At 41.5% G+C, this 71,127-nt stretch overlaps 5 protein-coding genes across 6 annotated transcripts in view; 2 read left to right on the top strand and 3 right to left on the bottom strand.

Moving 5' to 3' along the window:
* LOC149286492 (serine/threonine-protein kinase Nek3-like) overlaps nucleotides 1-6,913 on the bottom strand; it is a 9,948-nt gene extending 3,035 nt beyond the window's left edge. Inside the window, exons 1-8 of the mRNA XM_089493917.1 lie at nucleotides 6,797-6,913; nucleotides 4,098-4,191; nucleotides 2,981-3,078; nucleotides 1,618-1,701; nucleotides 1,264-1,331; nucleotides 1,006-1,092; nucleotides 653-707; nucleotides 106-306 (exon numbers count right to left, since the gene is read on the bottom strand). Coding sequence (XP_089350043.1) covers nucleotides 106-306; nucleotides 653-707; nucleotides 1,006-1,092; nucleotides 1,264-1,331; nucleotides 1,618-1,701; nucleotides 2,981-3,078; nucleotides 4,098-4,191; nucleotides 6,797-6,913 — 804 coding nt within the window. The remainder of the gene's footprint in view (nucleotides 1-105; nucleotides 307-652; nucleotides 708-1,005; nucleotides 1,093-1,263; nucleotides 1,332-1,617; nucleotides 1,702-2,980; nucleotides 3,079-4,097; nucleotides 4,192-6,796) is intronic.
* Nucleotides 6,914-8,991: 2,078 nt separating this feature from the next.
* LOC149286491 (cytoskeleton-associated protein 2-like) lies at nucleotides 8,992-16,638 on the bottom strand. Its single transcript, XM_089493916.1, has 9 exons — nucleotides 16,581-16,638; nucleotides 15,245-15,332; nucleotides 13,840-13,915; nucleotides 12,567-13,303; nucleotides 11,702-11,951; nucleotides 11,189-11,359; nucleotides 10,426-10,495; nucleotides 9,684-9,951; nucleotides 8,992-9,259 (listed from the first exon to the last, which is right to left on the bottom strand). Exons 1-9 carry the CDS (start codon nucleotides 16,636-16,638, stop codon nucleotides 8,992-8,994), a joined length of 1,986 nt encoding a protein of 661 aa, XP_089350042.1.
* Nucleotides 16,639-28,338: 11,700 nt separating this feature from the next.
* Nucleotides 28,339-41,143, top strand: LOC149286490 (vacuolar protein-sorting-associated protein 36). 2 transcript variants are annotated; one of them, XM_089494011.1, is made up of 14 exons: nucleotides 28,339-28,407; nucleotides 30,063-30,131; nucleotides 30,451-30,521; nucleotides 32,920-33,034; nucleotides 33,260-33,349; nucleotides 34,923-35,009; nucleotides 36,617-36,649; nucleotides 36,732-36,809; nucleotides 37,763-37,897; nucleotides 38,567-38,632; nucleotides 38,886-38,950; nucleotides 40,012-40,096; nucleotides 40,862-40,938; nucleotides 41,050-41,143. In XM_089494011.1, exons 1-14 carry the CDS (start codon nucleotides 28,339-28,341, stop codon nucleotides 41,141-41,143), a joined length of 1,134 nt encoding a protein of 377 aa, XP_089350137.1. The 2 variants fall into 2 exon arrangements, with proteins under 2 accessions (XP_089350137.1, XP_089350136.1); XM_089494010.1 differs by having other exon boundaries at nucleotides 28,339-28,434.
* Nucleotides 41,144-50,418: 9,275 nt separating this feature from the next.
* Nucleotides 50,419-58,513, top strand: LOC149286489 (thrombospondin type-1 domain-containing protein 1-like). The gene is made up of 5 exons (XM_089493915.1): nucleotides 50,419-50,423; nucleotides 53,468-53,565; nucleotides 54,273-55,232; nucleotides 56,719-56,877; nucleotides 57,150-58,513. Exons 1-5 carry the CDS (start codon nucleotides 50,419-50,421, stop codon nucleotides 58,511-58,513), a joined length of 2,586 nt encoding a protein of 861 aa, XP_089350041.1.
* A 2,898-nt stretch (nucleotides 58,514-61,411) lies between these two features.
* On the bottom strand, nucleotides 61,412-70,062 carry LOC149286488 (fibrinogen-like protein 1). The gene is made up of 8 exons (XM_089493914.1): nucleotides 69,993-70,062; nucleotides 69,580-69,611; nucleotides 66,363-66,576; nucleotides 64,504-64,663; nucleotides 63,317-63,414; nucleotides 63,142-63,230; nucleotides 62,440-62,630; nucleotides 61,412-61,592 (listed from the first exon to the last, which is right to left on the bottom strand). The coding sequence occupies exons 1-8, from the start codon at nucleotides 70,060-70,062 to the stop codon at nucleotides 61,412-61,414; spliced, it is 1,035 nt and encodes a 344-aa protein (XP_089350040.1).
* Between the last annotated feature and the right edge of the window lie 1,065 nt (nucleotides 70,063-71,127).

Here is a 71,127-nt window from a genome sequence, read left to right as displayed (position 1 = left end):
CTAATGTATATTTTTTCATTAAAAAATACATTTTTCTTTGAAATAGCACCAATTTTTAAGGGTGCAGCCTATAATCGAGCCAGTACGGTATATACCATATTTTACCTCAATCGATTGACTTGCTCCGACCAGCTTTAGCAGTGATCTGCTGGTGAGAATGGTCTTAGCTGAAGGGCGATGCCGAGGGTCTCTCCGAAACATCTGCCGGATAAGGTTTCGCAGTTCGTAGGAATACTGAGAGGGTAGTGGGTTATAGGATCCTTGGCAGATTTTAAGAATTAGGTTTTTCCAACTGGATGCCTGAAACTTAGAAAAATAAAGGTAGTAATAAATGAAAAGGCAGGCGTAACCCTATGTTTGTCTCACACGAGTCTTTATCATATTGTCACGCTGCTTTAACCAGTTCATTGAGTTATTTGTGGATCTTGTTCATAATTGGGATTAATACAAATGTCTTTTTCTTGTGTTGGGATTTAGTGTATTGTAGAGAATACCTTTGGTTTTTCAGTAATGTGCTGAGCGAGGGGCACAACTACTAAGCATCATTTCAGATTTATCATTCATAGACGTTGCATCCATTTACTGCATAAACGTTCTGATAAAAAAAACAACCATTGTAACCGACTTCAGTGCTGTGAGGAGCTTCACTTACTGGGTGCCTCAGGGTGCAAATCTCATACAGCACACATCCCAGCGACCAAATATCACTAAAACAGAGGAAAAAACGTTTTATACTCACACTTAAAAAACACCAGATTCGACCTTATTCTTAGGTTTGTTATTTTATGCATAAAATCCAGATTTTCTTATGTTGATCTACTGTTTTCCGCATCAAATGTGCAGCAATGGGGTTTATTCACTAAAGGTGGTTTCGAAGTCTCTCACTATCAATGGCCAACACCAACAGGTTTCTACAGTGTGAACGGCTGAGGTAACCCTGTATAATGCATAATTCAATGCATAAAGAGACCTCGAAGAAATACGGCATGTTCATGAGCGACTTACCTTTTGTTATTATATGGCATATTTTCCCAGATTTCTGGAGGTACGTAGTAGGGGGTCCCGACATATGTGCACGCGTATGCCGTCGGACTGTAAAAGCAGACGCAAGGCAAGTTAGAAACCTAAGCTGTTCTGAATGGCCATCTCCGTTCTGCGCTGTAGAGCATGGAACTCGTCCATAAAGGACAAGTTCTAGTAGTTCGGCTTGGATGACATCCCAACAACTTCTACATTATCCTCATTGTATAATACTGTGAATACCTGGTAAGAAGTCGAGCAGATCCAAAGTCCCCCAATTTTATTGTTCCTTTTTGTGTAAGAAAAACATTCTGTGTAAATACAAAAAACACAGAATCATAGATGATGACAGATCATTGCTAGAAATTAACAATACTAATACACGAGTCTAGTCCTGGTAATTTGCTTTTAATACTCCATTCTAGAGATGAACCAAAAATGATTTGCCAAATAATATTTTGCAGCTGTCTATCCAAAGCATTGGATTGTCCCATGAGTGGCACTTATGGTAAGTGGGAGTCTCAATGTGTACGCGCCCACCGTGGATCTGATGGTCTGATTCTATATGATATATATACGTGGTTGGGTATATCTTACCTTTGACTTGATATCTCTGTGCAATACTCTCTTCTCGTGAATATGTTGCACAGCGAGGCACATTTGCACAAACCAATGGAGAACCTGAAAATAAAAACACAAATCCAATATTTAAAACCTGACAGCAAATGAGGGATGGAGTCGGGTGTTTCTTTACATCCTTTTAGTTGGCTAATTCCTAATCCACATCAAAGGCTGTTTATACCGTATATTCCGGCGTATAAGACGACTTTTTAACCCCAGAAAATCTTCTCAAAAGTCGGGGGTCGTCTTACACACCAGGTACTAACTAACACGGGTACTTACCGAGCCGGAGAGTCACGAAGCCACGAATCTCTAGGGGAGGGGCGAGTGGAGAAGCCGCCTCCCCTGGGCCGGTCTTCAGGGCCGCGCCGAGGTAGGTGCAAGATCGTGATCTCCCCAACTAGCCCTGATCAGCAGGGCTGGTTGGGGAGATCACGACCTCCCTCTAACTAGCCCAACATTACGGAGCTCGAGGTCTGGCACTTCAGACCTCGGCTTCCGTGCTCCCTAATCACTACGCGCCGGCTATTGATGCCGAGCCGGAGGATGACGTCATGTCCCGGCGCTCGGCATCAATTGCCGGCGTGTAGTGATGAGGGAGCAGTAAAGCAGAAGTCTGAAATGACAGACCTCACGCTCCCACAACTGGATGGAAGATAAAAGATGAGAAAGGTAAGAGATGGGGAGAAAGGGGTGTGAGTGCAGTGTATATATGTTGGTGTGAGACGGTCAGTGTATGTGTATGGTCAGGTGTGTGTAAGAGCAGTGTAGGTATATGTGTGTTTGTAAGCTGGTGTATATATATATATATATATATATATATATATATATATATACACACACACCATATATATATATATATATATGTATGTGTGTGTGTAAAGGCAAGGGTGTGTGTAAGGGCAGTGTATGTATGTATATGTCTGTATAACAACCAGCCAATAACCGGTAAGGTACATCGCTTGCCGTGATTGGCTGGTTGTTGTACTGGGTGGAGGGGTAGTCTTATACGGCGAGTATAGCCCAAACTCTATATTTTAACTGGAAAAGTTGGGGGTCGTCTTATACGCCGGAATATACGGAAATTTCTCCTTGGGGCATAAAATATTATTGCATGGTAAACTGATCACGATTTTAGAATCAGTTTTAATATACCAACACATTCTTGAGCATTATTAAATTATAGGAACAGTTCCCACCAATATGAAGGATGTCATGCTGTATCTGGTAGAGTTAACTTGCCTTCTGCAGTCAATGTTTAATTAAAAAAACAAATCAGAATGTAAACTGTACACGTAAAATATATACTGGGTCAATTAATGTGATGACCAACACTCACTGTTTTCTCAGGAAGAAGTTTTCCTCTCTGCCGCTTAATAGCCTCCAACAAGTCCCCGCCATCACAGTATTCCATCACTATGTACAAGTGTCCCTCCGCTGTCAGCAGATACAATAATGTGATTTATTCACTTTGCAGGAATTAATACAGTTGTGTTTTTGGGCATTAAAACAAGAAATAAATACAAATGCATCCCTATAATATCTTACACAACGCTTTAATCCAAGAACATAAAAATGAGCCTTCAAAAATCAATCGTGCGCTGAAGATCTTAGAATCTAGTAAGTGTACAATAAACTTCCTTTATCTGCAGACCAGGAGGCTGCCATTGTTGTTGATATTGTTGCTCGAACACCACACTGAGCTGATTCTTTATGGCAATGCTGATGAAGTCCATGGTCAGAATGTCCAGCTGGGCGATTGAGACTGGCCATGATGGGGTGGACATGGCACTTTACCAGCGGCCATCTGATGATGTAGGCACGGTCGAAGTCTCCATATGCGCAGCCGCACGCTACATTTTTATGCTTAAGTAGCCGGTGGCCAGGCATATCCAGCTGCTGGTCACACACAATCGCATTTGCCCAGTGTGCCAGATAGCCAGTCTAGGCCTGATCGAGACTATGTCGCTGCATCATTTACCATGAGGCCGTATGATAATTAGTCAGGATGTTTGTCTAGTAGATTGGCCTAACATAACAGCTTTCTAAAAACATTATATTTTGCAAAAACTAGGAATATTTAAAAAGAAAACGGCACAATATTTATGAAAACTTATTTTCAATCTGATGTTAGTATTTAAAAATTGGTGGGAGTTCCCTTTACGTAGATGTTAGTTTGTATACCTTAAGGCAAGCCGGTAGATATAATTTCTGTTAAGTAGAGACAGAGACGAGATTTTAATGATAAAGTGTCTCATAAAAAAATTCCCTATTCCTTCCAAAAAAAAAAAAATCAGTTTTGGAGGATTGGGTTTTGCCACCAGTACCCAAATGGGGAAAACCAGTATGGGAGAGAAGAATAATGGCAGAATTTAAAAGAGAACAGCACCTTTAAAGTGTATTATTTTTAAACGAATGACAATTTATCTTGAAGGCGATAAGATCTGTATACTTACCTTCAAATGACTCCACAAATTTAACAATATTTGGGTGTTTCATTTTAGCCAACAGAATGACTTCTTGCCTGGACTCTTGAACGCCGGTGGAAGACTGGAAACAGAGTAACTTTTAAATCAATTGGAAAAACAGGAATTCCAAACACATGATCAGCTGACACAAACAGGGCATGTCTCAAATGAAATGGCTCGCCCGTGGAGGCAGGAGCGTTGTGGGAAGCTGTTAAGAAGGGCAAGTTAAGGATGTCAGTTGGAATTGATGTGTGATGGGAGTGAGTTCTGAGATGTGATAGGATTGAGTTATGGGATGGGAGTGATGTATGATCAGCATGATGGGAGTGGTGTGTGATAGGCATGATGGGCGTCATGTGTAGTGGGAGTGATATGTAACAGATGTGAGGGAGTTAGATGTTGTGTATGAATGGGATTTGTGATAGGAGTTAAGTTGTTATGGTGAGTGTTTGAGAGTGTGTGTATGTATTAGTTACTCGAGGGGGGCAAGTGAGATTAAGAGAGCATAGAAACGTAGCATGAGGCCGTGCATATCCTGTTGGCTTTTCCCATATCATCAGATGCCCACTGGCCTTAAAGTGCCAGCACCGCTTTGTGATCACTAGTCCATCCCTGATTAGAAAGCTTCGTTGATTTGATACATGTGCGTACCTGAGAACTTTCTAAACCTGAGATTTTGGAAACATTTATCCTTTAAGTGTCCATTGTGAAGATTCTATGTAGGGACTCGGCAAATGTGTTAGTAATACCAGTCCTCATAGAAACCTTGACTTGTCATTATTTAAAGATCCACTTAATTAAGCCACTTGCATTCAAGCAGGGATATCAACCAAAACAGTTATGATCCTGGCAGTGTAACATAAAAAGGAGTCAGTGTCAAATGGAGTGACCGTGAGAATCTGCCCCTTCACCCTGAGACCGGGGCAAAAAAACCTGAGACTCAAACCCTGAGAGTTCCCAGCTATGCATACAATTCCCAATTCAATAGACTTCAGTGTATAAAGTGATGAAGCTAAGGAAGGGATGCAAAAAGGAACAAATTGTAGGAAAGAGACGTTATATGGAGTCTCTATGTAAATAGCAAAACAACTCCTTCCTGACCTTTCAGGTGCATTTTCTCCTCTCATATCTTAAACACTGCACAGCCACAAATTAAAACGAAAACAATACTCATAGTTTCAATTATCACATCACAATTTTACATTTTAATAATACAAACTCAAGGAAATAAAATGTAAAAAACAGCAAGACATATTGTGTTGCTCACATTTTTTATATAAATAAAGCTGTGAGCAGCATACAGTGCTCTGGCAGTGAAAGGGTTAAACAAGCTGTGGGATGGAATCTCCTGCCAGCTATCATTGTGATATCACAATGGAAGCTACATTTATCACACTGTTTCTCCACACACTGAGTGCCATTTTGAAGGACCATCCCAAGACAGCTGACGTCCTGGCAAAGCGAACTGCAGAGTGTCGGCTACCCGGCAAAGAGATTTGCAGAGCGTCAGGATACCAGGAAAGTGATCTGTAAACTCCATGAAGAGAGTGGATCTTTATTTTTTTTAAATCAGTGAACCCAATCACTAATTTTTTCTGTTTGCTGTTTTCTGGGTTTTTTTAATTTTATGTTTTAATGTAGTCAGAGTTAACCTCTTAATGCCCAGAGGGAAGGGTAGTTCTTCAAGCCATGGTTCCCCAGAGGTTTCCTCCTGAAAAATAGGGGGTTTTCCTCTCCTGCGTGCTGAAGACTGACTCTTCGTGAGTCCAGAGGTAGCTTATTCTCTTTCCCCCTGCCCCATTCATACAATTTTTTTATTTAATAAAGCTTTGATTGTCCCCATAATCATTGTTGACTAATTTCTTTCAAAATCCTAAAATCGATTCAGTTCAATATATTATTTCCTACTGAGAGAGTGGTAGATAAATGGAACAGCCAACCAGCAGAAGTGGTAGGGGCTAATGCAGTGAGGGAATTTAAGTATCCATAGAACAGGCATATGACTATTGTTAATCAAGATGAGACCAATCACCAATTAAGGTTTAAAATCTTTACATCCGAAAAGAAATGGTAGACTAGATGGGCCAAATCAATGTTGTCCACCTTTGTTCTTGTGGAGGGACAAATTTTGTTGTAGTGGATGGATGTGGTCCTGTAGAACATTAAAAATAGGTGTGTGGGGTATGTGTGTAATCAGGGAATGTTGCAGAACGTAAAGTGGGTCATGTTTCATCAGGTGCACCTACTGCGTATTAGAAATTCTAACCAGACTTGCCCAATTTTTTTTTTTTTAGTATAGTTTTTTTTACATACTAGGACTAACAATTATTTATTTATTTGTTTTTTTGCATGTTTCCATGGTTTAAGATGAAAGCCCTAAAAAGGATGTATAATTAGTGTGGGTACAAACACTTAAAAGGGGGAATCTTAATTAAGCTCACATATGGTAAAAAAAAAAAAAAGGGCATAAAAGGTACGGTACTTTGGGTACTAAAAGGGTTAAACATGTATTCTCTCCTATTTATAATATCACTACAGGATCATTAAGGCTTTCTATAAGTGAAATGTAAGAATAATATAATATGCGTATACTTTGGTTTTCATCTCATTGTACAGCGCTGCGGAGTATGATGGCGCTATATATAACAATAAATAATATTTCCAAACTACTTTTTATATTGGCTTACCTTTGGCAGTCTTATTTCTTTCATCACATATTTCTGATTGGTATTTTCATGGCAAACTAAAAGCGCCCTGCCGAATGATCCCTCTCCAATGACTTTAACAATACAGAAGCGTTCCATTGGAGCTGGACAGAAAACAGACACACGGAGTGACTTCATTCACGCTTCATGACAAAGTAACAGATCCCAGTCCAGAATGTGCTATGTGCCAGTACATGCGCAGTACAGGACAATCAGGGCTTCACAATACTACCACTAACATAGAATCACAACGTACACCCTGCATGTAGGATTTCTTTCAATAGAACCAGCAGATCAGCTCTTGATGCGTCAATCACAGGATATTTTATTCCAAAAGTTTCATATAACAGTTTTCTTAAACAGATAGAGTTTTCACTCATTATAAAGCACATTACATACTTATGCACACGCTTACACGATCATGTCATATCGCTATCATTTATATACATGTAATTCTGTGCATTATAGGTTTTATATATTTTATGGAAGGAGTTAGTGTGTCTTTAGCAATAATGCAGATCTGTCATCCTTTAGCACATTAAATATCTGACAAAAATGCAGCATTTGATTCATTTTGCACAATGTATAGATGTGAGCTGAACCTTACAAGACTGGGCATGCCTTGCCAGGTCAATGGATGTTTACATTCATGACCAAATCAAGCCCTACATGAAATGAAATACATAAGTACATTCTTGTCGAAATCTTGTAAAATCTTGTCAATTCCTCTTATCTGTAGTTTCCAGTTTCAGAATTTTTTTTTTTTTTTTGTTTAGACCCAGAAGCATCTGATGTTCAAAATGCTGCAGATCGCTATAAAGAGTTAAAAGTGCCTGGCCCGTAAAAGTAATCTCGTTTCAAAGCCCCCTTACCTAGTCAGGTCGCAGTAGCCCTTGGCCACCCGGCTTCCCTTATTGTTAGTTAGATGAAGTGTAGGCAGTACAGCGGGGGTAATACAGAGGGTGTGCTGTGTGTGTGTGAATGTTGTGTGCTGCTTATACACAATCACTGCTGTCACTTCCGCATTCGGAAGTCTCTTCCGCTGGGTCCTAGAGAGAGATGCGTTGGATCTGCAACTATAGCTCCTTCCTTATTCAGATTTAGGACTTATTAAAAAAGCAGCTCTCATGTTGTTTTATCTGTTGTGTGTTTTATTTTGTTGCATGTTTAGATTGTACAAAACAATGTATGTTTTGCATACCTTGGTGAGTTGAGAGGCCGGGAGCAGGAGCATGGGAGATTGTGTCGCTCAAACCGGTAACGGTACTGTGCGTATATTCAATTCTGCGCATGCGCAGCGTGCATTCTCCGTTGTCAGACACCGGGTAATGAAATCTGAGCTATTAATCGGTCTTACTCAGAAACCTACTACTAGCTACACCCGTCGGATTTACATACTGAGAATAACGGCCAGGACTGACAGTATGCACTTGCTATTTGGCATTGATCGGCCAGAATTAACTCTTTGATTATCCCCTTCTACTCATTTGTCACTAAAGCATCTTGTGAATCGTGTGAGGCTACCCATCAGCACAAAACCATGACAGCCCAGGGCTGTGGATTTATAAATCTCTTCCTATTCAGTCACTACCAAGATTCATTTCAATGTATCATGGAAATTAACGTGTTTGGCCCCTTAACAACAACTAAAAGCTACAAAGACTCACAAAATTACACAAAAGCAAATAAGCATTTATTTACATTGATAAAATGAACATATTTTAGCATGCGCAGTTCTCACGACATGTCGCTCTTAGAAGTATGGATATGTAAATATGCAATTCTGAATTTTTTTTAAAGAATCAAAGAAAATATATAGTGTTTACCTGTAAATCCCCATTAAGTGCCGCCTCATAACATTACTGTACATTGGCTTTTGTCTAGAAATGGCAACCCTCTATTAACATTTAATATTCCATCACCAAACCCTGAATGAGGGAAGTATGAGGGAAGAGCACTGGGCAGCTGCTCTCTGCGCATGTTCTCGAAAGGGATGGGTTTTTTGGTTTTGTTTTTTGTTTTATTTAATAAAAACAAAAGAAATTGTAAAAGTATTGGCCATTGCCATTTCGTATACATAGAGCCCCGCAGAGCAATAGGATTCCTGCAAACGGTAACAAAAATGTTATTGGCAGCAGCAAGCAACCGTATACGGGCTACCGTATACCGTATTGGATCTAGGCACATTTTGTGTTGTTTTTAACCGGAACGTTTTTCACCGTGACATCATCGAGAGCGTGGTTTTTCCTGAAAATATATGCACTAGGACACGAGTCCAAGTCTTCCAGCTGAGCAATTCCAGAAACACAAGGGTCGTGGTCTTTCAGCATATCCGGCAGATTATGGGACTTCAGCTCCAGGCGCTGGGAACGTCTCACTGGGGTTATGAACTTAAAATCCGTGAAGGTAGAACTACATTCACCCATATGAATTTTTGTCTTCATTCTGTAGGAGGAGGGCACAGCATTTAACACCAGTACGTTCCCGAGAAGAATTATCCATATTGTTTGTGTGGTGAAATCATGGCAAGCAGAGGTGTATTGTGCATACGCGCTCTTGGAAGCTTAAAATCTATTAGGATCTTAAGTGGGAAAACAAACAGGTGGCAGGGACTGCTGGTGGAGGAGGACTTGCTTGTATGGTTCTAGGTGGGTTCTAAGCGCGTCCTTAAAAATTAGAATAAGCGATGGAGAGCCTGACTAACTTACTTTAAAATAGCCATTGCCAGCCATGAAAGCGAAACGGGGGCCTGATGGTACGTTGATATTCACGGTAAGCTGTTAGCGCAGGTTGTTGCTACTTTTTACCAACAGTAGTAGCGTCCTATTTTCTGTATGTAACTTAATCATAAATAAATCTAAGCACTTACTTCTGTAAGTTTGGGGTCGATCGCACATTGAATCTTATCACGGTTGCATCATCTCTGTTCTCTGGTGTCAGGAGCTCAGCAACAGGCTTTTCCTCGTCCTCTATAGCCTGGGTTTCTTCTGCTATTGTAACTTTTTTCCCCGTTTTCCTCCTCCTGCTCCTCTTTCCCTTAACAGCATCTCCTTCCTCGTCAACAGGCTCTGATTTAACCTCATTCTCCTCCAATTTTGTGACTTCATTATGCTGGGCTTCATGCTTGGCTTCTTCCCCTAGAATTATACATATATAAAAATAAAAAAATAAAAAATCAGCGTAGTTCTAGCACAGTCGTTTTTAAGTAAGAAGAGCTAGCAGAACTATTTAAAATGGGGTAACTCAAATTAACATTTGTTATAGGCCAAAAGGCTCACCAATAATGTAAGAAATGAAACTGTCATATAACACTAGCCTGAATTCAGCTTCTAGGGTAGAATATTAATGTGCGCCCACAGCCTAATTAAGGAGGCAAAGTCTAACTGCATCCATAGAGCTACGCGATGGGATTTTTTTATATTCAAAGACATCACTTTCGGTACGTCAAGTGGCGGCACATTTGCATAGTACTGTCTAATGTCTTATCCTCCGTACAGCACAAAGGCAAAAGCTGTCACAGCAATCCACCCAGTATGTTTAACATGTATAGATTCCTTATATAAAGCCTGATCTGGGGGGGAACTTGTTATACAGCATGCAAAATAACGTACTAGAATCAGATGAAACAGCCTTCAGATTTTCCAAAGCATCTGCAAGAATACTCCGCAACTCATCCAATGGCTGTGCAAAGAGAGAAAGACGAGCGTTAAAAACAGTGCCATGCCCTGTGAGAAAATAACTGGACCAAAGATCATTGGTGCAAAATGGCTATTTGTAGATTAGGCTAGACACACCCAATATACTGTCGTGGTTTAATTGTATATTTTGTTTAAATACTGTCTTTGGCTGAATATAGGCCGCCCCCTCAAACACACTTTGAAGACGATAACTGGGGTTTACAGCAGGGATGCGCAATTCATAACGCCCAATGCCGGCGACATGCAGTTCCGGGCGGGTGTTTTTTCCTTTTTCTTTTAGCCCTGCTGCGGGTAACATAACCTTCCGGCAGCGGAGGTTGTCTGTGCAGCCAGTGAATGTTTGCACGATGCGCTAGACACCATGGAGTAAGGTGCATTATGAATTAAGGGGGGGGGGACCTTAAAAATATGCTATTGGTTTTCCGTTTGTACATAACATATGCTGACAAACTGCATAATAATAGATACCAAAAATGTTGAAAAACATGCATTCCTGTTGATTAGATAAAATACTGTTTTACCATTCCACTAATGTGTATTTTTTCTTTAAATACAATCTTTCTTTAAGGGTGCGGCCTTTAATCGAGCCGATATATTATATATATTACACGCTTTCCAATTGATCCTTATAGTAAAAGAACAAAATGTGTGATGGGAAATCACTGCCCCCACTGACCTGTGCTCCAGCTGCTGCAGCTTCCTCACAAATTGCAATAACTTTTTCTAGTTGCCCCTCACGTTTCTCCAGGTGCGCAAGACAGACCCAGTATTTGGAAAACCTTTTGGCTTCTGGAATACTCTCGATATGTTTCTCCAATATGGCAAGAACATCATCCTTTGGGATGCCCTTTGGTAAGATTTAAGAAAGAAGAGGTGAAGTAGAATATCGTTACATGCTCGAAAAGACCACAATTGTCATTCACATCATGTTAGTTGGTGATATTCACTATCCCAGCAGTTTGAAGTTCCACAGTGATAACGATTAAACATCTTTCACAGAACACCCCAAGTAAGGCTTATCTTTCACACTAATACTAGTTAAAAGTTATATACATTTCACAGAAACAACAGCAACAAAGCTAAGAAGAAATCCATAGTGCTAAAGAATTACAATAATAATTGAATAATAGAAGCAGAAGAAATAATCTATAGGACACATATGCAGTTTTGAATATTAATGATCAGATACCTCATCAATTAACTTTAGGCAGTCTCCAAATATCTGTGTGACCTTCTGTGTGAACACCTCCTGCTCATCTTCTTCTGCCATGGCGGCCCAGAAGAATTGGCGAGTTTCTGGGTTCTCTTTAGGGGGATCAGGTTCACTTTTAACGTCTGGTTCTTCTTTCCCTACTTTGTTTGCAGTAGATATCACTACTGCTACGGGAGGCCTTTTCATCACCTTTCCCTTTGCCGCTCTCCACTCCGCCAAGCGGGCCCTGAACATAACACAAACATGCGTAAGATACACGTCCTACAGCCTAATGTGTATTAATGCCACTTAACACATTTGTGGAATTAACTAAAGAAAATTACTATTTCCTGGAACGTTGCACAAAATGAAACCTAAATAATTATACAAACTGAAAAATTTGAAGACAATGTCTGCAGCCATAACAATAAAACAAAAATTGCACATGGAGGGGAATACTATTAGGTACTACTACAGACTTTTTTTGTCACAGAATTCAGAGAAGCCATGATGCATGTCTAAAACACGCACTGGGGGAGTTAGCTATGAATTACTGAAGGCCAGCTCAGTCCGAGAGAGAATATATATATATATATATATATATATATATATATATTATACACACACCCCAAAAAAAAAAACCAACCCAAAACAAAACCCAGCACTGGTCATACCCAAAAAATGCAAACCTCCTCCCCATTTTCCCATCTAACACTACAGCCATATTATGCACTTTGATGCATACGATAGCTGAGCTGTCACTTTGAAGTTTTTATTTGGTCCCCAATGCAAATGCACGTAGCCACCTGATGCCAAGACCAGCCCTGCCCAGAACATATGGAAACATGCACAGGTTACATACTTCCTTTCCTCTACAGATTCTGTAGGCCTCTTGTATTTATTTCCAGCAGCCACAGGTTGAGCGGACTTGTCTTGCTGAGGCCGGAGCATGGGCTTCACCAGACCCACTTGGATTTTCCCCTTTTTTAAGTCCTTAGGTTGTTTGCCTAAAGTTACAGTCTTTGGAGCCTTATCAGGAACTGGTCTCTGTGACAGCGTCTTGCCCATTGACTTTCTCTCCACGAAGGAACTTGCGGGTCTGTTAGCAGTCGCTGTGTCCTTCTTGTTTGTGATGCCAACACTAGTTGAAGGTCTGATTTGAGGCCCAATCTTTGCCGCAGTCTTTCTTTGCTCAGTGGTGGCAGGAGCTGGCTTTGGCATTTGTTTTACAGTAATAGTGGATGGTTTTAATTTGGTCGCTGCACTTGTCTGTGCCGTCACTGCTGGAGTTTTGCTGTCTGTATTTACAGAAGTCGCCCTAAAGGAGTTAATCTTGGATTGAATGATTTTTCCACGATAAATCCCGAGTGCCGGCTTAACCGGCTTCTCTGGGACGCCTTTCACCGTCTCCACTTTTAACTTTACATCCTTAAGCTGTTTTTCTTTTAGACTTTTGGTTTTTAAGAAAGATTGGCTAAAAGTTAAAGTCTGGCTTTCATTTTTCTTTGCCAAGGCAGCTGAATTTGAATGATGTGTGTCTTTTTCAGAATATTTTTTTTCATCAGCAAGAGAGCGCGTCTCAAGGTTTTCTTTATTACCCTGTAATAAAAAATAAAAAAAAGGCAGTTAGCCTGTGGACGCAGCTAGACAGCTATTTAATCAATCCCCTTTGACCCAATAGATGCATTATTAAATATAATTATTCTAAATAAATGTATGCATATCCCGAGCATTCTTTTAATCCGCTAATTCTGCCACAGAGAATCTATTCCATATATCTACTACCTTTTTAACTAAAGCAGTGATTTTACCCATTAAATGTTAGTGCTCCACTGTACAAATTAAATTACCTAGAAAATCCATAAATTACATAATTAATTGACAGGAGTATTTGGATTTTCCCAATTTACTGTACACTTCAAACTGCAGAGTAAAATGTAGAATTGTAGTTTATGTATTCTGCTATTGAACTGGTTCTGCGGGAGGAACACATTCTGAAGACCTAGAAGGGTACAGCTAAATCAAAATCTCATCTTCTGTTATTGGCAGATATTTGGGAGGACTATTTATGGAAATGTGTTACAGCGCAACAAACATAGGAGGTCAAAGCATTCCTACCATAAGATATTACTTACAAATTTTTGCACAGTGGGTTTAACAATTTCTGTTCTCCTTCGATGAGTCTGATTATCTCTCTGTATTAAAAGTGACCTTTGGGATAAGTGAAAGAAAAAAAGCAAACTGTATAAATATGTAAAAGATTTCTTGAACAGTTAAGACAGGGAAATCAATTTAGCAGAGTATCCTTAAAAATAAAAAAACTTTAGAAAACTATGACAACTTAAAAGCCCAAAGTTTTTTTTTTCTCTCTCAAAGTAAACTTAACCGACAAAAATATACCCCCCCCCCCCATTTTCCCTTCATTAAGTCATTCACAGCAATAAAGCTGGTTGATATCCACAATTTTAATGACAGCGGCCCCCGGAGTGTTAAATATAGAGAAAAAAAATCTGGTACAAATTTTGAGAACATGGTTGTGTGTGTGTTCATGTATGTATACATGTAAGTACACACACACATTATTCTCTAATAATAGGAGACTAAAACTACTGGTAACATTTCCTTTACTGATATATATATATATATATATATATATATATATATATATATACCGTATTGGCTCGGATATAGGCCGCACCCAAAAAGTTAGGTGCTATTTTAAAGAAAAATATATTTTTAAAGAAAAAATACACGTTAGTGAAATGGTAAAACAGTATTTTATTTAATGAATGGTATTTGAACATTTTTTATACAGTTAGCCCTGCTTTTGACAGTATATAATATATGTTATATGAATAAAAGAATGGACAGGTAGAAAGTAGAGATGGGGAGAAGACTAAGAAAAGGGAAAAAATATCAGAACCATATTTTAGAAAGACAACGCTTCCTTTTAAAACAGATTAGGAGAGTATAAAATAGCTTTTTTAAGGTCCCATTTTAATTTATGATAATTTATAATGGAGCCTTAGAGTTTAAGGTAGGGACCTTTAAAAGGGATTCAAGGTTGGGGACTACTTGGCAAGTTCTTTATGCTTAGTGTGTGTGGGTTTTTTTTATTTTTTTTACATTTAATGTATGGTAGGAGGCTACCACCCTCCTTACCTAAACTTTAGATCTGCAACCTTGATGTAGATGCAGCAGACGTGACCTTCACTTCCTGCACCAGTCTGCCTCATCTACATTCTACATCAATGTTGGGAATAAAACATCAGGGAGGAACTAAAGTTTCTGCTCGTGTTGCCGGGGGGACCGCATTTTTGCCGGACCGCACTAAAGAAAGTCTGCTGATCCGGTCTTCCAGACACCCTGGAGAAGGTAAGAAATGCTAAACCCCGATTATAGGCCGCACCCCCACTTTAAAGATTTAAATTATGGGAAAAAAGTGCGGCCTATACTCGAGCAAATACGGTATATATATATATATATCTCTCTCTCTCTCTCCCCCCCTCAGTATCTTAAGCTCTTTCACACTTTACTAACCTAACTTCAGGTTTCAGGATCTGCTGAGTAGGTTTCGAAGTAGACATCTTTTTGGATAAATATTCCTCTACTTTTTTTCTTCGTTGTTCTAAATTAAAAAAAAAATTCAGTAAACTGTAAAGTAACACGTACCAAAGAGATGCGGTCAGCGTGTGACGTTTGCTACCATGTAATGAATGAAAACGAACACCAAACAATAAACCCAGCAGACGATATAGACAGACGGGCTTTTTACAGAGAGGAGGATGCTCAACGCGTTTTTACAAAGCGCAAAACGCCCGTTTCTCTCTCTAACTACTCATTTTCATCGGCTGATCTGCTGGTGGCAGGAAGGCGCTCCACATTTACACCCGAGCAACCGGCGAGGAGTTATTCTGCCCGTCACAGTGAGACTTGGCTTTACCGCTTGCTGCCATGTAGCCAACATGAACAGACAAGTAGCCAACACAACACAAGATATATTCTGACTCATTGGATTTTTTTTATTTTTTTTTAATGATTCATTGCCAAACCGGTAGGGAGAATACTTTTGCACATTTTACACGCACCTGACAAATGTCAGAACTACCAACCTCTTACCTCCGTATCCGGAAGCCGGGCCTGCTTGTTTGGGATAGCCCAGTGCTTAACTTACCAGCCACAAGCTCAGCACCTGACTCACAAATGGAGAGCATGAAGTGTGCGTTACTCTACAGTTAATATGTACAATGGACACCAACGCATACTTATAATATCTATACGTTATGAATCCCACCACATCAGAAAGCCGGACAACACTGTCCTTTTGATTAATAAGAAACTCATAATTTAGAAATAAGTTACTTGACAGATTTAAGGTGACCGTCTGTTCAACAGATTCATCATTTAAAACCGCTTACATTGATTAAAGGGTTTACACAGAAGTGTAATGCAATTTAAGGCATTACGCGAAGTACTGAGATCAGAGGGTTTGGAGGGTACAAAACACCGATTTAGTAAATTATCTACTTTCTGCATGGCTGGAGGTAGCTACAGGCTGGGAGAAGGTTCCAGCAAAGGGTGAGGAGACACAGGATGCCCCTATATGATAGCAAGAAACAACCAGCAAGCATCTGATATATATATTACATAACAGGGGATATTAGAAACATCCAGCCCCGTAGATAGATAGTACAAACAGTGTTGCGAATACCTTAGATATAATATAGCGTATTAGTATGGGGACGGCACACCGAGCCATAGGGAATTCCGGCGCCGTACGGCTCTCCAGCGGTGGATAACTGTAAACGATTAATAAAGCAAGTGGCGAGTGCTAGCCCAGCTGCTACAATGTAAAATAGGCCGCCACGCCGCTCACCTTTGTATTGAGGCTGCAGTCCCCTGCTGGCTGGCAGCGGCTGCACCACAGTCGCCATGTCCGCTCTTCCCGCACGGTATCCTCTAGTTTCCTCAGATTTGAATGTCGCGCTGTAGCCTAGCCCCTCGTTCCTCTTGCACGACTCGTTTGATTGGACAGCGGCTGAAAGACTCAGCAATCACCATGCAGCTCAGTGGTTTGCTCTGCAGCGATTGGTCAGGTGATGAGGAAACTATCCGAGGACGCGTGTTATTGTTTGCGACCGAATCATTTGAAATTGGATGTCACGTGGCCACCTAACGTCTCTTAGCAGATGTATGCAGTCAGCTGGAGGGGGCGGGGCTTTCTAGAATAACGAGCGTCTTTATTTCACAATTAACGTGTAATGGGATTAAAGCGGTTTGAAATTCTTCCGCGCCTCAGTAACGGGCGGCGATTTGAAAATACCAAAGGCGTTTTTTTTTTATCTACCAGCTATTTACGTGTTTAATTTTAAAAGAATACAAACTGTATCTATGTACAAAAAAAAGCCAAGCATGTCACATTGTGAGAAAATATTGCTACTTTTGTTTAAACCCTGAAAATTGTACTTTGTGACAAGACTTGGAATTCATGAATGTTTCCACAAAGCAAACCCAAATTAACCCCTTAATGACAATTGCCGGTCCTGGCACGGCACGGAAAAGCATGTGCTTTACGACAATTGACGTGCCAGGACCAGCACGTCTTTAAACGGGTGCAGAAAGCGATCTACTATCGCTTTCTGCACCCAAAAAGCGTTGCTGAATGCCTCGACCTCGAGGCATTCAGCAACGCCGCGATCGGCACGAAGGGGCCATCTCTGGCCCCTCCACGGGGCGTCAACATCCGCCATACTTTGTATGGCGGCGGACGCCCGTTTTAAAAGCGTTTAGGAGGCGATCGACGATCGCCTCCTAAACTTAAATGGTGTCGCTGGAATGCCTCGATCAGGAGGCATCCAGCGACACCAAACACTAACCTTTTGATGGGCTGTGACCGCTCCGGAGAGCGGTCACAGCCGCAGCTGCCGGCAATCTTCGCCATCAAGGAAGATGGCCGCCGTCCTGTAACAGGAACCACAAATTTTAAAAGTTCGCTAGATGGTCCAGACCATCTAGAGAACTTTGGCTCCACTTGCAGGTTGAATACAGGTACTGCATTCACCATGCAAGTCAATGGAGCCCAGCTTTCTAATCACAGTGTGATTAGTAAAAATAAATTAAAAAATAAAATAAAATTAATAATAATTAGAAAAAAATAGTAAAAAAACAGTAAAATGTAAAAATCATTTCCCACTGATGTCACTATCAGGGGAACCTCCAAGTTGAAAAAAAATGTTAAATTTTTTTTTTAAAAAAATAATAAAAAAAAAATATATATATATATAAAAAATATATTTTTGTGAGCAAGTCCTAAAATTAGCATATTAGCTTAAAACAATTCTCGCATGGAAAGAGTTAAAATACTGGCATATTAAATGCCCGTGGGGTGTCTACTTTTAAAAAATGTATGATTTGATGGGGTAAATTGAATGGGCCAGGTTCAACAACGTCCCAATTAACACGGGGGGAAGGATGGCCACACATCTAATTTCCAATTAGAAAAATGCACACGTACCAAATGTGGCCTTTTAGTTCCCCCCAAAAATGACACACCCATGCATGTGGGGTATCACTGCACTCAGGAGATGTTGCTGAACACATTATGGGGTGTCGTGTGACAGCGGCATATACCAGGAGCTGTAAATTCATACATAAAGTAGGTGTGTGTGGGAAAAATACACACACAAAAATATTACTGCAAACTTTGAAAAAATGCTGGTGGTAAAATATGTGCATGCAAAGAGTTAAAATACCAGCATTTAAAATACCCTGTGGTGTCTAGTTTTGAAAAATATATGGTTTTGTTGGGCACACTGAAATGGCCTGGCTCAAAGATGTACCAAATAGGGCATGGGCAGTGGATCCCAAATGCCAAAGTTCAACATTGAAAAAAGCGCATGCCCCAAATGTGGCCCTTTTGCCCCAAAACAGCCAGGCAAAATCATTCATGTGAGGTATCGCTGTACTCAGGAGATGTTGCTGAACACATATTGGGGTGTTTTGTGATAGTGACATATACGAGAACATTTTAATTCATACCTGAATTAAAATGTGTGTGGAAAACCAAATGCAAAAAAATGACTACCACAAAGTTTGACAAAGACTGGTGGTAGATATGGTGCATGGAAAGAGTTAAAATACTAGCATTTGAAATACCCTGGGGTGTCTAGTTTTCAAAAATATATGGGTTTATTGGGCACACTGAAATGGCCCGGCTCAAAGATGTACCAAATAGGGCATGGGCAGTGGATCCCCAAATGCCAAAGTTCAACATTGAAAAATGCGCATGCCCCAAATGTGGCCCTTTTGCCCCCAAACAGCCAGGCAAAATCATTCATGTGGGGTATCGCTGCGCTCAGGAGATGTTGCTGAACACATATTGGGGTGTTTTGTGATAGTGACATAAACTAGAACATTTTAATTCATACCTGAAGTAAAATGTGTATGACAAAACAAATGCAAAAAAATGACTACCATAAAGTTTGACAAAGACTGGTGGTAGATATGGTGCATGGAAAGAGTTAAAATACTAGCATTTGGAATACCCTGGGCTGTCTAGTTTTCAAAAATATATGACTTGATGGGGTAAATTGCATTGGCCGGGTTCAAAGATACCCGAAATGGCACATGGGGGGAAGAATTACCAGATTTGGAAAAAATGGCTTTGAAATAGCAAAACGCTACCTGTACTTATTGCCCCATAATGGGTAGAAAAAAGCAAAAAAACATAAAAACATTGGGTATTTCTAAACTCAGGACAAATAGTAGAATCTATTTAGCAGGTTTTTTCATTACCTTTTATAGATGAGTAAAAGATTTTTCAACTAAAAGTTAGAAACAGTCATTTTTTTCTAAATTTTTCACCATATTTTATAATTTTTTTAATAGTAAATAATATGATACAATCAAAACAATGTCATCTAAAGAAAGCCCTTCTTGTCCTGAAAAAAACAATATCTAATGTGTGTGGGTTCAGTAAACGGGAAAGAAGAAAATTACAGCTAAACACAAGCAGCGCAGAAATGTTAAAAAGGCCATTGTCACAAAGGGTACAAAAAGTAAAATCAGCCTTTGTCTCGAAGGGGTTAAATGTGGTAGCCTGTTAGGGACAGTCTAAAGTCCATGACACCCCCTCTGAAAATGGGGGGAAATCGGTCACCTGATATAATAGCTGCAGCAGATGCCCTTCTCCTTTGTGGTCTGATGATCCGTGTCAATGATTGACTGCTTGAAAGATCAGCGGTAGGAGACTGCTCCCATTGGGCCAGCGCTGGCACCGTCTGTATAGCTATCATATGCATTTAAGTGATCAAACCCATGGTAGGGTGATATTAGGGACCATTCGACCCAGGATGAAGATTGTCACATGTAAGGTGCTGCCCTGCACCATGTGTGAGGTATAACCACGCAGAAGGGAATCCGTTATGTATCCTCAACAGATGGTACATCTTCTTCTACATTGGCCCAATTAGAGGTATCATCTTAACCTAAACAATCCATAATATGGCTGTATCAGGTTTCCTATTCATGTCCTCAAAAAATGGCCAGAGCCGGGGTGGCTAATGCACCCTCTAGAACAGGGGTGTCCAAGTTTTTTCTGCAGTGGGCCACTTCATCAGAATTGTATACGTGCGCGGGCCGCACTCATTTTTCACTGTGACAAAAAATATGGCCTTTAATAAAATATGCAGATTAAAATAAAGTAAAATGACACAAAACCTTTACTCTTCCTCTCACTGATTCTGGGCCTTGAAAGTTTTGCGACTACAAATTCAGGATTCCCTAGATTTATTCTAGGGATGAACTAAAATGAAAATTCTGGACCAAAACATTCAGGGTTCACTTAGCCAAAACCGAAAATGACCCCCACCTTTAAAAATAATAATAAAAACTAACATGTTTAACCCCTTAAGGACCGGGCTCATTTTTCGTTTTGTACCCTGTGGGACCGAGGCTGTTTTGACACTTTTGTGGTGCTTGTGTTCAGCTGTAATTTTCTCCTCACCCATTTAGTGTACCCACATAAGTTATATATTGTTTTTTTCAGGACAAGATGGGCTTTCTTCAGATACCATTATTTTGATCGTATCATCTTACTATAAAAAAAATTAAAAAAACATGGTGAAAAATTGAAAAAAAACACATTTTATGACTTTTATTTGAAAAATCTTTTACTCACCTAAAAAAGCAAGTAAAAAAACTAGCTAAATAGATTCTACTACTTGTTCTGAGTTTAGAAATACCCAATGTTTTTATGTTTTTTTGCTGTTTTTTGTAAGTTATAGGGCAATAAGTACAAGCAGCGTTTTATGATTTCCAAATCTTTTTTAACAAATCTGGTCAGTCTGCCTCCATCTCCTCTTTGGAACATCTTTGAAGCCGGTTAACTCAATTTAACCCATTCAAACCATATATTTTTGAAAACTAGACACCCCAGGGTATTCCAAATGCTGTTATTTTAACCCTTTCCATGCACCAATTATACAACTACACTTTGTCAAACTTTGTAATAGTTATTTTTTTTATTTTTTTTTCCACACAAATTGTACTTTAGTTATAGATATACAGGTCCTGGTATATGTCACTGTCAAACAACACCCCAATATGTGTTCAGCAACATCTCCTGAGTACAGCGATACCCCACATGCATGGGTTTGTCAGATTGTTTGGCTGGTAAAAGGCTACTTTTGGGGCATGCGTAATTCAGGTGGTCATTTGGTCATTGTGCCTCCCTCTCCTCTTTGGAATATCTTTGAAGCCGGTTAACTCAATTTAACCCATTCAAACCATATATTTTTGAAAACTAGACACCCCAGGGTATTCCAAATGCTGTTATTTTAACCCTTTCCATGCACCAATTATAGAACTACACTTTGTAATAGTAATTTTTTTTATTTTTTTTTCACACAAATTGTACTTTAGTTATAGATATACAGGTCCTGGTATATGCCACTGTCAAACAACACGCCAATGTGTGTTCAGGAACATCTCCTGAGTGCAGTGATACCCGACATGCATGGGTTTGTCGGGTTGTTTCAGATTTAAAATGCCACATTTGGGAAGTGCGCTTTTTTTCTCCATTTTGGTCAGTCTGTACCCATGCCCTATCTTTGAGCTAGGCCACTCCAATTTACCCCATCAGCCATTTTTTTTATATATTAGACACCCCTTGGGTATTTGAAGTGCTTTTATTTTAACTCTTTGTTGAGATTTTTGAGAAATTTTAGCACTTGCTCAAAATAATAAACTTTATTTTTTTATTTTATTTTATTTTTTTAATACTTTTTTTATATTTTTTTTTACACATTTTGCTGGTACTGGATGGTTCATCTAGTGACATCACTGCATAATTATTTTTAAATGTTAGCACATTTTTTTTTAATTTTTTTTTTCCATTTTTTATTTATTTTTATTTTTTTTGAATATTTTACTAATCACATAGTGATTAGAAAGCTGGGCTCCATTGACTTGCATGGTTGAATGCAGTACCTGTATTCAACCAGCAAGTGGAGCCAGTTCTCTAGAGGGTCTGGAGACCCTCTAGCGAACTTTTTCGTCTTTATTGTTTTATTTCCCGGGCCGCCGCCATCTTGCTTGATGGCGAAGATCACCGGCAGCGGCGGCTGTGACCGCTCTCCGGAGCGGCCACAGCCCACCCAGAGGTAAGTGTTTGGTGTCTCTGGATGCCTCCTGATCGAGGCATTCCAGCGACACCATTTAAGTTTAGGAGGCGATCGTTGATCGCCTCGTAAACGCTTTTAAAACGGGCGTCCGCCGCCATACAATGTATGGCGGCTGTTGACGCCCCGGGGAGGGGCCAGACATGGCCCCCGATGCCGATCTCGGCCTTGCTGAATGCCTCGACATCGAGGCATTGCAGCAAGGCCGTTTAAGCGAAGAAAGTGATCCTTGATCACTTTCTAAGCTTATTTAATTTTTTGACGGTTCAGGACCGTCAAAGGTCATTTAGTGACCTTCTTGTTATGACGGTCCTGAACCGGCAAAGGTCGCGAAGGGGTTAATAAAAGTAGGTAACACACAATTGGACAAAATTAGCAATATGACTTGGCATGATAGAAGTGTGATTGCTAACAGCAATCACACTCCTATCATATCCAGGCAACCAGTAAATGCTGGTACCTAGGCATGATGGGACTGTGCTCGCTGTGATTGCTGTTAGCAATCACACTCCTATCATGCCAAGTCAGCCAGTACATGCTGGTACAGGGTGGCTGTAAGTGATGTGCAGACCCCATACTGTTGGCAGAATCACTACACAAGGGGGCAGCTAGCTAGGTTTCAGCATGTACTGGCTGACTTGGCATGATAGGAGTGTGATTGCTAACAGTAGTCACAGCCCCATCATGCCTAGGTTCCAGCACTTACACATCCATCCAGTAAATGCTGGAACCTAGGCATGATGGGACTGTGATTGCTGTTAGCAATCACACTCCTATCATGCCAAGTCAGCCAGTACATGCTGGTACAGGGTGGCTGTAAGTGCAGACCCCATACTGCTGGCAGCATCACTACACAAGGGGGGCAGCTGGCCAGGTTTCAGCATGTACTGGCTGACTTGGCATGATAGGAGTGTGATTGCTAACAGCAATCACAGTCCCATCATGCCTAGGTTGCAGCACTTACACATCCATGCTATCACACACACACACTCATTTATTCATATAATCATTCATTCACAGATTCATTCCATCAATCACACACACTCATTCAAACACCCTCCCCACCCCCTTACCTGCACTGCAGCTCCTCGATGCCGCTCACAGACTTCAGCAGGGGGCGCGGCCTCCCTCTGCTAAAGCACAGAGGAAGTAGGATGTCACGTGAACTCCGCTTCCTCTGTGCAGTCCAGAAGACCCTTCCACAAGTAAGTAGCAGGGCTTGAGGTGCGGCTTGCGTAAGAGCGGTTGCCCTGGCTGCCGATCTTACGCGGGCCGCACCTCGAGGTCTCACGGGCCGCATTTTGGCCGCCCCTGCTCTAGAACAACCCCCTAAAATAGTGGATACAATATGTCCTCTGAAAACTGACCCCTTAACGACCAGCAATGTCCCAGGCACGTCAGGGCATTAAACTCTTAGAATCGCTTTCTGCGCTTAAACAGTGTTGCTATAATGCCTTGATGTCAATGATGAGATCGGCATCGTGTGGGCCCCTCCCTGCGGCATCAATGCCCGTTTTAACCCCTTAACGTCCATTGCCGGGTCAGGCACGTCATGCAAAATGGTCACTTAACGACCTATGACGTGCCTGACACGTCATGAGACTTAAACAAGCTTAGAAAGTGATCAACTATCACTTTCTAAGCTTAAACGGTGTTGCTGTAATGCCTCGATGTCGAGGCATTCAGCAACACCGAGATCGGAATCATGGGCCATGTCTGGCCCCTCCCCGGGGCGTCAACAGCCGCCATACATTGTATGGCGGCGGACGCCCGTTTTAAAAGCGTTTAGGAGGAGATCAACGATCACCTCCTAAACTTAAATGGTGTCGCTGGAATGCCTCGATCAGGAGGCATTCAGCGACACCAAACACTTACCCCAAGACGGGCTGTGACCGCTCCGGAGAGTGGTCACAGCCGCCACTGCCAGTGATCTTCGCCATCCGCAAGATGGCGGCCGCCCTGTAAAAAAAATAATAAAGTTGAAACACAGTTTGCTAGACGGTCTCCAGACCCTCTAGAGAACTCTGGCTCCACTTGCAGGTTGAATACAGGTACTGCATTCAACCATACAAGTCAATGGAGCCCAGCTTTCTAATCACTATGTGATTAGTAAAATATTTTAGAAAAAAAATAAATAATTAAAAAAAGGAAAAAAAAAAAAGCTTAAAAAAACATGGTAACATTTAAAAATTATTATGCATCAGAGGAACTATCCAGTTCCAGCAAAATGTAAAAAAAAAGTCCAAAAAGAATAAAATAAAAAAATAAAGTTTATTATTATGAGCAAGTGCTAAAATTAGTGCTGTATCTTCCCAAAAATCCTGACATGGAAAAATTTTAATAAAAGCATTTCAAATACCCAAGGGGTGTGTAATTTAAAAAAATGAATGGTTTGATGAGGTAAATTGGAGTGGCCGGGCTCAAAGATAGGGCATAGACACAGACTGACCGAAATGGGGGGGAAAAAAAGCGCACTTCCAAAATGTGGCATTTTAACCCCAAACATGAGACAAATGCATACATGTGGGGTATGACTGTACTCGGGAGATGTTCCTGAACACACATTGGGGTGTTTGATAGTGACGTATACCTGGAGCTAAACATTTATACCCAAAGTACAATTTATGTGAAAAAAATACAAAAAAAAAATACTACCACAAAGTGTGGCAAAGGCTGGTGGTAGAATCTGATGCATGGAAAGGGTATGATGGGGTAAATTGAATAAGCCGGCTTCAAAGATGGTCCTATTAGGACATGGGGGCAGAATGACCAGATGTAAAAGTTCCAAGTTAAAAAATGTGCACTTCCTAAATGTGGCGTTTTACCTCCCAAACAACCCGACGCATGGGGGGTATGACTGTACTCGGGAGATGTTGCTGAACACATATTGGGGTGTTGTTTGAAAGTGTTGTATACCAGGAGCTGTAAATCCATACCTGAAGAGCAATTTTAGCGATAAAAAACACAAAATAAATTACTACCACAAAGTTTGACAAAGACTGGTGGTAGAATTAGTGCATGGAAAGAGTTAAAATTCTAGCATTTGAAATACCTTTGGGTGTCTAGTTTTCAAAAATATACGAATTGATGGGGTAAATTGCATTGGCCGGCTTCAAAGATACCCGAAATAGCACATGGGGGGAAGAATTACCAGATTTGGAAAAAATGGTTTTGAAATAGCAAAACGCTACTGGTACTTAATGCTCCATAACGTGCAGAAAAAAGCAAAAAAAACATAAAAACATTGGGTATTTCTAAACTCAGGACAAATAGTAGAATATATTTAGTAGGTTTTTTCATTAGCTTTTTTAGATGAGTAAAAGATTTTTGGGGTAAAAGTCAGAAAATGTGGGGGTTTTTTTTACATTTTTCCATCATATTGTATTATTTTTTTTTATGGGAAATTAGATAATATGATCAAAACAATGGTATCTGAAGAAAGCCCTTCTTGTCCTGAAAAAAAACCAACATATAATTTGTGTGGGTTCACTTAATGAGTGAGGAGAAAATTACATCTAAACACGAACACCGCAAAAGTGTTAAAACAGCCTCGGTCCCAATGGTACAAAAGGTAAAACACTGGTCCTTAAGGGGTTAAAAGGTCCAATGGTGTCGCTGAAATGCCTCAATAGTGTTATTATTTTTACCATATGCTTGTTAACCCCTTAAGGACTAAGGGTATATTTATATATAGATAGATAGATAGATCATCCATTACATAGACAGCGAAGGCCAACAACCCCTATGGATATACTGGTACCTCCACAGAGGATTCTGCAGGATTACCAGTTGGACGCACCGGGACATCATGTAGAAAACCCAGTGGTGCTGCAGCCAGCTTGTTTATGATTTGTGGATCTGAGTCTCTACCGAGGCAGTCCCTAGAGAGCCAGCGCAGATGGAACAGTCATCTCTGGATGATCAATCACAGAGACCGTATGACTGCTTCACCAGTCACTGGGTCTCTCTCCGCCATCTTTATGATCTGTGGTGAAACAGAGAGCATTGGTTTGTGAATTCTATGAAAAATCATAATTTTTCTACCCTCAAATATCCAATTTAGGCTATCGAACACCTCCACCCCACCCTGATCCTTCCAAAAATATATATAACTTTACTTAAATAATTGTAGCTAGTTCGGTTTTAGATTGTTACCTCTCTGCGAGTCCCTCCACTGGCTCCTCATCCATAGCAGAATTAAATTCAAAATACTCACTCTATCCTACCATGCTCACTAATACCGCTCCCCTCTATCTATCCTCCCTCATCAGCAAATATACTCCAGACCGCCCTCTAAGATCCAACAATGACCTGCTCCTTGCTTCTTCACTTATCACCTCCTCTCACGCCCACCTACAGGACTTCCCTCGCGCAGCACCAACCCTCTGGAACTCTCTTCCCCGTGCTGACTCTCGCCAACTCTACCCTCCTTCAAATGCTCCCTTCAGGGAAGCCTACCGCTGACATAAACTCCCCCTACATTAACGTCATTCACTACCACGCAGTCCTCACCTCCTGTTTCCCACCCCTTATCCACCTAGGATGTAAGTTCCTGCAGGAACAGGCCCTCCATTCCGCTTGTATCTGTATGTCAATTGCTTGTCATTTTGTACTTGTCGTTATCTGTAAACATTTTTATCTTGTACAGCGCTGCGGAATCTGTCGGCGCTTTATAAATAAAGTATAATAATAAATTGATGGGTAGCTAGAGAGAATAGGGGACAGTGTAGGCCAGGGAGTGCAAGGATAATAAATATTCTTAGTTTATAGTGTTCAGTGGTGGGTAGAAATATATATATATATGTATTTTGGGGCACTTCTACAGTGCTGAGGTTCTGGCTGAGTCCGATCTTTCTTCTGACGAAGCCACATCGGCAACCACCAATACCGAGCCAATACCTGATGCCGGTGGCCGTATAATCTACAAGGGGAAAGACATCTAGACCCCCTTCGCAGGATTTGATTTTTTAATCAATTTTTGTCCAACTACTCCTGATGAAACCCAGCATGCCAAAACATAAAACTGTTGGATTTTTACATGTGTTCCCTATAACCATACCTGGAATTTCCGAGCTCCGGCTACCAGGAGCCTTCCCTTGCGGGACTCGGCCAGGACTGCCCACTGACATCAGCGACATCAATGGCGGTCCCAAGGACATTGCAGGAAACACCCCCATTTAAAGGGGAAATGGGTGGGGAGCGACCCAGAGGATTAGGGTGTTGACCAGAAAACCGGAGCTTCACCCGGATATATAAAATACATATAACATTTTTTTTGTTTGTTTCTAGGTTTTACAAAATTACTCAAACTAAATATGTGGCTAATGATGTAACTAGGGTACAAAATAAATCGCTTTCTATCCTTACATGGATAAATTATTCACAGGAAAGGGGAATCATGGTTGAACCGATATATCCCAAAAATGGCAAAATAGCTATGGTAAATGAGGTAAGAAAGAGCCCTGGTACTGAAGGGGTTAAAGTGCATATCATGGCTTGGTGTGTCCGTTTAAGTGGGTACCTTAATTCTTCTCTTTAGTTAACAACAGTTGAGCAGCCCATGCCATCTTCAGCTGAAATTTGTACTTTTTTAGGGCGAACGTAACCGTTCGGCAGCACAGTAACCTCTTATTCATATGTATCGCCCGTGTAAACACGGTATCAACCAATCAGCAGCAAGCCTCTTCTCAAGAAGGGCATTGAGCTTCTTGTATCGATTTGTCATTCCTATTAGAGTTCTAAACCCAAAAGACTATATACAATTTTCCTTGGATCCAAAATGGTTTTCTTTCAGTCTTGGTCTCCGGGAAAATGTCTCCTCTATGATGTCGGTTCGCTGGTGCTTAGAACAGCCCCGGCGGCTTTTGGTGACGTGGGAGGGGGCGTGTATTCGGGCTTTGGTTCCGGTTTTTCTTGCAGTGGCTGTCATACCGGGTTTTGGGCGACCTTATTAGTATGGATCGCTTTTCCTGGTGCTCCGGGTTGCTGGATATTGATGAGACGTTAGTGATCCAGCAGCGTGGGGTCAGGCTGTCAGATGGGGAGGAAAAGGTGGGAGCAGTTGTTTTGTATAGCAATGTTATGGGGGGTCTGCTGGGGAATGGCTACAGCAAAAGCACAACAACCAGCTTTATTTATAAGTGTGTTTTCGTTATCAGTGTCCTGTGTGTTACCAGGTGGAACATCAGCATGTTATAAAACCAGATGACTATAACTGCTAAGCCTAATGCACACAAATAACAATCCTAACAGAACTGGGTGTCACAAGAGGCCTTTTATTTAACTGCTTCCCACCGGCGCTCTTTGCTTACTTTACTGCGATGGTGGTATATAAATGGATCAGCTTTCCAGCAAAAGTGGTAGAGGGAAGGGAATTTAAACATGCATTGGGCAGGCATAAGTCTATCCTGAATCTAAGACTAGAGTAAGGACTGATTAAGGTCGCTACATCAGTATAAATGGGCAGACTGGATCTTATCTGCCGGCATATTCTGTATTTGTATGATTGAGTACTGTGCATGTATGGAAAATATAGGAGGTTAAACAGAATACCCCCGGAGGGCTGCACAGTCTGTGGTTTATGTACGCAATAACGTAACTGTAAATAAAACACACTATTAAATATCTTACTAAATGACAGGAATATTGTGCCGGGAAAGACCTGCGTAGAATCGATGCTTCTGATCACGTTGTATAAAACAAAAGTGACCGTCTTGGGATGTTTGAAATGTAGAGAGACGCAGAATAGTCTGTTGGCATCAGGTATGTGCCTAGAGTACTTTATGGCCCTGACATCCCATACTCCTCCATCGGTGCGCAGCTGTGTCCAGATGAGGATACGGAGTATAGGAACAAATCTTAACGTTATAAACCCTGACGCCGGCAACCAGAAGTACCGCCGGGACAATCACCCACCATCCCTGCCTTTACCCCCATCTAGTCTCTTTGTGAACACCTGTGTTGTTGGAGGTTCCTGAAGGCCGTTGTAGAATACAGTAGTTTACATTAAAAGGGCATGCTCATCAAAAAGTAGAATTGATCAGATAACATTTTTTTTTCAAAATATTGTGCAGTTTTTTTATGTTATTTTATGGAAAAAAAAACAGGTCTAGTTTTTGCATAATGTTTTCAGGCAGCTGCACACAGAATGAAACAAGACATATAGGGCTAATAAATATCGAGTGATTAACCCCTTAATGACCAATGACGTGCCAGACACGTCACGCAAAAAGTCAGTTAACGACCGGTGACGTGCCTGGCGCGTCATGAAATTTAACAAGCTTAGAAAGCAATTTAAGATCGCATTCTTCGCTTAAAGCAAAGACCTGCTGTGTAAATTTATATACAGAATCAAAACATAAGGTTCAGTGTGAGCTCTTATTTTGAGGACACGGTCCGGATTGTCTGTACCTTTTGGGGAACTTGAAGATTGCGCCAACACCTTTTATCATGCGGAGTATGGCTTTATTTGTTTTGTGTTTTCTCTGTATAACAGCATGCTTTCTTTATTAATAAACAAGTAGACTTGTAAATATAACTCACGGTAAATTATTAAAATGACCACTAGATGGTGCTGTAGACTTTCTGCTTATATTAATCAGACCATGATTTGCTTCTCTTTCCCTGTGTCTGAATACTGCGTGTTAACCGTGTGTTATTCTATTTTTAATTTTTTTTAGACTAAATTTGATACTGGAACTCTTCTTTTGACAACGCACAGACTTCTATGGAGAGACCAGAAAAATCATGTAAGAAGATGAAACTGAGCCCCCATGTGCTATAATTCTACGCAATAAAATCTTACACCATTTATTAAAAAAAAATATTATTACTGTAACATCTCATGTATTATACTAATATTTGTCAAAATGTTAGAACACTTTAAGAGGGTTAGTATCTGATACATGCATGGAAAACATCATGACCAATATATATACCTATAGTTTGCTTTGTTTGATTTGTTTTGTAAAGATGTAAATAATCAGACACTAAGTGGCTCACGAAGCACCGCTTAGTGTCCCGTTACCCGGTATCGTATTATATTAATTTTCCTCTGCTTTCTCCTAGGATTTCTGCATTGCATTCCCACTTTCTCAGATTGTTTTCACGGAAGAGCAGGCAGGGGGCATTGGGAAAAGGTAATCTATTTCTGTGGACGTTCCAGCTCATTTGAAATTTGAAATCACCCCTCTTTGTCTGTTAGTCTCTAATCCAGGCAAACAGATTTTTTATTTTTCTAACAATAGAAATACATACAGGGATTAAACGAATTTTCCAGCCCTAATTTTATATGAAATGCATGTTCTCTATTTTGCATTCTCTATTTCTTTTAATGCTTACTGTAGTTCTTTTCGCGTGGACGCCGAGCATTTTGCTGCATGCAGATTGGTGCAGACAGTCTTTAGTTTGGAGTTAGAAGGTATAGAGTTGGACATCTATAATGTATAATAATTGTATAAAATGCCTGAGGAAGAGACCTAGGTAGACCCGAAGGCTTGCAATCCATTATACGTCAGTTAGCCAATAAAAGGTATCATCTTTACCAAATTAGGTAGTTAGAAGATGAGACTTCTAACTGCCCCCAGCTGGCTCCACTGAAATCTGGGAGCACTCGTATGTACAATTCTTGCTCATGATCATGGACTCAAGCCACGCTCCCTTTGAAACTATTGGGAGTTGCAGCAACCAATCACATTATGCTATCTGAACACTGATGTTTTGCTAACACACAATTGGCTGCAGTTACACCCACTGATTTAAATAGGTGCAGACAGTAGTAGTAGGGGTTAATTGAGACACATCATCTTACTCCAATAACTAAAAGAATGCCTGCGCCGATCTACACGCAGCAAAATGCACATCAACATGCACAAAAAATACAAATGCACAAATAAACACACCATACATTCTAGTTATGGGTTTGTAACTATATCTTACAATGTAAGTTTATGTATGCCATGTACAACGTGTCCTAAAAAACAGGTGGATGACCCTACAGTGATCCTAGTCAACTTTTTTTTTTTTAAGGTGGTCTTTGTAAGATTGGGTTGGGGGTATGAGGGGAAAATTCTAGGTTCTTCCATAAAAGAAAATAAACTGTTACTTGTAAACCAAACATCTCCCAAACAATTATACAGAATGACAAAAAAACAGTGGTTACCTTAAGAAGAAGCTGCAGCTCCAGAATCCTGTTTTCTCCCTGTGGCCGCTTGAAGTACTGCAGCTGGATAGTGCGTATGTGCGTATGGCTAGCAGGAAATGTGTTCAACCAAAGACATCTTCTGCAAGCCTGGGAGCTTGCAGTGACCACTTCAAACACCTGTGGCAAAGGGTCTGATTGAAACAATTTTTAAGAATTTAAGATTGAAACAATAATTAAGAAGTGTGTCCCAATACTTTTGTCCATATAGTGCATGATGGCTGTAGTGTCCCTTTAAATATGCGAAATGCTATGTTAGTGGTAGTTCCCCTATACATAATCTCATAAAGGGCATATTGACTTTATCATTGACCTATATATATATATTTGTAGGCACGCAGGTGTAGGAAATGAAAAACCACTGGGGTATTTGGTGGTTTTTCAGCAACTAGACATTGTACTTAGGATCCACAAACTCTAAACTGGTTTCTTTCATCTTAGTTTTTTCTCCATAAATAGAATGCAGAATCAGGATTTCCTGGGTAATGCTTGATGGGTTGGGCGCGTCGTCTACTTCCATTGATAGGATTGTTTTCCATACGTTTTGTTGATTTTGGATGACTATCAAAGAAGCGCCGTCATCTTCTTTCTCGGCAGACACTTTCACGACTTGTTAATCTGCTCAGTGCCTTGAGGTTTTTGTTCCAGAAAGTTATAAACCAAATGCTTATAAGCATGATCGAAAGAAATTACACGATTTGGTGATTCTTCTTGTTCTATGGAGCAGATCACAAGGTTAGGTCCATCATGTGAAGCTCGGTGGAGTAAACTCTTCATGAATAGTGAAGTAGACCATGCTTTACGAAAACCCTAAACCAGCATATTTCTGTAGGAAGGGCTTTGTTGAGAGACGACTGACAAGTTTAACAATGTATTATGTGGGGAAACCCAGACCACCTCCCAGAAGAAACGTGCTGTGGTTAGCCCTTCATAATGTATAGAGAAACCCTGTTTAATGAATACACACATCCTATAGACTATGGGCTCTCTTTGGATAAGCGAAAAAAGGACCATGGTGTTTTAACGTAGCACGTCATCAATTCTGTTGTGTCCATCTATACTAAAAAGTGGGATACCACCTATTTCCAAATTATAGATTTTATTTATTTTACTCATTATTTTAGGCTGAATGGAATAACTAGACTAGATGTGCCAAATGATGATTATCTTTCAATATCGTCTGTTTTTGTATATGTGTGTGTGTGTATATATATATATATATATATATATTATATATATATATATATATATTGGATATATATATATATATATATTGGATATATATTGTTTTTTTGGTATAGATACAGATATTATAGATGTTTTGTTTTTCTTTTTAGCGCTAAAATTGTGGTCCATCTTCATCCTTCCACCTCTAACAAAGAACCCGGACCCTACCAAAGCAGCCGATTCTCGTACATCAAGCTGTCCTTCAGAGAACACGGTCAAATCGAGGTAAATAGAGGTTTTTCTTTTGATCACTGCAAATCAGTGTAGCATCCACAGTGATTTGCCAGTGGATACAATATTTCCATTAGACCCGTCACATGATGCATATGGCAAGGTATTTCTGGACACAAATATTAAATAACAAGAAAGTGAAAAATATGTGTTGGAATGGGACCGGTGAAACAGTAGCCGTCACGAGCCAAGTAACCGGTTTCCTTGTTTTGTATGCAGTTCCATAGGCGTTTGACAGAGGAACTAACGCAAAGACGCTGGGAAAGGTTATCTATATCGCCTTCTGTACAAACGGGCAAAGGGTTGCAGGTAAGCATGGACATTTAAAAAACGTACCAGAAGTCCTGTTTGATGTGATGTAGCATGTTCCTGGCGTACGTTGGTAACCCGCATGCCTGACCCAGCTGTGAAGAATAGAGTGTAAGCCTGCAAGAGCAGGACCCTCTGTGTAAATGCTATTGTCAGTTTGAATATTGTCATTCTTAATGTACCCGTTTGTAATGTAAAATGTAAGGTAAGAAAAGCTTTACTTTAAACCTAATGGTAAATAGGACTAATAATCACAATTATGTAACATTAAAGTAGCTTTAATGGCATCATCTGTTAATGACCTATTTACCGTATTTCCCCATGTATAAGACGCAAAAAAAATGTCAAAAAATTTGGGGTCTAAAAACGTATGCGTCTTATACAGTGGTTGTAGATTGTAGATTGCCCCTTTCCTTATGGTGTCCACACTGCTCAGCAACTCATCTAACAGTAAGTATAAAATTAATATTTGGGTTGCTGAAAGTTAGGGGAGGTGGGGGTTAATTTAGGGGGATTTAGGGTTAATGGGGTGTTTAGGGTTAATTTAGGGGCAGTTATGGTTGATGGGGTCTTTAGGGTTAATTTAGGGGCAGTTATGGTTAATGGGGTGTTTAGGGTTAATTTAGGGGCAGTTATGGTTGATGGGGTCTTTAGGATTAATTTAGGGGCAGTTATGGTTAATGGGGTCTTTAGGAATAATTCCGGGGCAGTTATGGTTGATGGGATCTTTAGGGTTAATTTAGGGGCAGTAAATGGATGGGAGTGATGAGGATGATGAGTATGAATTTTATGATAATACATTTCTTTCAAATTTCGGGCCCCAAAATTAAGGTGCGTCTTATACATGGGGAAATACGGTAATCAAATTCCCAGAAGACTGCGTGTGCCGTCGCGATCCTTTCTGCCGTGTAATGTAAGGAAGTGTTACTTTACCGATATGATGGTAGTTTCAGGTCCATGACATCATTATGCATTATGGAGGACCAGCTCAGACCCTTCTGCAGGAGACGCTCACCAGGGCTGTCCGTCCTTTCATGGTGCAGAATGAAAGCACAGAACAGACATTTTTGGCTTTCCTGGAAACTCTTGTTTATACACTTGTGTTTATTATTAATATGTTGAGGATACACCTCTGTGCAGGCAGATAAAGGTCAGACATGGTTAGTGGTGATGCTTCACTCATATATATATATATATATATATATATATATATATATATATATATCTTATAGCTGTAATATTACCGTAGAACCTATAAACGAGGCTCTGTCTCTGAGTGAAATCGCTATATTTCTTCGTTGGAACGTTTTACCATCCCAGCGTTTATTGTTAGCAGATACTGCCGCGTCGGCTATTTTTTTCCTAGTTCCGTTACTTTATGAAGAGGCCGGTCTAATGGCCAAGTAAGGATTCCTGTGTCCTGGACAATCTTACCGCGAGTCGGGGTCCGTTCCCTGAAACGTTAAACAATGATGTTTGTCAGTCAATGGATATTTACATCCTGCCAGGTATAATGATACCATTCAGAAAGTCCGAACGCTGTGTGAGAAACCTTGAACGCTTCCTTCCTCAGGGTGGGAGAATTAAAGCTGTCGGCATTGTTGGCATCGAGAGGAAGTTGGAGGAAAAGAGAAAAGAGACGGACAAAAACATTTCCGAGGTTAGTGCACAATCACCTCGGTGTCAAGGCTGAGCCGGTACGGGGTCCGACTGGTCACAGCTCACCACACGACCTTCTAACTCTCCTGCCGTCGCCCCCTTTAGGGATTAAACTCCTCCGTGACGTTTTTCTGTGATTAAACCTTCAGATGGAATAATAAAATGATAGATCTGCTATTTGTTTAATTTACTGGGACACGGAATGTTTTGTCTTAGTGGGACAGCACCTTTACCAACCAGGCCCGCAGTCCTCATTGACCGATTCCCTATAGAAGCAGTCATTAGTGTGAAATCACGGCCTGTGGCTTGGGGCTCGTGGGATAAGCAGAAGCTGCTGGCGTTGTAACGAGCGGCTTGTGGGTTTCCTGCATGCGCTGCTGGCTGCTGATAAGGCGTGAGCCCTGCAGAATTGTGTTTATCGGAGGAAGTTCCTGTTAGGTGTGTGCCCGTTCCCTTTTGTCCTCACTTTTCACGGCTACAGTCGGCGATGAGTTGAGGCATGTTATTAATTAGGTAAAAAAACCGCTTCGTAGTCATGTTTATAGCCGGCGTCCCAGGGAGCCCTTTGTACTTTGTATGTACTTTCAGATGAATTTACTAAACTAGGGGGCTTTTCTTCAGGAGAAGCTGCAGCTCCGCGACCTCACATTTTGCAATACTAGTTGGCAACTTGTGGCAGTCAGTCAGTGGCAGGAAAGCGATCCCATTGAAATCACACGCTTTCTACACGCGTGCACAGGGTCTCGTTACACCCACATCTCCTGCACAGCCAGTAGCTTAGGGGCGGCAAAAGGGACAAATGCATATGGGGGGGGGGGGATTCTGTGGAAAAGTGCACATGATGGCTGGGATATCCCTTTAAATTTGCACAATAGGGCTTATCGAACAGACATTCTGGGTAACCTGCGAAGGACCATTTATAACAGCCTTAGAGAACTGTTTGTTTTGTTACCATTATCTAAAATCTTAAGCCATTAGTAACCCCTTAAGGACAATGGGTTGTCCTTAAACCCATTAAAAACAATGCATTGTGAGCCCGTACATGTGTTGTCATTAAGGGGTTAACGTGCATCCGCACGTTGGTGGTTTAGACAAAACATGAATGCGCTTTCTACGTTAAGTAAATAAAAATTAATTTCAATAAACCTTAGTAGATCTTTTGCCTTATACAGAAACAGTAGTGAAACTTCATTTCCATGGCAACAGCCTATTTCAGCAAAACATTTGGACATTCAGTAGTCCTCGGAAAAATGATGCTTCCAATGTTGCATTTAGTTACAAAAGCGTTAAATTCAGCAGAGAGAGTTGGAACAGCTGCTTTTAAATTCAGAATAATCTAATAATAATTATTAAAACTAAAGATACATTGGATTTAAACACATGTAACATTTATGAGTTAATTTCACTGTTCATGTAATACACATACACTATATGTATATTTTTCTTACAAATGTTAGTAAATGCAGACTGCATGGCTCGGTGCTCGATTTTATACACCTGTGGCAATGGATCTGATTGAAATACCTGAATTCAATAATTAAGAGGTCTGTCCCAATACTTTTGTCCATATAGTGAGTTAGTATCTGTTTTTTCTTTATTATCTTCCAGGCTTTTGAGGATCTGAGTAAGCTGATGGAGAAGGTACGCTATAAAGCCCTCATGCTTATCTTTGCCGTTTCCTGGCCACTGTATTCACAGCGGGTCGGCTTGATTCTCTTCGCAGGCCAAGGAAATGGTGGAGCTGTCTAAAGCAATAGCTAACAAAATCAAAGAAAAACAGGGGGACATCTCGGAGGACGAGGTAAATGTATTGTTGTGACAGATCGCAAATGTTCCTCTGCAGAGGCTGCCGGTGTAACCCCTCGGTCTGATCCAAAGCTAACATAATACACAATCTGAAATAACATTTAGTAGCCGGTCATGCGAGGCTGCGGTTCTTGATAATTGTTTTATTATATATATTATTTTTAAGGGACTCACCGAGAGACTCGCCAAATAAAGTTAAAAAAATTAAAAATGAAGTACTTAAATCTAGGAGAAGTTGCAGCTCCAGTGCTGCAGTGCACCTACTACTAGTGTCCCTGTAATATTTATATTGTTTTTAAACCATGGTTTATTGGTATTAGTTTTCATATGTGTTTTGTGAGGATTGTCACGTTTGTCATGCCTTCTTTTACACCCGCCATTTAGCTGCTCTTATAATTGTGGTTATCATTTTTTCCTGAATGCGGCAGAAATTGGCAAATAGGCTTCGGTGAAGATGTAGTAATTATTATCGGACTCATTTTATAAATGGTCTACTATTCAACTATAAATATAGACATTAGCACGTATTGAGAGCCAATATAATCTAAAATGCTGGCTGTGACATGGCCCTGACGCAATTCGCAGACGCTACAGCCATGGCCACGCTGCCACCACCATACTGATCATCCAAGGACAGGAACGTCACCCCAGTGACCCCGCATGGAAGGCTCCCTGGCCATACACGCTGACACCGCATAGGTTGTGCCACAAATACACTGATATGGCATGGACGCTGATGGTCACGCAGCGTGATAAATCACCCAGATTTACATATTTACTGTACACGAGCTTTACCCCATCCCCACACAGGACAAAAATACTATTTCTGTAAAAATGGCAGCTTGCCCTTCTCTACATGAAGTAAGCCCATTGTTGGGGATCTTCTGTCTGTTATATCATTGTTTTATTTCCAAGCATTTTATGGTCCTTACCAGTGGTCTTTTCTAGACGATCAGGTTTAAATCCTATCTCCTGAGTATGGGGATAGTAAATCCCGTCACCAGAGAAACGCATGGATCAGGGACTCACTATCACATGCAACTGGCGAAGCAGCTGGCAACGATGCTGCAGACTCCTTTGGAGGTAACTATACAATATTATATTATATTAAAGCCCGAACCATTGCTGCAGGTCAAATTACAAGAGTGAAAATTAATAACGTAAGAATATACAAAATCAACGTTAAACAGAGATATGATATACGAGTAGAGAAGGAGAAGAGGGCCCTGCTCTTGTGAGCCGACAGTCTATTTGAAGGTTTAGGGGCAATGAGAGGGAAGACGAGGAGACGATATGGATGGTGATGATTGTAGAAAAGGTCACATGGACAAATCACCAGATCTCGAAGGAGGATCTTTCAGAATAGAGTTTGTGAATGTTGAGAAGGGAAGAGTCTTCCAGGGAATCCCAGAGAACAGATATACCACAGGGAAAATCCTGGAAAGAGAAGAATTAATACTGACAGAGTTAAGAGGGTAGTTAGGAGAGTGTTTGGAGGTAAGAGATGTGGTAAGGGTTCTGTAGGTAAGGTTGATGATTTCAAATTTAATCCTGGAGTCAGAGTAAAGATTGGCCAGATGGCGCAGAAGATGAAGTGTGATGGGGTATCACGAGGGGAATGGATCAGGACTGTCTCCTGTGAGGGAAGGGCAACTTTGAGGTCTGTTTTGCAGCGTATGGTCTCACAATGTAAAATAGTTCCGGTCTTTATTCATTTTCTCGTATTTGTCATTAACGTTTTGCTGTCTATAGGAACGAGGTGGCATTATGTCTCTTACTGAAGTGTACTGCCTAGTAAATCGAGCACGAGGCATGGAGGTATGTCGGAACAAATCAAGCAAAACAAAACTAATCAAAAACACATAAAGAACACGCACACAAATAGTGCCCAGTCGGCACAGCTTCATAATATCTTGTCTGCTTCTGAGCAGAGGTCTGGGAAATGCTTTTGTGTTTTTGCCGCGGACGCAGGTCCTGGGTCTGCCGGGCGCACAACAGAGTCCAACCTAAATTCATCATGGGGTGGAACAACACTTCTAGCTGCCATGACACTTTATTTTTTCTTTTGCAGCTGCTGTCACCAGAAGATTTAGTAAATGCTTGCAAAATGCTGGAATCCCTGAAGCTCCCATTGAGGTTAGAATACCACTTTTGCCTAAATATTTACTACGTTTTTCCTAAGCATTGACTGCTATGAGTCGCAGAAGACTTTCCTTCCCGGCAGACTGTGCTGTGAGATGGAGAATGAGCTCCTCATCTCGGGCCGGCTTCCTGTCTGGCTCCGTTTCAAAGGCCCAAGTCCAAGCGATTTGGCAAACGACCATTTGTAAAGACCTTAAGCACATTGGGTAGAGTAAATCCTATGGCATGGATTTACAGTTCTCCACAAAAAAAAGCCCCATGTAATTGTGTGTTCAGATCAAAATAAACAATGTATGTGTATTAAATGCCCATGTTATATGTATGGAAAATAGTATTTTAGCTTCCTTCTCTTAGATCTACATGATTATTCCTCCCCATTATCACTACCACTAATATCACTGCTAAGATGCCAACTCTTGTTGGTTGGTTCAGGCAGCCTTTGTAATGATGGTTGAGGGGAAAGGAGATAACTTTAGGAGTCAGAGATCCATCTGCAACCCGTGGCCTGTATTCATAACTGGCTGTACATAAATGGAAAAGTGTGATGTTACCCCTTAAAGATCTGTAGATATCAAGGAGCCGGGCGCAATAAGCAAAGCATTGCACAGAACATGGAGTACTTAATATTGTGAAAATCTCAATGATCCTTAAATTGGCAATGAGCCCCTAAAGCCCGATTTTTACCATTTTGTCTTACTTATGGTAATTCATTCCCTCACCTGTCCTTTAATTCAGCCCCTTATACATTATTACCATATATATATATGTGTTTTCCACAAGCTCTATTTCTGGAGCAAATATTACCCAACAGGTCTGTGAAGAACAAATATGTGAATAAATGCACACGTTATTTATAAAGTGCTATAAATGATGTGGAAATAATTTCTGGGCTTGGAGATCCTAAATGAATACAATAAGCAAAACAACATCTGCTATTCTAAATGGGTGACATGTCTGGTTCATTTACCGTTTTTTATCATTTTGTAACAATTTTATGAAAAGAATCTGTAACTTGACGTGGACCCCCGGCTTCATTTGTGTATCGTCTGTTCTAGGCTTCGTATTTTTGAGAGTGGAGTCATGGTGATTGAGCACCAGTCGCACAATGAAGAAGAAATGGTGGCTTCTGCTTTAGAAACGGTTTGTAAATGTTATGAGGCCGTTGTTAGAAAATTAAATTTTTTTGGTTTATATTAACACTTGGAATCGAATTTCTGTATTTTATTTTTCACATTATACACATTTAAAAAAAAATAATTATTCTCATATATTTTATCAACTTAACTGGACTTCTTGCTTGCCAGATTAATTGGGAAAGCATACAATGCCGTGCAGTCAGTGTAGAATGGGGTTGTATATTTTTAAATACATTTAATTTATCATTATTTGGCTATATTTATTGCTGATGCTGTAGAATATTAAGGCACATTTGATTGTTAACCCCTTGCTGACAAACCAGACTGTGCTGGTTTGCTTATGGCAGTCCTTGTTCAGTCCTTTCCCTATAATCAAATTAAGTCTGTGAAAGCACTATAGTCCCTGCAGCAATATGAGGCCATAGTACGCTCACCTAGTAATTACATCTTCTGCTAAACCCTTCAATAAAGCAGTTATGCACCATAAAACACTCTGTACTGACAGTCCAAATCTTACATCAGACTTTGATTCGGTTGATTCATGCGTACATCATGTGTCTTTTTTTTTTAAGCTATTGCCCATTTTAAGTTTCTTTTGTCACATATTTGTAACAGTGCTAAGGAATCTGCTGGCGCTATGTAAACGTAATGTACTTTGATTGAAAATGGTGGAACTCGTTTTATTGTTATTCTCTAAAATGTACAGCTATCGAAACACTACTTAAACGACAGTCAATAATATGGCCGCTTTGGGTTACGTTTCCCCCAGGTATCTGAGAAGGGTTCGTTGACATCGGAAGAGTTTGCCAAGATTGTAGGAATGTCTGTTCTCCTTGCTAAAGAAAGGTATTTCCATGTATATCCCATTGTACAGCGCTGCGGAGTATGATGGCGCTATATAAATTCCCCTACCACCGCCACTTTTTGATTCTTACCTTCGTATCTTTCCTTTGACAGGCTATTACTGGCAGAAAATATGGGACACCTTTGCAGAGATGACTCCGTAGAAGGCTTGCGTTTCTATCCCAACCTTTTCTTAACCCAGAGTTAATGGCTTGGTTTCAAAAATGTTAATTATTAAGACGTCTTTATATATTTCCTACAAGAGGTTGGCAAAGGCTAAAACGCGAGAATTAATAGGATTCCTGTGTGCAGTTTGGGGACTCTGACACATAATAATTGTTCATATCCGGTGTTAAAATGTATTTTCTTAGTGCTCATCAATGATTAAAAAGTTTGGAAATTTGTCATGTGTAAATATCCTGCATTTATGTAAACATGAAAAATATGATTCCGTATGTTGGCTTTGATGATGTATAAGTGTATATGTATCACGGCGGATATAAATGTAATTGTAAAAGGTTTAGCACATTCTGCACTTTTACATTGAAGACAGGTTCTCAGATTTTAAATTCAGTAAGACTGTTGGAAGGACATAACTCTATCATGAAACAGCGATTTCAGTGCAGCTATAAATGATGTGAGTTCAGCTTGGTTCTTTGCCATAATGCATAGTTAATGTTGTGAGATGAAGCACCTTGACCTAGGAATAATTACTATTTTCGGTGAACTTTATATTTTCGTTGTATTCTTTTCCGCAGTGTGGCACGGATTAAGCAACATTTGCTGACAACATATACAAAAGTTAACATACATGAATAATGTCACAATAAATATTGTTGTGTCTTACTATCTAGATGTGTTTGCCTCTAGGTTTTGCGGGACTGGTTGTCCATGTTTAATTGACGACAAAGGACATTCTACGTCATTCTAAAGTTAATGCCACAAATCAGGACTGCAGTACCCTGCTTTCTGATCACTGTGATGTCCGAGTCAGTCCCTCTTCAAAACAAAAACATTAGACATAGTAAAAAGTAATGAGAAAAGTTAAAAGGTCCAAAAACATCTCCTATTAGAAATATATATATATAAAAAGCCTAATAAAAACCTGGAAAGCATGATACAACTATGTAATTGGTATTACTGACACGGGGAATGTTGCTGAACATAAATTTGTTTTGATTTGAGCAGAAGCACCTATCCTGAAGGGCCAACTCCAGTAAGTGTCTCCTGCAAGAAGAACTGTAGAAAAATGATCAATCACAGATTTCTTGACAGTCTCTTTATTGACTAAAAATGCATTATCCAGGACCAGCTCAAGCCTTCTTCCAGTAGAAACTTGCCCAGGATTTTAAAAATCATGAAAATGGATATAGTCGTATTGGCCCAAGAAAAGATTTGGTCTTTGATCAAAGGTGAGACCTTTTATTGGACTAACACTGAAAATGTCATTTTATTCCATCTAAACGAGAAGAGACCTGCAAGGTCCCAAAAGCTCACAGGACTTTTTGTTTTACATTTTGTCTAAAGACTCCCTTAAATAAAGTGTGTGGGGGGGCGTGTCCAACCGCCGAGAGAGATGGCCGCTTGAGCTGACTGCTCCTCCGCCGCCTGCACTTACCCGCCGCCGCATAGCCGCATGCCCATTATGGGACGCTCCAAAAAGTCGGGATCTGACTCCTCGACCCCCGGGGGTCGACCTCGGTCCTCCACATCTTCCCTCCGGGAATATTTCTGCACCCCGGCCGACCTGACCACGCGGGGCTCCAGGGCCTCAAGCGCGCACGAGGCTGCGTCTCCGGCCAGCTCTTCGTCCGCGGAGGAATCCACCTCGCTCGCGCACTTACCTTCCGCATCTCACCCACCGGAGGTACTTCAATTGTTCCAATCGGCGCCTTGGAAGTCGGACTTCTCCCTGCTCATTACCGAACTCCGACAGGTGGTCCGGGACGAGGTGTCGGTGCTTCGAGCGGACCTGTCCTCCCTGGAGCAGAGGGTCCTGGCCTTGGAGGAATCGAAGGCCCAACAGCGCCGTATTGTGTCCTCTGCTCAACTTGAGAGCGATCGCCATGCACGGTACTTGAGGGACCTCCGCCGCCTTGTTGAGGACATGGACAACCGGGGTCGGCGCCAGAATGTCCGTGTGCGGGGAGTCCCCGAGTCTGACGCCCCTGAGGATATCCCGGCTCTCCTGATGGGCCTCTTCAACGACCTCCTGAACCGCGCACCTGACACACCGCTTCCCGTTGATCATCATCATCTGTCATCTGACGGATTTTCGGCTTAAGGAGGCAATCATGGCTCGTGCGAGGGATGTGGGCACCTGGCAGTTGAACGGTCACCGGCTATCCTTCTTTCAGGATCTTTCTGACCTGACCCTGAAGGCCCGGAGGGCCCTACGCCCCCTGACTTCAGTATTGCAGAGGCTCTCTATCCCTTACAGATGGAGCTACCCCTTTGCCTTGGTGATCCGACACGGGAGCGGGCCGCTCACCATCCGGCACTACGATGATGTCCCTGACGTCCTGCGTTTTTTGGATCTCCCAGATGTGCAGATCTCCGACTGGGCCGACCCTGCTGTCACCCCGGGACGGCGTCTGGATCTACCACCTCGCCCTCGCGGGCGTCCCCGCGCCGGCCCTACCCGTGGTTCTCTTCGAGACTCTTCTCCACGTCCATCACCTGTCTCGGTTTCCCGACGCTTGGGTCCTATAGAGGAATAGATGCCCTGCCTCTCACTCCGGTGGTTAGCACATGTCGTTTCCAGACATCGCTGCCTGCCAACGCACAACCGTTATGTACCTTTACATGTTATTATTTTTGTTGTTGCTTTACATTATTCTTATTAATGTTTTTTTTTTTTTTTTTTTTTTTCTGCCTGCTGTCCGCTGTGACCGCAATCCCTCAGCTGGGCTTATGATCTGCCCTTTGATACGGCTCTCTGCCTTGTCTTTGCCCGGCCTGATACTGCCTCCCCTACATTTGGCTGCTTCATATGATTCAGTCCATCTATCTATTGGTGCTTGTATGCCTGTGTGCCTGTATGTCTCTTGTGGTTCTATTCTTACGTGCTGGGGGGGGCGGTTCCGGGTGGGGGGGTCTAAGGGGTTTATATTAATTTTATTTTATTTATTTATTTATTTTTTTTAATGTTTTCTGCGCCGTTCATTATATTGGGTTCCTCTGCTCATGTCATGGACCGCAATCCCTCGGCTGGGCTTATGTTCTACCCATTTGACATGGCTCTCTGCCCCGCCTGATACTGCCTCCCCTACATTTGCCTGCCTCCTATGATTCTGCCCATCTACCTGTTGGTGCTCATTTGCTGGAGCTCCTTGTATGTCTCTTGTGGTTTTCTACTTGGATGCTAGGGGGGGGTTCTCGATGGGCTCTGGGGGGGTTCCGGGTGGGGGGTCTAAAGGGTTTTTTTTTTGTTTTTTTTTGCGCCGTTCACTATCTCTGCTCATTTGCTCACATTTATATCCTCTACATATGTATGTTACGTACCTATGCTCGTGTCATGTATCATATTGAATGTATTGTGGACTGTGGATCTGTGCTCGTTTCTCGTCTCATATTGTGTACTGCCGTTCACCTGCGGTGGATCCTCCTCATGCCGCGTATGCTACTGTATGACTGGGTATCTATATATTTTATTTTTTTTTTGTTTGTACCGTTCGCTATCTTACGGTTTTTGGTGTGCTTCTGAGCTCCCCGGAGTGGGCTCTGGGCCTATCCTGTCAGCCTTTGCGGCTATTCTCCGCTGTTTTTTACGCCTCTTTGCGGAGTGTGCGGGCGGCGGCCCGCCTTTGGTTCTCTTGTTTTCTTTTTCGTTCTTGTTACCTGTTCTGGTTTGTTTCTCCTTTGGCCTCTCTGTCGCGGTTGACTCTTCCCCTACACGGTGACGCCGTAGTATTGTCGGGTTTGTATTGCCCGTCTGGCGTAGTGTGTGTCTTCCCTACCCTATCCCCTCCCTCTCATTGCTCTTTGCCCTTCCTGTTCCCCCTCTGTTCCTTCCCTCCCTCCTGGTCCTCCTTTTTCTTCACCCTTCCCCCCCCTTTTTTTTTTTTTTTCTTCTTTTCTCTTCTTCTCTTCCCTTTTTCCCTTTGCTCTTTCTCCCCCCCCCAGCGCTTTCTCTTGCCCTCCTTGGTCCACTTCTCTCTTTGTCATGTCTTCACCAGCGCAAAGTCCGCTCCTTCTGTTCTCCATTAACGCCCACGGCCTTAACACCCCTGAAAAGCGATCCTCTCTATTCAGGGATCTGCGGAGGGACCGGGTGGATGTTGCCTTCGTTCAGGAGACTCACTTTCATGGACCGCGGGCCCCTAAGTTTTCGTGCCGCTCGTATCCCTCTGGCTTCTTTGGCAATAATCCGACGGCCAAGACCAAGGGGGTGGCGATTCTTTTTTCCGCCCGTGTCCCTTTCCAGGTTTTAGACACGAGGGCCGACCCGGAGGGTCGATTCTTGCTTGTCAAGGGAACGATTCTCGACCGCACTTACACGTTTGCTAATGTCTATCTTCCCAACCGGGGACAACATACTGTTTTGCGTGCCGCCCTCCGGGTGCTCTCTGGCTTCCAGTCTGGGATCCTTGTGCTGGGTGGGGATTTTAACGTTGCTTTGTATCCCTCCCTTGACACTTCTACGGGCACCACGCGGACTCCCCGCCACGTTTTGCGTAAGATCATCTCTCTCCTCACGGCACACAAGCTGGTGGACTGCTGGAGGGCTCTTCATCCCACTGACAGGGACTATACCTTCTATTCCACTCCACATGGTTCCTATTCCCGTCTTGATTATTTTTTCCTTTCTTGCCATTTTGCCTCACTTCTGCGTCGCTCCTCTATTGGAACGGTGACCTGGTCGGATCATGCCCCTGTTTCTATCTCCTTAGCCTCTTCCCTTTCCCGGCCCCCTGCGCGCTCCTGGCGGTTAAACGAGTCCCTCCTGTCGGACGACTTGGCTTGCGCCGAAGCTTCCCAGGTTCTCCAGCGCTATTTTGAGGAAAATCTACCCGCGGAGACTCCTTTGCTGACTGTTTGGGAAGCCCACAAATGTGTCCTTCGGGGACATTTTATCAGTGCTTGCTCTCGGCGCAAGCGCCTTGAGACGGAGCGGATCGATCAGCTCTATGCCCAGATCACCGCAGCTGAACAGGCTCATAAAGCCTCCTTATCAGGAAGCGACTTGCAGCATCTCTTGACTCTCCGGGGGGAACTTGCCTCTATCCTCAACGGTAAGAGGCATCGTTCCCTGTTGAAAACCAGGGCGTTGTTTTATGAGCACGGGCATAAACCCGGGAAGTACTTAGCTAGGGCCCTGCGAGCGGTTCGGAAGCCTACTTAAATCGCTAGGGTGCGCTCCTCCGGTAACCGGACCCTCTCTCATCCTTTGGATATATCCCATTGTTTTCGGAGCTATTACGAAGGCCTCTACAACCTTCGACCAGATCCCACTGCCCCACCTTCCGCTAATGACTTGGCGGCCATTAATTCGTATCTGGATTCTACGCTGCGGAAGAAGATCACCGCGGATGACGTGGCTCTTCTTGACTCCCCAATCACTGTGTCTGAACTCGAGTTGGCGCTTAAGTCCTCCCCCTCTGGCAAATGCCCTGGTCCGGATGGGCTTCCATTGCGCTATTACTCTGTGTTCCGGGACATTTTAGGCCCTCGCTTAGTGGCTGCTTTTAACTCTATCTTACAGGGGGGTCGCGTTCATGACCATACTCTCGCAGCTTCCATCGCTCTGATCCCTAAAGAGGGCACGGATCTTGAACTTTGCAGCAGTTACCGTCCCATCTCCCTGTTGAACACGGATTTGAAACTGTTCGCTAAAATCCTTGCGAACAGGATCAAACCTTTTATGTCTTCGTTAGTACATCCTGACCAGACTGGTTTTATACAAAAAACAAAATACTGTCTGCGCTTCTCACCCTAATAAAGTTGGCAACAAATATATAAACATAATATAAATGAGAGGTTTTGGTTATATGAATTGGCCAAAGCATAATTAAGCTCACCCGCCACGTCAAGGCACACTCTCAATAGGGTGAGAACCTACTCTCACCTCCTACATAGTGGGCACACAAAGCAGTTTATACTGCTACCAAAACCAGATTAATGTATTGGGGGAGGTGCAATTAAACCTCCTCCCATTTAACCCCTGGACAGCAAGCTGCAACCAGACTGATGAGGAGCCAACAACCTCAAATATGTGCAAACAGGGAAAAGAAAAAATGTCGGTGCGCTAAGCTAGTCTCAGGCTCAAATAATACAAATGTATAATATGAGGCCTACCAAACAGTGTGAGCATGCTGCAAATACAGTGTGTTGGCTGTACAATGTATACAAAAAACAAAATACTGTCTGCGCTTCTCACCCTAATAAAGTTGGCAACAAATATATAAACATAATATAAATGAGAGGTTTTGGTTATATTAATTGGCCAAAGCATAATTAAGCTCACCCGCCACGTCAAGGCACACTCTCAATAGGGTGAGAACCTACTCTCACCTCCTACATAGTGGGCACACTGTTTGGTAGGCCTCATATTATACATTTGTATTATTTGAGCCTGAGACTAGCTTAGCGCACCGACATTTTTTCTTTTCCCTGTTTGCACATATTTGAGGTTGCAGCTTGCTGTCCAGGGGTTAAATGGGAGGAGGTTTAATTGCACCTCCCCCAATACATTAATCTGGTTTTGGTAGCAGTATAAACTGCTTTGTGTGCCCACTATGTAGGAGGTGAGAGTAGGTTCTCACCCTGTTGAGAGTGTGCCTTGACGTGGCGGGTGAGCTTAATTATGCTTTGGCCAATTCATATAACCAAAACCTCTCATTTATATTATGTTTATATATTTGTTGCCAACTTTATTAGGGTGAGAAGCGCAGACAGTATTTTGTTTTTTGTATACATTGTACAGCCAACACACTGTATTTGCAGCATGCTCACACTGTTTGGTAGGCCTCATATTATACATTTGTATTATTTGAGCCTGAGACTAGCTTAGCGCACCGACATTTTTTCTTTTCTTCAGACTGGTTTTATCCCTGGTCGTGAGGCCAGGGATAGCACTATCCGTGCCCTCACGCTTATACATTCTGCTAAACACACCTCTACCCCGATTATTTTACTTTCCACTGATGCGGAGAAGGCCTTTGACAGGGTGCACTGGCCTTTTATGCTGTCCACCCTGGCCCACATGGGTTTTGGCCCTGGTCTTCTGACTTGGATTCGGTCTCTATAATCGGCTCGTGTCCAGGTCAATGGCTTTTTCTCAGACCCCTTTGCTATTCGTAATGGCACTCGCCAGGGTTGCCCACTATCCCCGCTACTCTTTGTGCTCTCCCTTGAGCCCTTCCTCCAGGCCATCAGGTTGCATTCTGATATCTGTGGGCTCCAGTTGGGGTCCGCGCACCACAAGGTTTTGGGATACGCCGACGACCTTCTGTTTGTCATCACCCGTCCGCGACTCACCCTCCCCGTTCTCCTTCGGGAGTTCTCGACGTATGGCTCTCTCGCTAATTTCAAGCTCAACGCCTCTAAATCGGAAATTCTTAATGTTACTCTGCCTCAGGAGGAGGCTCTCTCCCTGGGGGCTTCTTTCCCCTTTGCCTGGCGTAGCCCCAAAATACAGTATCTCGGGACATGGCTCTGTCCTGATTTCTCCCAGCTTTTCCATTATAATTTTTCGCCTTTATTGGCGCGACTCCAGGCTGATTTACTCTCCTGGAAGAACTTGGCGATCTCCTGGACTGGCCGGATTAACACGATCAAAATGAACATTATGCCTCGTCTCTTGTATCTCTTCCAGACCCTCCCTATTGCGATACCTCCCTCCTTTTTTGATACGCCACGGTCTGTCTTTCTGCGATTTGTGTGGGGTTCGCGGAACCCTCGGGTTCGCTTTGCTACCCTGATCCTCCCCAAGGCTGCTGGGGGCCTGGCTTTGCCCTGCCCCCGCTCTTACTACAGGGCCTGCCACCTGCTTCGGGTCTTGGAGTGGTCTCACAGCCCCGCCCACAAGCAGTGGGTCTCTGCCGAGGCGGCCTTGCTTGGCCTCCCCATGAAGGGCCTGCCCTGGCTTTCGATTCCAACGGCTCGTAAGTTATCCCTGCCGCACCCTTTCATCCGGGCCACCCTCGGCGTCTGGCACCAGATCGTGCGGAAGACGAGGCTCTCCTCTGTCCCCTCTCCATTGACCCCGGTCCGGGACAATCCTGATTTTCCACCCGGGATGGGCTGCGACCTCTTCCCGGCCTCCAGCCTTGCTGTGGGTCCGACGATCCAATCCTTCCTGTCCGTGGGTGGTCTTAAGCCCCTAACGCAATTGGCTGTCTGCTCGCCTCCTTCCCTCCTGGATAGGTTCCGTTATGCTCAGCTGTGTAGTTTTTTCCGGTCTCAGCCCCGGAAGCATGCTATGTTGCGCAGCTGCACACGATTTGAGGACCTCTGTCTGGCTTCCTCACTTCCGCCGCATGGCATTTCCAGGTTGTATGGCCTCCTCCTTGAGGCCTTTCATACGCTTCCACCTTCCTTCATGGGGAGTTGGGAATTGGAGCTTCGGGCCACCTTTTCGGATGACCATTGGGAGAAAATATGCCTCCTCACGCATGGTTGTTCTCGGAGTAATGGGGACCGGGAAATGTCCTACAAATTGTTAGCCCGCTGGTATAGGCCCCCGAGCATCACTTCCGCTTACCGCCCTGATGTCCCCAACAGGTGTTGGAGATGCGATGCCACCCCGGGCTCCCTCCTTCATTTGTGGTGGTACTGTCCGCGCATTGTCCCGTATTGGACCTCTGTTCATGCACAGATACAGCGCTTAACGGACAAGTCCATCCCATTCACCCCGGAATTCTTTCTCCTTCTCCATATGCCTTACTCTGTGCGTTGGTTCCGGAAGTCTGTGTTGCGTCATCTCCTGACTGCGGCGAAGGCTCTGGTACCCCTACACTGGGGTAGCCCTGATCCACCTTCTTTTCAGGAGTGGGTACTCCGCGTGGAGCGGATACGGATTTTTGAGGAATTACATCTCTTAGCAACTGGGGCGACTGAGCGCTACAGGTCCACCTGGTTCTATTGGTTGGAGTTTGTGTCTGGTCCTCTTATCCGCCCCCTCTTGGCTTAGACTTTCCCCCTCCCTCTTGCGCGCTTCTCTTCCTTCTCTTTTTTCTTTCTTTCCCCACCCCCCCTTTTTTTTTTTTTTTTTTTTTTTTTCTTTTCTTTTCTTTCTCCTCCTTCTTCTTTTCTCTCCCTCCCCCCTGTTCCCCGTTATCTTCCCTACCCCTGTTTTCCTCCTCGTTCTTTGTCCTTGCCTCTATGTGTCTGGTGCTTTATATGTGCCAGGTCTCCACTTGAGCCTGTGTTCTGGGGTGCGTTTCCATTGCCGCGCTTTCTCTATTACCTTCGCCCCTCTGCGTCCTCTCTGGCCGCTTCCTCAGTGTGCTGGGCCACTATTGTTGGTCTGGAATGCGCGCCATGTCGTGAGCTTAAGACATCGATTGCTCGCCATTCCTACTGTTGCTATTTATTTCATGCATTGTATGGGGATACCTCATAGATGTTGTGTATTTTTGACTTGTACCTTCCCCCTTCCCTTTTTTCCTTCTGTTTCCCCCCTCTTTGAACTACCAAAACTGAATAAAAATTGTGATTTACCCTAAATAAAGTGTGAAGTTGGTGTTCTTTAGGGTAAACCCAATGTTTAGGTTGAAGGTTGAATTGGGGTCATGTTTCCTACTGTTGTATATTAACAGAACTTTAGGAGCTCATGTTACGATGTTGATAAATCTCAAGTCTTATAACATGATAGTTAAATGGGCTTCCTATAGTATTTAACCAGGTGAGGAGTACAAAGACAAGTATGTCTTGCCTACAGTCAAGCATGGTGGTGGGAGTGTTATGGTCTGGGCCTGCATGAGTGCTGCCGGCACTGGGGAGATACAGTTCATTGAGGGAACCATGAATGCCAACATGTACTGTGACATACTGAAGCAGAGCATGATTCCCTTCTTTCGGAGACTGGGCCGAAGGGCCGTATTTCAACATAACGACCCCAAACACGCCTCCAAGACGACCACTGCCTTGCTAAAGAAGCTGAGGGTAAAGGTGATGGACTGGCCAAGCGTGTCTCCAGACCTAAAACCTATTGAGCATCTGTGGGGCATCCTCAAAAGGAAGGTGGGGGAGCGCAAGGTGGAAGAGGACTCCAGTGGCAACCTGCGAAGCTCTGGTGAACTTCATGCCCAAGAGGGTTAAGGCAGTGCAGGAAAATAATGGTGGCCACACAAAATATTGACACTTTGGGCCCAATTTGGACATTTCCACTTAGGGGTGTACTCACTTTTGCTGCCAAAGGTTTAGACATTAATGGCTGTGTGTTGCGTTATGTTGAGGGGACAGCAAATTTACACCGTTATACAGGCTGTACACTCACTACTTTACATTGTAGCAGAGTGTCATTGCTTCAGTGTTGTCACATGAAAATAAATAAAATGTTTACAAAAATGTGAAAGGTGTACTCACTTTTGTGAGATACTGTATATATATGTATTTGATGCACCTATACCTTCTGTATTATCTTTTCAACATGCTGAGTAAACATTCGTTTTCCATGCTCACCGCTAGTAAAGCTGTTTGTTGTTCACTAGCGCTTCCTTCCTAAATTTCCGGGCTGGATGATGTTTTTAATGTAGTACATTCTCTCCAAATACAAGCCTTTGCTTAACCCTTTGAAGTACAATGCACTGTGAAGTCCCTCAACTCTTAAGAGTTAAACATACATCCCTCTCCTACCTTTTTCCTTTGCCATAGGCTTTAGTAGAGGCAGAGCGGGGAGTTTAACATCCTTTCTCTCTCCACCCTTCCTCCAGGGAGGAGATTGTATTAGCAGCAGCTTGTCTGCTGAAACTATTGAAGCACAAGGGAATGAGTGGAAGCCAAGCCAATGCCACTTGGAAATGTCTTTCTCTGCGTTCCGCCACACGAAGGTTTGCAAGTGTGTGGCTTTTGAGGACCAAGGACCTTCTGCATCATGCTACCTAAGCGGCGTATCTAGGGGGATGCTGCAAGAGGACTTCATTGGCGTCTTGTTTGAGTCTCTGAAGGTGAGATCTCTGTTCTCAGGAATTAATCTGTTGGGTGTGACAAGCAGAGACTTGCATCCCATCACTGCTAATAAATGTTACAATCCACGTTTTCTTGAGGCATTAACCAGCTGTCTTTTTTTTATAAATACTGTAGAATTACGAGAGGACCATAAATCTAACCGGTCTCTGTCTGCGTCTATTTCTACAAATAGACATATTTTTATTATATGGCGTTTGTTTGTCTGAGGGTCAAACCTATTTCGCTGGCACTGAAAGCATCAAGGGCCCTGCCTGATGTACAATAACACTCAGTTAGCTCTGAACTTTTTGGAGCAGAACGCTGATGCAGTTGGCCCAATACATAGTAACCAAATGCTTCATCTCATAGTGAATTAACTCTGGTGTCCTCTTAAAAATGTACACCTAAATCCTCGAATAGAAGACTATGTTTTATGTAGAAAGATTGATGTCAAATGTCAGCATCACGTTATTGAGGGTCCTGCGCTAATTCTTCATCCCTGACTATCGCTCCTGCTGGGAACCTCATGACCTTTGAGGTGCCCACAATGCCCGCTTAGGCCCAGAGGTGTTTAATCATCCCAGCCACACTAAATTATTAATGATTTTAGATATTTCCATAATTACACATAATAAAAACATACTAATACAATTTAAAAAAACATTATCCGTGTATGTAGATAAAACAAATCAAAGAAAGAATTCAAATAAATAATTCTAAAAAATAATCTTAATTTCCTAGTAAAGTACAGGGGGAAAACATATTGTATATGTTTCTAACAGGCGATTTCCTTTCCTGGCTTTATTCTAGTTCCTTATCACGCCCTGCCTCTAAAATACTTCAAACTCATTGTTGGCTGTAAAAAAAAATGCAGCTCCCCTCTTAACAAAAGTAAAAGTATAAATAAAAAATGGATATCGTCCTATCACTTAACTACAAATGAATACTGTGTTAGCTCTGAAAGTGGATTGAATCCAAGGAACTTTGACATTCTACATCCCTCACTGTCCCTTAAATGGGTTTCATTTCTTGATTGTGAAGATAAAATGATGTTACGTCTTTAAACCAAACCATGGTATGAGTAGTAGTACCAGCCATTGTCCTCGCCTCACTGCTGAATAGCTGCCAACATGGACCCTGCCTTAACTGATTGTTTAAGTTAACTTTTTCTTTAAAAAAGTTCGGCATACTTTCCTGCTCGTTCTACCTATCGTTTAAGTGCAGTTTGACTGGAAAAGGGGACTGTGTGTGAATTCCCTTAAATGAACACATTTTAATATATTTTTTTTTAATGTTTTTATTTTAATGTGACCTGATCTAATATTGGTACTAAAGTGAATCAGATCACCCATCTTGCTTCAGGACCAATTCAGGAGTGCCTGGTTTCTAAAAACTATGCTCTTCCTCTTCTTATAAACAGCACTTGCCTTTCTCGGAGAGCACAGGAGCTCTTCGGAGGTAGACCGGCAGATATAGATATATCTGAGGAGATCTTTGACAGTCTTGTATTGTATCGCTGTAAACCTAAATCATAGCTACTTTGAAAGTGATGGCCGCTGATACTGTTTTGTTTCTCCTGGCTTTGTTCAGGTGACACGGCTACTGCAATGGCTACCGTGTGAACTGTGACATTTGAATGAGGATAGACATGGTGTGAAATTGTGGCACACTGCAGCCAACAGAATGAAACACACACTGCATCCCCTTGGCTACATCTCACTAGCTCTTCTCTGGGATTGTGGTATGTCCGATTTTATTCCAAGTTCAAATGGGCTCCCCATTAATGTAATTGATACTTGAGTTCATAATGTGTCGTATTCATTTCTCTGCTTACATTTCTCTCTACCCTGTCATATATTTCATTGTCCCATGTTTCTGTACTTGCCCACTCGTTTTCTTCTTTTCATTTTTTGTCCAACTCTTCATGACCAACTCTTTGCCCACTGTGCTTTCAACTAGTACATCCCTGTACAAAAGTCATTGCTATACTATGATAAACAGTTAGAAATGTACATACAAGATGAATAAAATGGATTTTGTTGGCAATTATAATATATCTTTCTAATATCCATGTTGGTCCAGTGCATTTAAATATTTTGCATGTATTAAGCACCATATGGGCCATTCTACCATATGGTTCACTCTACTATGCAAATCTGTCCTACCACGCCAACTGTTCTACTAAAGTCAATACACTAATACTAACTGTTCATCGTCTTTCGCAGTGTTTGGTGAGCCTGGCTATCTTCTCCTCAGAAAGTCCCATCACACAGCTTTAAGTAGAGACCCCGTGTATGTGGATTTCTATCTCCCTGACAATGATACTGCAACCACCAGTAACATCTCAATATCTCTCCTGAAAACTGACAACAACCAGAAAATCACTAGCAAGGAGCTTCCAGCTAACACATCACAAGGTGGCCTGTTGTTTGAATGTTTCTACTTCGTCGAAGCTGGACTCTACCAGTTTCACATGAGTCTCCAGACAGAGAACAGCAGCCGTATTCGCTGGAGAAGTGGTATATTGAATGTCACTTGGCCAACGTTTCACTTAGATTTGAACAGAACGTCAAAGGACGTGGTAAGATCCTTTCAGATAGGAGTCTTCACCAACGAACGCCTTTGTTCAACACTTCCTAAAAAAGACCCTGTTATTTTACTGGAAGTTGAGCATACTCATAGCTTTCAAGAACTGGAGGAACCAAGTAGTGACAGATTCATGTTGTACAAAACATACAAAGACATTCCCTTGATCTCTTCCCAATGGGTAGAGTTTGAGTGTGCATCTGTACGGCCAGAGACCTTTATCACAGTGGCTTTGAAACCCATGTTTTCTGATTCAGTCATTGCTTATCTTGGCCCCATTGACCTTGTTAAGACTTTCAAGTATAAACTGCTAACAACAACAGAGCCGAAGTGCGATTCTTTGGTAAATGTGTATGTCGTACCTCCCCCATGCAATTACGTTGAGGGGAAGCTAGTCGTCTACAAAGAATCCCCAAGGATTTTATCAGAAAGTATTCCACCAGTAGCAGAAAGCATCATGCAAACTGGGGACAAGGTGGCTCAATTCAATTGCTCATTATTTGAAATTGGAAAAAACAAGTATTGCTTTGAATTCTTGACGTACTCGAGCAAGAGTCTTCCAAAGGCCAAAGAATGTGTCGACATCAGAAGAGAAATAGGTGAGTGTCTGAAGCTCTGCTGATAACATTGATGGCTCTGGCTACTTACTTTAATGCATCTTAACAGGGCTGGCCCGACAATGGAGCCAAGTGGGGCAACTGCTCCAGGCGGCACTTTTGAAGGGGCGGCAAAGTGCAAGCCCCCTTTTTTTTTTAAAGCGGAAGAGAGAGAGAGGGGCGCCGAGTGGTTTTCGCTTACCAAGTTGTCAGTACCCGCTCGGCGCCCCTCTCTCCTCTGCGGCGAGTCTCCCTGTTCGGTCTCGGTCCCGGCTTGTAATGCTGAGCGCCGGAGGATGATGTCATTTCCGGCGCTCAGCATTACAAGCCGGCACCGAGACCGAACAGGGAGACTCGCCGCAGGACTGCTGAAAGGTAAGTACAAGGGGGGGGGTAAGGGTAGATAATAGGGAGGGAGGGAGAGGAAGGGTAGATAATGGGGGGGCGGCAGGGACGGAGGGTGAGGAAGGGTAGATAAGGGGGGGGGGCGGCATTTTAAACTTCGCCCCAGACGGCATTTTGTCTTGGGCCAGCCCTGCATCTTAAAATGAAATTGCATTACATTACATTAGTTGCAACTGTTTATTAATAACATTACATTATAATGTTACATTAAGTGAGCACAAACCCTGATTTGGTTATTCTTAAGATGTTTTTTCTCGGCATGACACGGCACACAGAATGAAACTCAGGTATTATGTACATAAAAATAACATTTTCTGGGGTTCGAATCATTTCAGGCCATGGTTAATGTAGTACACTTTGAAAATGATATTGGGGGAAATTTCAAGAACACAAATGGGTATACCCGGGAATTAAGCCATTCTCTTCTGGTCCACCTTCCTCTTTCTCCAGGCAGGAAAGAGATGTTTGGCCACGTCCACCACTCCTGCTTCCCCTTAATTAAGCCTATCAGGGGCTAGCCCTGTCTCCATGCGTGGCTAGCCCCACCCCTCATGTGGCTAGCCCCACCCCAACATTAAACCGCTCCCTCAGAAGATGGAGACCTCTTGGTGGCTCACCTTGGGAAGGTCTCATATATGCAAGTGGGTTGTGATGAGAGATAAGACTCAAGCCTTTCAGGACTGTCGGTTCTCATTGCTGCATAAAGTCATCTGGATCTCTTCTCTGTTGAAGCGGCCATGTTTTTATATTGTAATTTAACATAGAGGTCATTGCATTAACCCCTTCTCACCCCCCTTGACTACTGAAGTATGTTTTCTGCTTTCGGTAGGGCCTTCTAGGGGGAGGAAGAAAAGGAGACAGAAAACAGAGACGGTATCTTAAGAACACATGCACAATTTGCATGTAGAATTATACATTTTACATGAAAGCAATCCTGGAGCATTCTCCTATAAATTCAAGAGCTCAGTAAATCTGTCTTAGCTCTCTGGAACACCAATCCATCTGCCACTAAAAATCTTACAACCTGCCAATTGTCTGCCTGAGGGTTGACAAATTTATATGTTTTCTGTTTGTGACTTTGCAGAGACATGGAGTCTGTGGCAGCCGTGGAGTCCCTGTAGTACCACATGTGGAGATGGACAGAGAGAGAGATACAGAGAATGCCTGACAACATCATTGATAAAACCATCGTGCAATGGAAGTCCAAAGGAGACCTCAATGTGCTCCCTGGAGGACTGCTCAAGTATGTAGTGGGTATTTTATATATTGTAACTCTAAGTGGTTCATTTATGTTCCTAAATAATCTAGCAAACACAGACCATACCCTACATGAGTATTCTTTTAGGCATTATTCTTTCAGAAACACAGTTTTCTAAGACAAGAGATGAATTTAACTTTTTGAAAAAAACATCATATTTACCTTTTAACAAGAAGGTTTTGCACAAAGTTATCAACATTTACAATGCAATGTAGAAGTTCAAATATTAATTTACATTTTTTTTCTCTTTGGTGAAGCTGCAAAACCTTCAAGCAAATCGACCAAAAATTCTAAAACTGATGGTAACACAAGTAACACTGTTACTATTACTGGGATTTCTCTGTGCCTGTTTATCATTGTAATTACTGTTGTGATAACTGTCTGGAGGAAACTTGGCAAAAGCCAAAAGTGCAGCCCCACAGCAAGACAGAGCTCTGCCCATTCAGCCAACTGTCGCAAGAACTCAGATGAGGAGAACATATGCCAGCTAAGGGAGAGTTTCTCGGAAACAGGGGAAATCTTGGATAGCACAGAGGAGATTGTCCATATACCTTTAAATTACAGGCAGAGCTTGCGTGTTGCTGAAGAGCAAGCTGCGACCGAAATAGACAGTTCTCAAAATGTTCAGAAGATCATTCCACCGATTTTCAGTTATCGACTTGCCCAACAACAGCTAAAGGAGATGAGACAGAAGGGCCTCACCGAAACCACAAAGTTATATCATGTGTCACCAAATCCAATGGCAGACACTGCAGTAGATATAGCAACAACACCGGCCCTTGCCACCGACAATGCAGAAGACACCGCCGCCAACAAATTCAGGATACAGTCTCCATTTTTAGAGCAAAAGAATAATCTTGGACGAAGCTACGGAGAAAGGCCTAACTTAAAGTCAACCTTTCTACTATCACAGGGAATGAGCCCCAGTCAAACACTACCCAGATTGTCCCCTGTAAAGAACCAAGATGCAAAAGCGAGGCATTATGAGAGGGCATATCAGAAGAGCAATCACTTCAGGAGGACATCAAGCTTTCATGAAACTAAACACAATAAACCCTACCGAGAAAGAAGCCTAACAACACTCTCTCCGAGACAATCAATGGCTTATAACCCCAAGACCAGGACATGGGAATATTATACGGTGGAAAGATCAAAACATAAAGGAATAAGGGCTGATAAGAGTCCTGAAAATCTTACTAGAGGTAATAATTTAACAATAGATTCTACTGGTTATCCTTCAAAATATATTCGGTCAGGTGAGAGTAAACCCGATTTAATAAGCAATCGGCCTTTGGCAGCTACAGCATCAAATGTTGAGAGGCCAGGGGCAACCCGGCCCAGGAAAGGCCCCTCTCCGGTGAATAAGTCTTGGAACCGAGGCCAAAGGAACTTCTCGGCTTCACCTAATGAAATCTACAATAGGCACAGTTCTCTTAGCCCTGCTCAAGACCGAAGAGAAAAGTGCCAGAGTTTCCCCTGGGCAGCGGAATATTCATACTACGACAACTTAACATTTGGACTGACAGAAGCTGAGCAAGAAATGCTTGACCTTCCGGGATATTTTGCTTCTAACGAAGAGGATGAAACAAGTACATTGAGTGTGGAGAGGCTGGTCATTTAATTACACTGACAATTATTTATATTAATTATACAGATATTATTGGCCCATTTATTTGGGCTGTTGGGGGATTTGGCCCGATATTTTTTCAATGTGGCAAAATCCAAATAACAGGAAATTAGAAGCACATTTTTTACTTGAATACGTTTAGAAACACTACCATACAATTACATGTCATGATTTTATCGTACAAATGGACGTGTGAAGAAAATAGTTGTATGTTTAAGTATCAAATAATAAATATTGTCCTGCCTTCTAGCGTCTTTTTTCCTAGTTCTTTAGTGCCCTAAATGAACTGCAGCTTTCGGTAAATGATGTTTTGTTGAAAATGAATGCTCCAGTGGCTAAACATTATCAGAAAGACCAAACTAATAATAAAAAACTGATAATCTGGTTTAACGCAGCATGGTTGCCACAGAGAGAAGCCCTTTGATGCAGGGAAGTGATACTGCAGCTGGTCAATACGAGGTTTATTCATAAAGTGGGAGCTGCAGGTGATACAGCAGGAAAGCTGAAGCTACAACTCACAAAGGGTAATGTATGTTAACCCTAGCAAAGTTCTCCTGAATGAAGGCCTGAGCTAACCCCTGCATGATTCATAGTTCTTTCGGTGAGTTGACTATGGTGAAATCTCAGTAATCTGCCTAGAGCATTTGACACCCATTACAGTTATTTATACGAGGGAGGTTCAAAAAGTTTTCGCACTTTTATAGATATATTTTATATTAAAAAGGTTTTCGAACCTCCCTTGTATGTAGCCAGCAGATTCCATAGCACTGTTACAATCAGGGGAAAAATTTAAAATCACACACAATAACAAGCTGGTACAAAAGGATGCAAGGGCCCTGCTCTTGTAAGCTTGCAATCTAGTTGGCGGTTGAGGGGGAAGTGAAACAGTAAGAGAGGGTGTAAAAGGTTCTAACACATTTAACATCTCTTTTAACCCCAGTAATATAAAAGGACCATATGTAATTATTGGTATAGGCAATAGTCAAAGATATGTAACCATTCGTCATAAATAAATGATCATTAAGATATATTAATAGGCTTCAGGGTTTCCATGACCTTAAATATAGAATGAAGGATTTGCTTAACAGGCATTCTATAGATAGGATAGTAACTTGCTAATGCATGGTATAGTTGTGACTGTAAAAGGGCATTACAATATGCTTACAGTGACCACCTAAAATAGTGTTTAGACGTGTAAAGACCTTAGTGAGCATGTTTGAACACCCAACACTTCTATTTTTGTTCGAATTAAATGTTTTACCTTTGTTGGCATCTAAGTGACTCTGCCTATTTTTGACGCACATACATATATATATATATATATATGTGTTTTCCAAATGTTTGAAGTTCGTGTTGGCCCTATATTTTTTTACAGAGGGCCGCTTGGATGGGGATGAGATTATCGGGTCTGGATCATCTGTAGGGGTTGTTGGTCATTCAGATGGCTTGATTAGGATGATAGCTGCCGATTGCACAGGGAAATGGTGTTGCAGTCCCTGCAGTGTTCCTCTGGTTTCCCTCCAGTGTAACTTGTATCTGACCACTTGGGGTGAGGTCAATACACCTACATTTCCAAGCAAGCTTTCCAAGTAAGGCCAAGGAATTTATAGGGCTGCCTCACAAGTGGTCATATTAGGGAAATTGCATATAGGATTTAGAAGTCAGGTTCCGAAGTGGATCAGTTTCAATAATAACATCATACTTGTAGGTGGGGGACATGGTGGAGATTAATACAGAAGGCCAGGTGAGTAGTTGGAGGAAGTCATGAAGGCCAGGTGTCACGATCGCGGTCCCGGGTCCGGTCGCGGTTCCGGGTCCGGTCGCGGTCCCGGGGTCTCGTGTGCAGCGATCCGCTCGCTGGAGAGCCGGTGCAGGAAGCAGGATGACAGGTCTGGGGATTCGGCAGCGATCAGAATGAAAACCGCTCGCTGCCTTAGGAATCCCCAGAGAGGTTTACTTACCGGTTCGCCGGTCTCCACTGGGGGCGCAGCCAATTCTCACGGCTGGAGCCGTGAGAGGGACGTCTTAGGGCACGCCCCTGACGCTCTGTTGGGGGCATGGCTTTAAGTGGCGCCAGATTCAAAAACCCTGCAGATCTGTCCACAGGCACCCTGTTGTGGTCTTATCTCTGTATTGAAGTTTGAGTTTGCTTTGTTACTATTTGGTTGACCATTGGATTTCCTGACTACCCTCTTGCCTGCTGATTTTGTACCTCTGCCTGAGACTATCGTTACCGACCCCTGGCTTGTCTAACTACCCGCTTCGTGTATCCGACCCCTGGCTTGGCTGACTATCCGCATCGTGTATCCGACCCCTGGCTTGGCTGACTATCCGCATCGTGTATCCGACCCCTGGCTCGTCTGTCTACCCGTTTAGTGTTCCTGACCCCTGGCTCGTCTGCCTTACAGCATTGTGTATCTGATCACTTTTCTCCGTTTGTTCAGGTTAAAAATGACTATGACATTCAGCACCATTTTAAAACAAAAGTTTTTTCACAAGTTAAAGGCTTTTCAATATTTCATTTAATTATTAAAATGATTGCAGAGATTTTACGGGTGTAACATTCTCATTTATTGTGCTTGTAAAATATATTCTATAGATTGTATTGTGAAAAGTATAAATTACAGCGAAGACACCATCTATTGTACAATTTATTGCATACGGCTTGATTATTGTACATTCTTTAGTATAGTACATTGTAACTCAGAAAATGTTACCAATCGTTATAAAAGTCTGAGATTTTCATTTATAACCCCAAGAAGTTTCTTGAATATTATATGTATGTGTTTGAATAACTACATTTTGGCATTCAAAGATTTCGATTTCAATTTTTACAAATTTCCTTTGACGCGTTTGTTGCCTTCATCGGGATTATTGCATACTGTTGGTCAGCTAGCCATCTTTGCCATTCCCGCTTCCTGCACCGAGATATGAAGGACTTCGGATCTTCATTACTGTTTGTTTCAACGAGTACCACAAGCCACGCCATGTAGACCAAACAATCCCATTGTCGTATTGCCCAGAATAATTCCCTGTCTTGTAATATAACCCATTTAAATTAGCCAAATGGCACCTATAAGGAAATACACCATACATAAGAGAGTGACTCCGTGTTTGGATTTTGCCTGACAATAATATTAGTAAGAAATCAATAAACAATAAACCAGTATACTTGACAATATGGCAACAAAGCCACAAGTTATATATATATAAAAAAACATTTTGTGGCAAAATAAGGAGAAATTTCAGAGGCTTACTGTAAGTAAAATTAGATCATGTTTGATGTCATAGACTATGACATCAATCTACAGTCACATTCTGTGTATGTTTCTGAAACAGTTCTTTACTATGTAACAATGATGTAACTAAATGCAGTATTAGAAACATGTTTTCTAGTACTTTTAAGTACCAAAACATTTCATAGAAATAATTCTGCAATATTTTTCTTTATTATATTATATATTTTGCTGGGAACACTTCACCAAAAGCAAAACAAGCCATGATAGGTTGTTGCCATATAAACTAAAAAGCTTCCAAAGAGTTTCTGTTATTTTTAGTGTTTAAAAAATAACTATTAAATTATTAAAAAATAAAAAAAAAGTATGTTTAGCATACTAGAGAGAGAAATTAAAATTATGGTACAGGCAGGAAGATCGCACCGTTGTGTTTACATTTTACCGACATGGACATCTGTTGTATTAAAATTCAACAACTATAAACAAATATTAAAAATAATTTTACTCTGCTGGTTTATAATGGGAGTTATAATTCACTGTATTAATTATACATTCACTGTATGCTGAGATTTAAGCTTTAGTGTTTATCATTTAGTTACATACTTTAATTTTAATACATTGCATTAAATAAAAACATATAGTTTTTTTTTGATGAATAGTTATATTTTTAAATTTTGTACTTACCTATTGAACCACCAACCACATTTGTTTTCCACTGCACAGTTCCCTTGAATGTATCTGTCATTGTCTTTATCCGAAGTACTAAACATCATTCCCTTTAATGATGCTGACCACTGATCTCCAAAGTTGTTGCCACCAGAGAGACCGTCTCCGGCATTCCCAGAGCAATACCCTACCCACAACCTGTAATTGTCCTTCACAGAAGTAAAGAGGAGGAAAACATATACTCAGCATTAATGTGTCTGTTAAAAATCTACTCAACACATGAATTAGTTACAGTTATTGTTAAAGCTACCTCACTGGAGGTCTGAGGGAGAACCAAGATAGCGCTCTCTATATATACATATATTATGTGAAAAAGATGGCTTGACAACTATGGCTTTATTTTTTTAAGTACGCATCCACTTTGATTCTATTTCCTTACAAGACTAAGCAGACTTACCAATAAAGCTGGGAAAAGTAAAAAAAATGATAATGCAAACCTTATGATTTATACCCATTCTGCAGTAACTCACACAGGAATTAAAGCACCTGTGGACATCACGATGGACGTGACACAAAAGTCCTCAAGAACTCTAATATAGAATTTCAAGGTTTTTTTTTTTTTTTACCAAGAATTACATACCAAAGCTAAGACAGAATATTATATTCACAAAAAGCTGGAAATCTATGAGTTGCCAGATCTGTTCTTGATAATTTTTTTACCTTTTCATTTGCGATTCTGAATTGATCATAGATTGCATATCTTCTGTTTCCCTCCCAGTCCATGAGATCAATTTGTAATGACATTTCTCCTGGACAACAAAAAAAAAGCAAAGAATAAGTATTCTGTACTGCTTAATAAGGTAAAAAGGCCTGTAAATGGTAACAGAATACCTACTTTTGTCCAACAAGTCATAAATATGATTGTTCCCAAGCCAGTATTCATCACGCCTGCTTTTAAAGAGCCCAAAACCTTGCTTGTAATCATCCCATTCCCTGCAAAACAATGAACATTTATCTGTGCTTCTATGTTTAATATTAATTTTACATAAAATTGTCAATTTGTTGATGCGAATCTATCATCAGAAGTTTCATATATTATATAAATATTATTCTATTATTTGGCTGTATATTCCAATTGTAGAAGGGGATTAGCAGAAATATGGTGGTGTGAACCAAAATGGCGGCGCTCCCAGTGACGTCCTCTCGTGGAAAGCGCTGCAAATTTGGCGGGAGATCGCCTTAGGGCGCAGCCATTTTGGTGGAAGTTGGAGTCAGGTTATGTTCAATGATTCTTTTCGGTGAGAGGACATCATCAAAAGTGCTGCCGTTTTGCCCTAAGGTGACCTTCTTCCAAAATCCCAGTGCTTTTGGTGATGACTTCTCTCACCGGAAAGCTGCCATTTTGGAGGAAGTTTGCACTAGGCTATGTCCACCGAGATGCTGATGAAGATAAAAGAGAGAAGATGAAAGAGAGATGAAGAACAAGAAGATGCTGAAGCGGAAGTGGTGAGTTGACTATGGTAAAATCTCAGTGATGTGCGTAGCACAGAAAATTTTGAGCTTTGTACCATTTGCTGAATTTGCCACAATTCGGTAAATTTGCAATTCGTACAAATCCGAAGTCCAGTGATATTAACACGTTTTAAGAAAATGGACATTATCAGCTTGGTCCCACAAAAAAAACATTAAAAAAATCTAGTGATTAGTGGTGAATCCTTATATCCATAAGTAGAGCCATATAACATTTCAAAACCCCAGATTTCCCTTCTTACATTTAAAGAAGAGACTTTGTTGTCTGACGAGTTAGTTGGATCTAAGGTTGAGGTCTGACTCTGCCCCGGACTGAGCCATGCACCTGTCCATTCATGCTGAGAATGGAACAAATGTCTGAGAAACTAGAAGACAAGGTGTAAATTTCCTAGATATTTCCATATTTGGCAATAGTGAAAAATACAAATAAAAAGTAACCTGTCCAAAACCATTCCCTAATACTGAAAATGAATTAAAAACTGTGATTGTACTGTCAGTAGCCAGACTATAGATATGATGCGATTGGTAAGTATAGAGCTTTTTGATTAATACCGATTGAAGTTCACTTTGCCATTGCTGCGTCGCTGGATCACTGTCCAGCCTCCTCCGTCTGACATATCACAGTAGACAAGGAATGGCTCATTTTCAGGTTTTGGCTGTATGCGATAATAACCGCTCTCCCTTTTTCCACTTTCAAATACTGAAGAGCAATCTGGAATGAATTAATACATATTATATAAAACAATATATTGCAATAATGAAAGGGACAGTCCAGGGGCGTACCTAAAGTATTTGCCTGTGCCACCTCTGCCCTTGAAACAGCCTGCCTGTGCCAACTCTGCCCCTAAGACAGCTGATCTGTGCCAAGTCTGCCCCTGAAACAACCTGTCTGTGCCAACCATGCCCCTTTAGCAGCCCACATGTGCCCCCTCTGCCCCCTCTAATCAGCCTGCCTGTGCCACCTCTGCCCCTCCCTAATCAGCCTGCCTGTGCCACCTCTGCCCCATCTAATCAGCCTGCCTGTGCCATTTCTGTCCCTAACCACTAACTCACTACTAACTTGCTAACTTCATTCATTCATTTATTCATTCACTCACCCATTGACGCTCCCACACCCCCTTACCTCTCTTGCAGATTTCACTGGTTTGGGGGGCGGCTGTGCAGATGTCTATGCGGCCCGATGCCCGCCTAACACGGGCCCGCAGCTTACTGCTGTGGCGCACTGTATGAGGAAACTACTAAATGTTGAGTGGCATCCAGGTGGTACGCCTCGTCCCCCTTAAGGTACGCTACTGGGACAGTCATGCCCAAAATTTTCCTTTAGGGATCACTAAAGTAAACCACGTCAGTGCTTTGTTTTGGGGATGCCCATTCATTTGATCTTTCCTTGTGGAAGGTAATATCTCTCTATCTGTCCCATAGGTACACTTGCTATGGAAAGATCTGACTTTAGTAACACGTACATGCATTTGTTAGTAAAAGGAATAAAATTAGATTTAGATGTTAAAGAAGTGGTAGATAAGTGGAAGATCCTCCAAGAGAAATACTAGAAGCGAATTAAACTAGGACATTTAATCATAGGTGGGATAGGCATGTGGCTATCCTGAATCTAGGATGATTAAAGTATTTGCAGCAGGAATAATCGGCAGACCAGATGGGCCGAATGATTCTTACCTATCTAATGCATCAAAAGAGCAAGGGATGAGAAAATACATGGGAATATATATTTTATTAGCAGAGAACAAATGTTTTTAAATGCAATGAAAACATACTAGCACTGTTTTATTTTTGAAAGATTAACCTGTTAGAGCCCCTTAGGTCCTACCAGTACATCCTTAAAAGCTGTGCCAAGACACCCATTAGGACGTATGACCCTGCCACTACACAAGGGATCAGACTTCCTATTGATCTCTAGTGCGAGTGCTGGTAAACCGTTATATAAGGAATACCTGATCACACGGTCAGGCATTCCCTTCTGGTAGGTGTCACTGCTGACGCTCAAAGTAACTTCACTGAAGGACAGTTGAGACAGAGTGGGGGTCTTTCTAGACCCTACAGGGATCTCCAATCCTACTGGCTGATCACATGTACTGAGTGATCAACACAGTCTACACAGAGAGATCAGGGGGAGTAAAGATCCCCTTCCAAAAAATTAAGAAAAAAAAGGGAAAAATGTGAAAAAAATTCTCTGGTCCTTAGGGAAAAAGTCCCAGTTAGATGCCACTAACCCGAAGCTCACCCCTGGCTGGAGCAAAGAGGGTGCAGCTTAATTCTCTTTCTTTTAAGACATAGGGGTATTTTTAGTTTTCCTTCAAAGGTTTGCTTGGGAAGCAAATCTCTTTTTAATGCTTACATTGAAATAGTTTTGCAGTTATGGAGTTTAATAATTCAAAATCTGTCTTCATACTGACCTTCATCATAGACAATGAGGTTGCCGCCGGTTGAAAGAAGCTGGACCTCGGGCCTCCTCCTCTCCGTGCTGCTCTTAAATACCTTGCTCTTCACTGAATGGTAATTATTTTTGATGAGGTCTTGGATTTGAAGTTCACCTAACAGAAGGAGGTTCTGCAGAACTTTTATTCTGTGTTGGAGTTTAGCATTATCCATCAAGCATATTTCTATGTCCTTAAGAAAAAGAACTCAATATAAGAAATCTGAGTGGAATCAGGATAGTATTTGTTTTACTAATATAGACTTTAAAAATTATATCTGGGGACTTTTTGTTTAATTCTTTATTTATAGGATTTCAATAAATTATAGAAGGTATATACTGTACTTTGTGGAAAAGAAATGTACCCATTATAAATGTAATAAATATCTTAGACATATCAATTTTAGCACATTCAATATTTTTAAGAATTCTATAAAATCAACTGGCTATTGCGTGGCCATTGACTAGTGCTAGTTAAAGCAGAAAAAATGGTGCATTTAAAATGAACTTATAATTTAATGTAACCTAATAATGCATTCAGGATGCAAAACACCAAAGACATAGTTAATATTAAATAGTTTACATAAGTATTATAATCCTCTATTTAAAAAGGTGCCAGCATTACAATGATTGTTTTTGACATGTTAGATTCATTTTTTCTCTTTCCACCTTCTTAGAGCTTCTTCTTTCTTTTTTTTAGGACTGTGCCGGCAATGATACAAAAGTATCCTTTACAAAAAACAGACTGAAATCTTTTAATCTCACAATTTTTATACAAATGTATCTATGTCAGTTACAAGAAAGCTTTCAACTCTGAGCTAATCAGGGAGTTCATTCCATGACTGTCCTGCCATTTTTTTGTGTTATGTTAAACATATTGTTGGGTAAAAAAGTGATCGGCCCATTCAATTTCAGTCATCCCTTTAGCCAATCCACTCTGATGTATGGCGAAACCCGTGTATGCTTATCGCATAAACCAACCAGATAAAAAAAAAGTATATGACATTATTATTGGCACTTTATAACCTTAGTTTCTGGTGGCAACACTTAACAAATCTAATTGGTTTCAGTCTTTGACTAGTGAGTAGCAATTTAGCTAGACAGGTAGAGCCATATCCCAGCCCCTAACCAATTATCTCCACGGCCACCGAGTACCATGCTGACTCCTCGGGTATGATGTAAAATCCTGGCACAATGCTTGTGGGGCGCGGAGAAGATCCTTATGGAGACATAGTGTATTGGGGCTAGTTATGAGGGAGATCTCTGATGCTCCCTGTTGGCCCAAGCATAAATGGTGTGCCCAATAGGGCAATCAGGGACCTGGTTAAATGGCAGCGGTTATGCCACCTCACTAAACTGGCCGCCCTAGGCCTAGACAAGAATACACCACAGTAGATAGGTCATTGAATCCGAGCCATAAAATGTTACTCAACAAACAGTAGAAGGCACAAACCCAAAATGTATCAAATACAATTTACCTTGAGTCTTGGAGCTGATAGACCAAGGTGTGGGAGAACTATCAGGAACAGCCACAGTATTGATGCCATTTTACCAACTAGCCTGTAAGGAGAGCTCAGGTCATTGATTGTTGTCAAAAGTAGATTTAAATAAATATGGTTTAATATTGTGTTTAATAACGTGTTTAAACTCTATTCTGGTGCGCACTTTAAAAAATAAATAAATCAATATTTAATTAATTTAATCCAGATAAATATAGATACATTCACACAAAGTTTGGTCTTTATTTACATCAGGAAAAATTAGCAGACTATATGTGCTGGATTGTTCTTACCTGTTGTCAATTTCTATATTCAGGTCTTAGCATTTCTCTGATTACAAACTAATGTATATTGGTACTTTTGGGGTCAGGAATGTGTGTTATAAATGTATAAAAACTTTTGATCAGCCTGCACTACCTTTTAAAACCATTAACTAGTTATAAGAGATACAGTAGGGGGCAGTATAGTCTTGCAAATTCCACAAAACAATTAAAAAGAATTATTCTGTCCCTCAATTTGGCAGCAAGAAGTGAAAATAATGTTTTAACTTTCAGTGCCAAAAGGTAATAACAAACTGGAAGACGTAGTATTACATGTGCTGTTCTTAGAAATTATAATTTCTAGAAATGATCCATGGTATATGAAAAGGGATATCCCTTTAAATACCAAATCTTAAAGAAATGTAAAAGTACACAGAACTGCTGTACAACCCAGCAAACTATAAAGGGATAAAAAAATAAATAATAATAATAACAATAATAATGATAATAATAATACAATAAACTATCCCAAAAAACTAAACTGCTTGGTTTAGAATGCAAGAAGTTATCAATTTTTACCTCCTTTTCCTTCTCTTAAAGGGTTTTTTGCTTCCCGCTTCAGGCAAGACATTATTAATGTTGGAGAAGCATTGTTGTGACCTAAGAATACTGGCTTAGTGGCATTTATATTAACCAATTAATAGCAATTTCACAGCAGATAAGAGCCATTCAGCCCATTAGCTATGTGTTTTGCTGAGATGACTCAGCTCTTGTTAATAAGGTTGAAAACATAGTGCAGATGTATCAGGTTCAGTTTCTGGGGAATTCATATCTGCTGTTTCAATAAACCCCAATAAACCCTAATATTACCAAGGTCGTCAATCTTGGAAAAGGGGCTAAAATATATGGAAACACAGATTTAATGACAGATATGAAAGGCCCACCTCATCTGCCTAGAACGTTTCTTAAAGCTGCTGTTTTATCTACTCTGAATTTAAAACCTGTATAAAGAAATGCAGCATTTGAAACATCATTCCTGTTCAAAGTGCTGTTGAATGTCCAAAGCTTTCCCAAAAATTAACATGTGGCACAAAAACTGCACAAACTGAAAAAGCTATATAAAGAAAGAATATAATGACAGATCTGCTCACGTTTATTTGTTTATTTGCAATGAAAATGTGGTCTAAGTGGAACTGCACCTTTAAAAGCACTCCTCTATTCCCTATCAGTGATAGCTGGGTGTCTGTGTGCCCTCTAGGGCACTCACTCTGTATTAGAAAGTTCACATAATATCTCATATCAATTGGAAATTGTGGTCTTCCGCTAGATTTTTGGGGAGCCCACATTAAAGATGAAATGTAATCTATTTACTAAAGTGCTAGGTGAGATTGGAACAACAAAGAATTTATAGCAGTTCCAAGGATATAGTTTTACATACCTGATCTACCAAAGTCTTGAAGTCTTTTTCCCCTGTGGTGAGAAACTGATAGAAAAGCAACCAAACTAAACATAATACATATTTTCTTTCTGCTAATAACACCCAGGCTGCGTCATGATGTGTTCCAGATGTTCCATGATATTTCTTCATCCACGGAACGTGAACAAGATCTGGAATTTGAGGAGGAGGCTTCGATTTCAGGATTCTGAATGCACTGAGATGATCGACCCTCTTATCAGAAGTTGTCGTAGTTAACCATGCAAAGTGATTATTTACCCAATTGTAGTCATTTGTACTGTTTACAGTGTCAATGCACAACCCTAACCTTTCATGTCTGGCCCTGGAATTTTGCTCCCTGTGCCAATCTAGATGTTCCTTCCATTGGCCCCCTGCTCACCTGCAACCAGACTTACCTGAAACATTGGGCACCTCTCCCAGGTGTTTCAGGCTGGCTCTGGGTGTCTCATCCTCAACAGACACCATAGTTAGTAGCTGGAACTAAAGACACTTATAAGCGTCTGAAGCCATCGGGTAAATAGGTAAAGTAAATCTCCAGTAGGCTTTGAGAAGCACTAGCTGCAGTAAGTACCTAGGTGCCTTGAGTGAATGCTCAGAACATGTTTGGATTAGATGAGGCAGATGCCTTCCTCTCTGCTTGCACAAATACTATGAGACCTTTCTGTGAGCTAAGTGCACCTGACCAGTTTATGTTCATCTTTTGATGTACTAATTGGCTCTTCTCACTGGACTGTATAGGATCACGTTACCAGGATTCATAAAAGACATCTGTGAGTCCCCTCTGATATAGACTGTATTATTTCTATATAAACTATAATTCCCTCTGTACTGATATCCATTCATTCATGATCAATATTAGGCCAAGGTCAAAAATTCATATAGATATGCAAATTCAGAATAGAGTCTTAAAGACATGCTAAAGATCAAAGTAAAAAACTATTTATTGGTGAGACTGCGGGCCGATTTAATTTCGGGTTCCAGCTGCATGGCTATAGAGGCCTCCGTGCCACCATACTGACCCATGTGCTCAATATGAATTCAGGTTGCTAACCGTCTATACAGAGAACACCTCCGAAAACCATTTTTCTCTGGAAAGCATGTGTTTGTTCTTAAAGATAATACTTTAAAAGACATTTTCTACTTGTAATGTTAAGCAGCCAAGGGTTTACATAAGACTGGTAGCCAGATCCTCTCACTTATTTGTTCTTTGTTACTGCAAATCAAAGTGTATTAACCTAGATCACTTAATATATACCTATAACTGAGAAAAAAGGTTATTGTACGCATCCTTAACAGGTGGATTTTTACGTCAAGAATCCCCTGATCCCTTAGGTCATCCAGCCTTTAATTATGTCAAGCGACCTTCTACACCTACTCATTAGAGGGTTAGTCTTGTATTTAATTTCATATTCTCCTGTCTTGACTTGAGTATGACCTAATCCTCAGTTTAAAGCTGGCCGGGAAATGCTCATCTGTAATTCCCTTCTTTAACTATACCATTTATGTATGTATATAATATATTTTCATTTA

The sequence above is a fragment of the Sceloporus occidentalis genome, unplaced genomic scaffold, assembly GCF_023333645.1.
Source record: "Sceloporus occidentalis isolate IW3139 unplaced genomic scaffold, rSceOcc1.0.p SCAF_68, whole genome shotgun sequence".
Classification (NCBI taxonomy): Eukaryota; Metazoa; Chordata; class Lepidosauria; order Squamata; family Phrynosomatidae; genus Sceloporus; species Sceloporus occidentalis.
The sequence above is the reverse complement of the archived record's forward strand: the minus strand, read 5'-3'. Positions and strand labels throughout refer to the sequence as shown.

Bases quoted from the DNA above. Each gene is read 5' to 3' on its own strand.
- LOC149286491 (XM_089493916.1), bottom strand. From the start codon at position 16,638: ATGGCGACTGTGGTGCAGCCGCTGCCAGCCAGCAGGGGACTGCAGCCT. The intron at 13,916-15,244 runs GTTAGTAAAGTG...CTTATCCCAAAG, and splicing joins ATCCTGAAACCTGAAGTTAG to GTCACTTTTAATACAGAGAG. The intron at 10,496-11,188 runs GTCAGTGGGGGC...CTCTTTGCACAG, and splicing joins CTGCAGCAGCTGGAGCACAG to CCATTGGATGAGTTGCGGAG.
- LOC149286490 (XM_089494010.1), top strand. From the start codon at position 28,339: ATGGATCGCTTTTCCTGGTGCTCCGGGTTGCTGGATATTGATGAGACG. The intron at 30,522-32,919 runs GTAATCTATTTC...TTTTCTTTTTAG, and splicing joins GCAGGGGGCATTGGGAAAAG to CGCTAAAATTGTGGTCCATC. The intron at 40,097-40,861 runs GTTTGTAAATGT...CGTTTCCCCCAG, and splicing joins TGGCTTCTGCTTTAGAAACG to GTATCTGAGAAGGGTTCGTT.
- LOC149286489 (XM_089493915.1), top strand. The intron at 53,566-54,272 runs GTAAACCTAAAT...CGTCTTTCGCAG, and splicing joins CAGTCTTGTATTGTATCGCT to TGTTTGGTGAGCCTGGCTAT. The intron at 56,878-57,149 runs GTATGTAGTGGG...TCTTTGGTGAAG, and splicing joins CTCCCTGGAGGACTGCTCAA to CTGCAAAACCTTCAAGCAAA.
- LOC149286488 (XM_089493914.1), bottom strand. From the start codon at position 70,062: ATGGTGTCTGTTGAGGATGAGACACCCAGAGCCAGCCTGAAACACCTG. The intron at 69,612-69,992 runs GTAAGTCTGGTT...TTCTCACCACAG, and splicing joins AGAGGTGCCCAATGTTTCAG to GGGAAAAAGACTTCAAGACT. The intron at 61,593-62,439 runs GTAAGTACAAAA...ATTTCCTTATAG, and splicing joins TGTGGTTGGTGGTTCAATAG to GTGCCATTTGGCTAATTTAA.